This window comes from Pelophylax lessonae, assembly GCF_965119305.1.
Source record: "Pelophylax lessonae genome assembly, chromosome: 1".
Taxonomy (NCBI): domain Eukaryota; kingdom Metazoa; phylum Chordata; class Amphibia; order Anura; family Ranidae; genus Pelophylax; species Pelophylax lessonae.
The window spans coordinates 469,877,884-469,949,972 of record NC_138768.1 but is presented as its reverse complement, the minus strand read 5'-3'; the positions used below and the strand labels follow the sequence as shown (position 1 = coordinate 469,949,972).

The following is a 72,089-nucleotide window of genomic DNA, read 5'->3' as shown; positions in this document are numbered from 1 at the left end:
CAAGCCCCGAAGCGAACACACTGTATCCCCTGTTCTGGGCACAGAGAACAGGATGGAAGAAAAAAACGCGAAACCTGTCCCGTGAAGACACGGGCACAAAGACTCCTTGGGCGAGCAGAACATGCACCGCCCCCATGAGACTCCTGAGACGAGCAGAAGGCAGCTGGAAAGCCGACAGGAAGAACCGGTCCACCGGGCGAGATCGAAAACTGATCTTGTACCCTGAAAAAGAAGCAACTCGTGAACCCCCCTGACCTGAATACAGGACAACCAGGGAACCTGAAAGCAACACAGACGTCCCCCGCCCCTAAGACGGGAGAGGGCGTCCCTGCAGGAAGAGGTGGATCGGGCCGCCAAGCCAGACTGACCTTTGTCTCACCCGATCACAGCTTCTTGTGACCAGCGGAGGGCTTGAAGCCCTTGTCCTGCGCCCCTAAGGCATGAAAGGACCTACGCTGAGCTATCAAGGAAGGCCCCCGCCTAGCGAGGGAGGACCTACCCCTAGCGACCGGGGGCAACTGAGTACTCTGACCCCCGTAAGCCCCTTAATCAACTCAGCCCAAGTGTTCCCAAAAGGACGATTCACCAACAAGGAACATCAGACACCGTCTGTCTGGAAGCGTGGTCAGCCGACCAGCTTTTGTGCCAAAAAAGGCGGGGAATCGCGACCCCGACCGCAGACAACCTAGCGACCAACGGAGCCTCGTCCAAGGCCACATCACACAGGTACATCCCCGTTCGGGTAACCAAAACCACCAAGTCAAGGGCAGTCCGATAGGTCAACTCCACCACCAGGGTGCACCGAAGCACCTTGGCCCATGCCGCGAGGGGAGCCTGAGAGGCCAGCACCACGGCAAACACAAGTGTAAACAGGAAAGCGCCTCAACACACCTATCAGCTAGATCTGTGAACTGGCATCGAGATGGATTTAGTCAGCCCAGAGACAGTGTGGTCCACGTAAGGGGACACCATCCAATGTCTGATCACGGCCTCCTAAAAAGGGATAGCGGTGGGACAAGATGCTCAGGTACCACCAGCATATGTGTAATGCGATGTCACCGGTCATGCACAAGTTTGTGAAAATTCACAGGGCAGGGAAACCTGACCCGATGTCCGGGCACTTCGGAACCCGAAAGCAGCCCTTGTACTTGACAGAGAGGACTCATCGTCAAGATGGAGAGTTTCCGTAATGGCGCTAATGAGGATAGCTTCTGGCAGCGCATCCCCGCACTACCGAGGAGGAAGATTCTTCCACCCCCTCCTCCTCATAAGCGGAGGACATGGACCCCACAGGAGGGACATCGTCCGTGGCAACCATTTAGGCTCGGAGTCCGAGCACTGGGTGGGCACAGGCCGTTAATTGTTTAAAACATTTTAACCACTTTACCACTAGAGCATTTTGCTGTCTTACGTCTGGGCCACTTTTTGCGATTCGGCGCTGTGCGACTTTAACTGACAATTGCGCGGTCGTGCGACGCCGTACCCAAACGAAGTTGACGTCCTTTTTTTCCCACAAACAGAGCTTTCTTTTGGTGGTATTTGATCACCTGTGCGATTTTTACTTTTTGCGCTATAAACAAAAAAAGAGCGTTTATTTTGAAAAAATAACAATGTTTTTCACATTTTTTTATATGAAATTCCCCCCAAAAAAGATGTAAAAACCAATTTTTTTTTAAATTTTTGGCCAATTTATTTTCTGCTACATATGTTTGGTAAAAAAATCGCAATAAGCGTATTTTGATTGGTTTGCGCAAAAGTTATTGCGTTTACTAACAAAGGGAAAGATTTATGTCATTTTTGGTGTGTTTTTTTTTAACGAATAATGGCGGCGATCTGCGATTTTTTTTTGCGGGACTGCGACATTGAGGCGGACAGATCGGACCCTTGACTGACATTTTTGACACTTTTGGGGGTACCAGTGACATTACTGCAGTAAAAATACTGTAAAAATGACACTGGCAGGGAATGGGTTAATTTTATTGGAGAGGGAGGGGTTAATGTATGCCTGGTGCTTACTGACGTGTGGGGGGGGGGAGGTGACTGTGTGAGACAGGGACAGATCAGATGTCCAGCTATGCTGAACACTCCGATCTGTCACTCCCTGTCACTGAGGAGATCCGCCCGCTTGTGTTTACACAGGCGGGCGGATCTCCACACTAGATCCCCGACGATCGGGGTAGAGCAGCGGCAATCGCCGCTGCTCCTCCCCTGGCCCGACTCCTGCTGTGAATGAAAACAGCGGGAGCGCGCCTCCGGCGGCGCGCGAGCGCCGCCTACAGGGGAGGAGTCTGGCGACGTAGGTCTACGTCGTTAGACGGGAACGTGCCGCAGTACTATTCCAGTACTCAGCGGTAAAGTGGTTAAAAGAGCACTCCGCAGATCCACCATAGATGCAAAAGCAGCAGAAAACGAAGACCAGGGAAGAGGCTTCAGGAATACCCGAAGCCCCCACCAGGTCTGCCGGGGAAATTTTCGGTCTGGGAGTCCAGAAAGCCAAGATAAAATAAATGGGACGCCTGCCCTTTAAATCGGCGGTTCCTGCGGAACCTCACTGCAGCCTGCATTGTTTGAAATAGCCCTTTCAGAAAATGCAAAATCCACAAAAAATAACAATTTTGGCAGAAAAATGCCTTTGGCATTAGTAAAAAATCCCCCCCCCCCCCCCAGTTTCATAAACTGTCACAGACTGCTCTGAGGTAAAATGGAGGGAAAGAGAGGAAGTGACCTCACGCCCTTAGAGGCCTAGCCCTGGAGCCACAATAAAATGGTGCCTAATGAAACTCTATGTAAAAAGGAACCAGCCAGATGGCCGCTTGCCCTTACTAGACATGTGTCCTTACCTAAGATGGCGCCCGATCAGCAGCAAGGCAGTATACGACATGGCTGCTGCCCACACACAGAGCCAAGTGACCTGCCCTCGCCTAAAATGGCAGCCTCGCTAAAACGGCACCAAACTAAGCGTAAACACGCGGTCTAGCCACCACAGGGGACCCTAGGGAGACCCCAGACCGCTATGGAGCCCCTCCCAAAACCCCCCAGGTACCACAAGTACCTCACATAGTGCCCTCAGCAGGGCCAGGGAGGGAAATAATACCAAGCCAGCCAGACAGGGGATCCCAAAGAGACCACCAGCCCTGCCATCCCCTAAGAGTGGACCCATAAACCCCCCAAAAGTCCCCAGGGACAAGGGGGTATCAGTACTCACCAGCAATGTTCCCTTTAAGCTGCGCACAGTCTAATTGAAGGTCCCGCGCAAGCATAGATTCAGACCGCGCAGTTGCGATGGCCAGGGAGCAGAGCAGTGCACCCCGAGCCCGCCTATTGTGTGACAATAGCGAATGAAAATTCACTATCTTCACATGGATCCCCCTCCTGGCCAATCAGGGAGCGGGTCCTCTCGCTTCATGATTGGCCGAAAGGCAAACCCCATGCCATTGGCCGAGGAGACGGAAGGACTGAGGAGACGCAGAGACTGAAGAGAAGCTGCCGTGACCGTGAGGTAAGTGCACGGGTCTCGCGGGGGGAACGCTGGCCACAGCACATGCAGCACACCGCGCAGCCACAAGTGTGAAGGACCTGTCAGAGAGGAGTTTTCGGTTGCATATGGATATTCATCTTAAAGCTCCAGTGATAATTATCCCTCAGTCCTCTCTGTCAAACAATGCCATAGTGGCAGATCTGGGGTTAATCAAAATATAGAATCAATTTAAACTGATATCTTCAGATCAAGAGCTTGCACCAGTTGTAGATTGCATGACCATCAGCTTGACTGAGTTCAACTTATCCAGGTAAGTGCATCATTTAGCAGAAAGGTTACCCTAGACGAAAATGCCAGTTAGTTTTTAAACATCTGCCATCCTAAAATTAGAGTTTGGCATGGTTGTATGGAAGTTAAATAACATGTTGGCTAGTTATATCACTGGGAGCCTTCTTTGCTAAGAAATCTGCTAAGAAATCTCCCCCATAATTCTCAGTTCTGCCCAGCAAACCAGGTGTGTGAAGTCAATTGAAGGCATCACACTACCCCAATGGATTATAATGCAGAATAATAAACATTTGGGTTATCCAGTTTAAAGGGCACAACTCCTAAATAGTTTAAGATTTTTGCTTACGTTTTAAACTTAACTGCATTGCTCAATAAATTTTATCTAGGAAACTGAAGTGTTTGGAATGCCTTGAAACCATTTCTCCATTTTTGTTTATTAAACATCAGTCAATGGAAACCCCCTTAACCTAAAGATTCTGATAATCCTTTGTACTATACATAACATTTTGCAGTGGTCATACAGAATAGTCAAATGTATTAGGGCTTCTGGTAAGTAATAATTACTTTCCACATGCTCTCCCGCTGCTATGTCCTTCAACTGCACCTCTAAATTAAAAACCATGTTGGAGTTTAAACAGGGCTAATGACCGCCTATTATAACAAAGCATAAGCCTAGCGATTGGCCACTCAGTTGCTATGCACTGTATTGTAGGAGGACAAGGAAAAGATCATGTCTTTCCCTTTACCCAAAAATACAGTGTATTTCTAAGGTTCTAGAAGGCGAACGGAGTGGCTGGGAAAAGCAGCAAGGGTAAGTATCAGAAAGAGGAAAGGGTTATCAAGAAAACCAGTCACTTTGGCTTCAACAGGAAAAGTTACATGCATACTTTAAAGTTGATCTATACCAGGGGTCTTCAAGTTGTCCAGGAACTACAATTTCCATCATGCCTAGTAATGTCTGTGTACGTCAGAGTTTTACAATGCCTCATGGCATGTAATTCCGCAACAGCTGGAAGGCCGTGGTTTGAGGATCCCGGAATTCTATACCCTCAGCAAAAATGTATGTCTGTTACAAGTTCAACTATCACCTTCACAGACAGATTTCCAGGTGTACACTTTTTCAGCAGTGCAAGTCACTGGCAATTTGGGGGCAATGCTGTGGGCACTCTGCATTGATTGGGGGCAATGCTGTGGGCAGTGCACTCTGCATTGATTGGGGGCAATGCTGTGGGCACTCTGAATTGATTGAGGGCAATGCTGTGGGCACTCTGCATTGATTGGGGGCAATGCTGTATGGACACTGTGGATGATCACACCATCACAAGGACACATATTTGATGAAATTGCTCAGTCTAAAGGTTTGCGCTCACAAATTTTTTTATTTGCTCAGCACAGTCAAAAATTAGAGGGAACATTGCTCACCAAACCAGGGAAGCGGGCACTGCTCTGATACGGGAGACCTCCCACCCTAAGTGGGGGTGCCGTCAGCCAAGGAGGGATGCTGGCAACACACAGGCCTTCCGGGTTGAGGCACCCTCACGAAGACGCAGCTCCGCAAGCTCGTCCCCATTCCAACGGGCACTGTTGTTGCGAGGCCTGGGCGCACCAGTAACCTGCGACGCTCATTGGCAGGCTGGGACTCCATAAGGATCTATATTACCCAGTGCGAGGCCCAGCTCTGCAGTCACTTGTAGTCCTCCAGGAAAAAGTCCCTGACTAACTAGTGATAGTGAGAGAAATAAAAACCTATTTTCAGAAGAAAAATACATATTGTCAGAAAAAAAACAGAAAGAAAAACCGAGACACTAGGTCCCGGCTAGAAAAGCTAGCCTACTCCTAAGCTAGGCAGCATAAAACTGAGGACCAGTTGTGACTGGATCAAGGATAATGGCTGGGGACGGCCCCCTAGAGGTGTGTCTAAGTATAGAAAGTTTTGTATTAACATTTCTATCTGCCTAGCTTACTCCTGCAGAGGGCGCCATTACCCAATAGTGAAGGCTTATATGGATCGGCGGCGACTGTCAGAGGAAGTAAGAGAAAAAGCTACTCTTCCCCCTTGCGAGACGTTTAATGAGGTCATCCAGTGTAGCTCCAAGCAGTCAATCTCCTTGAAAGGGGAGAGCAGGCAAAGCCTTTAGAAGCCTGGTCCCCAGACCAGCATTTGAGCCAATAGACAAGCTGAAGGACTACTGAGCCTCGCCTCGCCTCGCCCAAAGAGGCATCACAGATAAACTGCAGCCCCAGGCCCCAGCTGGTCTGCGAGCTCAGCATATGGTGGGGGTAACTATTCTTCCCTCCAGGTCACAGCATAAAAGTTTAGCCCACTCGGTCAGAGTTTGCGACACCAGGGCAGTGATGAATATCGGCCTTAGTGCTGAACCACCCAGAGTGTACATATTGTGGGCCACAGCCTCCCCCCCCCCCCCTTCCTGGCAGCCGAATCCTTTAAGGCCAGGGACTTCAACCTGAATCATGGTTGCCTTTTTTTCAAACTGGAAACCGGAAGGTCCACCACCAGTGGAACAGTCCACTTCTTAATAAGGGACTCCTCACAGGGGTAGCGCCTAGGGACCCTTTGGTCATCCTCACTCTTTAGTGACAATTTTAAAAATAGGCAGGGAAAGGAAACACCTTTGCTGCTCTGGATGGCTTGTGAGCGCCAAAAGGAACCAGCCGTGTTCCGTCGCAGCTGCGTCCATCTTTAAAGGACTCACGCACAATCAGTGCTTCCAGCAGAGCCTTATCGCGTGCGGTTGCAGATGTCGAGGCATCTGCCTCACTAGCTGAGGATTCCGGGCGCGTGATCACAGACCCAACAGGGTGACCCACGTCTGCAGCAGCCAGATGAGCCCAAAATCCACCTCCACCCGGGACACAAAGGACTCCAGGACTGCAGTCAGTGCAGCGATGGATGATTGGGACTCAGAAGGCCCCGCAGCCTCAGAGGGGATCAGGTGGGGAGATGTTCTCTAAAGACTCCATTAGTCACCATAAGGACCCCATGAAGAGTAACACTGCAAAGGGGCAATCCCCACCACGCTGGCCGCACCAGCTGGTCGCCAGGCACAAAGCACCAATCGATCCTCAGCAGAGAGAGACCCCACCAGACTCACCACCCAGCAGAAAAAGGCACCTGCAGCCACCAGGACAATCACGCAGCGATCAGGAAGTGAATAGATCCAGAAGTCGGCACCAGGGTATGAGGGGCTCCCACTGCTGAAATCGCCACCCACAGGGCTGCACTGTCATGGCCACTGCTATTTTCAATGGCAAACCACTGCAAAAGTGGCCACCGGACTACACAAACATGGCCATCGTGCATTGAGCACACGGGCTCCAAGGAAGTGGCAGCACCACAAGGCTCCCAGGAAGGATTCATAGGCCTCAAGAACAGGCTCAGGCAGGACAAGAGGCCCCTGGCAGGAGACCCCACCAGGTACAACCCCCCCCATTGCCAGCATAGCGCCCTTCCCCCACCCCAGGAGGTGGACCAGATCACCCACACAGCCCCAGCATAAGTGAAGGGGGGACAGATGAACGGGGGTGCCCAATGGGAAGGAGGGGGTCTGACCATTCCAAGGAGGGGGCCACATCCACCCCTAAACCCTCCAGAGGGAAGAAGAGAACAGCTACTCACCATACCAAGAATCAGACGGGCACTGCTGCAGCCAGAACCCCTCGCTATCAAAAATGTTTTTTTAACTTACCGTAAAATCCATTTCTCTGAGTCCACCGACGGATGTAGCTGCTGCTTTAAATCATAGACGGATGGGTAATAAGCCCCTCCCACTAGGAGTGACCAGGTAGAGCCAAAGGCTTTGACACGCCCAGGGGGGCAGGGTCTCTGGGTTATTACGCCTGGCCTCACCGTAGCATCTTCAGTTTAGTTGCAAGCAGTGAATAATAACCAAAACCCAACTCTTCAGAGAAAAGAGGGGTGGGAGCTACGTCTGCCGGTGGACTCAGAGAAATGGATTTTGCGGTAAAAAATCCAATTTTTTCTTTCGTCCACCGACGGACGTAGCTGCTGCTTTAAATCATAGACGGATGGGACATCCAAAAGCAGTAACCACTGAGGGGTGGGGAAAGGACAAACTTAAAAGAATGCAATTCCCACAGCTAACATAGCCAACTATATAACATGGAGCCCAACAAGCAACAACTGGGGCCCAATTGTAGCAAAACCATCAAGGTAAAGGAAAAGTAGACTGCTCCTTAACCTCCCTGGCGGTATGATTATGTCAGGAATTACATACCAAAAGCGGTACAATTGTTTTCATGGAAATTTGGCGTTATGTATTATAGGCCTACAATTCTTAGTAATTACTGACTTACACCTGACCAAAACAAGACTCTAGTAGACATCCCAGATGTGATAAATTTGAAACACAAACGCGTGAATTATAATCGAATCAATAATATTATTTTATTATTTAATATATAATAAAATTATATTATTGATTAGATTATAATTCATGCATTATATATAGATATATGTGTGTGTGTGTATATATATATATATATATATATATATATATATATATATATATAATATATAACGCATGAATTATAATTGAATCAATAATATAATTTTATATATATATATATATATATGTGTGTATATATATATATATATATATATATATATATATATATATATGCGCATATATATTTATATGTATATATATATATATAAATAATATAAAATGTGTTTTGTGTAACGTTTTTTTTTTTTTTTTTTTTTTTTAATTTCCCTCCCTAGTTCCGCTCCCATGCAGCATTGCTGCTGCAGGGAACGGAACTAGGAAGTGATCACACTGACGGAGGAGCGGCGGGACTCTCGGCTGGCGATCTCAGCAATGAGAGATCATCGCTGGATCGCCAGGAGAAGGTAAGAGAACACCGCTGCGCTCTCTGCACATCCACCCCGAGCGTGACTCGGGGTTACCTCTCCTGATATAAAAAATCAACCCCGAGTCACGTTCGGGATTACCGCCAAAGTGGTTAAATGGCGGCCTGCAAAACTTTGTGGCCAAAGAATGCATCTGAGGATGCGAACACATCCACTCTGTAAATTTGGTGAACGTATGTACAGATGACCAAGTCACCACCTTGCAAACCTGCATCACTGACGCCTGATAGCAGAAAGCCCAAGAGGCACTCACCGCCTGCGTAGTGAGCCGTGACAGGGAAAGGAGGAACCTTGCCCTTAAGAAAATACGCCTTCACCACCGTCTATCTGATCCATCGAGAGATGGTCGCCGCAGACACAGTCTGACCCTTATGGGGTCCATCCGTATTCACAGAGTCCAACTTACGAAAGGACTCAGTAGTCTCCAGATACACCCATATCGCCCGAATCACACCCAAGCAATGCAAGGCAATTTTCTTAGGATGTGAAGGTTTCGGACAGAGTGACGGAAGCACTATGTCTTCGTTCAGATAGAAGTCTGAAACCACCTTAGGAAGAAAAACGACGGATTAGGCAGTGACGCTACCTTATCCCTGTTTATTACCAGATAAGGAGAGCGGCAAGATAGCGCCGCTAGTTCAGAAACCGTGCACGCAGAGGTGATAGCCACCAAAAAGGTAACATTCTGCGACAAGGCGAGCAAGGAAATGGTTCTTCAGAAATCTTTTTTCGAGAACATAAGACACGATAGAACCAAATTAAGGTCCCAAGGAGGTAACGGAGACCTCCTGGGGGGGGAGCCAAATGGCGAACCCCGTGAAGAAACATACGAATCAAAGAGTGCGTAGCCAAGGGGGGTTGGAAGTACAGAGCCAAGGCTGAGATCTGACACGTAAGAGTGCCCAATGCCAAACGTTGGTCAACCCCTTTCTGTAGAAAGGTCAGGATCTTGCTGATAGCAAAGGATCTAGGATGCAGCTCCAGCGATTCGCACCAAGCATTGTACGCTTTCCACGTACGATGATAAATCTTCCGAGAAGTGGACTTCCTAGCCTTGAATAAGGTAGGGAATCACAGAATCGGACAGACCCCTGTCCTTTAACACCTTGCTCTCAACAGCCAAGCTGTTAAAGCCAGCGACTGTAAAGCAGGATGGAAGATCGGACCCTGAGATAGAAGATCTTCCCGCAGAGGAAGTGTCCACAGACCTGCGACCTCCAGCCGAATCACGTCGGCATACCAGGATCTCTGGGGGCCAATCAGGAGCCACCACAATTACCGGAATCCCTTCAGACTCGACCTTGTGTAGCAGACGAGATAAAAGTTTCAGCGGAGGAAATGCATAAATTAGCCCGTACTGGCTCCAGGGAGCCACCAGGGTGTCTACTGCGTCGGCCAGAGGATCTCTGGACCGAGCCACGAACTTTGAAACTTTCCTGTTTTGTCTGGAGGCGAACAGGTCCACATCCGGGGTCCCCCACCAGACCTGGCTGGTGGAACACCTGTGGATGCAGGGTCCACTCTCCCTGATCCAGGGTTTGACGACTAAGGTAGTCCGTCTGCCAATTGTCTACGCCGGGAATGCACACGGCGGATAGGGCTGGGACGTAGTCCTCTGCCCAGCGCAGGATCTCGGCTACCTCCAGAGCCACCAGGGCACTCCTGGTGCCCCCTTGATGATTGATATATGCCACAGCCGTGACATTGTTGGACTGGACTCGGACAGAACACCCCTGAAGATTGTCCGTCCAGTGGAACAGGCTCAACTTGATTGCTCTCAGTTCCAGAACGTTGATTGGGAGCTTGGACTCTTCCAACGTCCAGGCCCCTTGAACATTCAGGGTGCCCGACACTCTTCCCACCCGGTCAGACAGGCATCCGTCGTCACCACCGCCCAGAATACTGGAAGGAAGGATTTCCCGTGGAGAAGATTCAGAGAGCTGAGCCACCAATTCAGGGAATCCTTGGATCTCTGACTCAAACAAATGAGACTGTCCAGGGATAGAGGATCCCATGTCCCATTTGGCAAGGATCTCCTGTTGCAAAAGTCTCGTGTGGGCCTGAGCATATGGTACGGCCTCGAAGGAGGACACCATCAGGCCCAGCACCTGCATAATGACCTGAGAGACACCAGGTCGCAAGCCAGCAGCGACAGAATCGCTTCCCTTAACTTCTGTAACTTAAGAAAGAAATACCTTTGCCAAAGCTGAATCTAGGATCATCCCTAGATACTCCAGTCTGGTTGTTGGAACCAGGGCAGATTTCTGAAGGTTGAGATTCCAACCGAACTGCTTCAGAGTGTGAATGGTCACCTCCAAATCCCGTTCCAATGTCACAGACGAGTCCGTTCGGAGAAGATCATCCAGGTACCCCAGAATCGCTATTCCTCTCTGTCGTAGCAGAGCCAGGATAGGGGCTAACACCTTGGTGAAGACCCTGAGAGCAGAGGCGAGACCAAACGGTAACGCCACAAATAGAGAATGGTCCTTGCCCACCGCGAAGCGGAGGAATCGTTGATGACCCTGGCTAATAGGGACATGGAGATAGGCATCCCTGATTTCGATCGAGGCCAGCAGGTCCCCCTGAAGCAAGAACGCCACCACTGACCGCAGGGACTCCATGCAAAATTTCTAGATGCGCACAAACCGGTTCAGAGTTTTGAGGTCCAAGATTGGACACAATTTGCCCTCCTTCCGTGGAACAGTAAACCGGTTCGAATAGAACCCTCAAAAGCGTTCCTGATAAGAAACTGGTACAATCACGCCTTGTAACAGCATATCCCGAATCGCTTCTCGCAGCCCCGCAAGGTGGTCTTGGGACAGCTGAAGATTGGAGGGAAAAAATCTGTCTGGTGGACGGGAACAAAACTCTCATCTTGTACCCTGACTGAATTACCTTGTGGATCCACCTGTCGTGCAGCAGTGAGGTCCAAGGATCCGGGAAGAAATGGAGACGTCCCCCCCACCCCTGAAGTGGGTGGGGGCGCCCCTTTAGGCAGAAGGGGTCTGCTTGGAGGTGCTGGGGGCAGAGGATTTCGGCTTACCAGGCCACAGTTTCCCGAATCCTTTTCCGGCCGAAGTCTGTTTGGTTTTCTGCGACACGAAAAAGAAGCTTCTGGGCTGTAAAGGAAGGACCTCGCTTACGCGAGGGAGACTTACCCTTAGTCAAGAGAGGAAGGAGAGTGCTCTTTCCCCCAGTGATCGTCTTGATCAAGTCACCCAAGGAGGAACCAAAAAGGTGATCACCCCGAAAGGGAAGATCCACCAAAAGCTTCTTAGAAGCCAGGACTTTAGCCAGATCACACATCTGATGACTACACTTAGCACTGACACTCTGGCTGCGAGCGGAAGAATGTCCAGGTTAGAGTCGCATACAAATGCAGAATCTGCGATAATTGGTCAGCAAGTTCCAGGGAAGATGACGGCAACTGGGTTACCATCAGTGCCTCTCTGAGCCTTTACCCATTCAAACAGTCTGAGAGACTAGAATGGTAGTCAGGGCAGGCCTGGGAATAGATCTCACTACCGTATGCAGGTGTCGGGATAAGACCTCAATATGTCTGTCAACCGGATCAGGGAGAGATGAGGATTCTGCCACCGGTAAAACCGTGGCCTTGTGAATACCACATATCTGGGGGTCCATCTGAGAGGGGACCGTCCATTGGCGTAATATCTCTTCCTCAAACGGGTAGCGTCTAGCCAAACGTTTGTGAATTGCAAGCGTGCGATTAGGTCGCCGCCATTGTTCCTCCACCAAGGCGGACAAGACTTTGGGACAAGGGAAAACCTTGGCTAATTTCTTTGCCCAGGGGGTTCCAAAGGATACCAAGGCTCCTTGCGATTTAGAAATCGCATCTGTAATTTTTAGGGTGTCCCTCACTGAGGATATCAAAGCATCTACCAGCGCCTTTTCCTGTGCCAAGACGGGTGTGGAAACATCCTCTTCAGCGTCAGAAAAGTCTGAATGCGGGGACGCATCCTCCAAAAGGGGGTCTGCGTGGCCGGCGACGATATCAGCCTAAGAATCTGAGGTCTGAGATGAGACAGGCGAGGGCCGAGGGCATTTCTTAGTAAATGCTGCCGCAATAACCTTGACCATTTTTCTGGACATTTCTTGCATCACAGACAATAAAGTCACATCATGAGCATCAGAAGCTGGCCCCAACGATACATCGTGGGGGTCGCAGACAAACTTGGGAAATCCATGTTAGACATATGGCCAAACAGTAGGATTGCACAGTAAGAATGTAAAGAGCAGACAGGGCAAATGGGAAACACCGGAACCTGCACCTTAAGGGGTTAAACAGAAGCTTCTCCTGAAAACGGGCACAATGTCCTAAGAGGGAGCAATCCACGCCCATTTGCCAAATATTAGGCTAAGTGAGGTTACAAAGGCACCACAGGTCCCAGAAAGTCCGCCGCTACCGGCGTGCACTGTGCCTTTAAGAGGCAATCGCGATGCACGCATCGCTACTCCGGGGGATAATCCTAAGCCCCCTAAAGGCCTGAAACCTCTCTGAAGATGAAAAGGTGAAGGCCTGGGTAATTAAACTCCTCTAGAGTAGTTAGAACACAGCAAGGTCCATCAGCAGCATGGAGAAGAGAAGGTAGAAGGAAACGCCCCCGCCCACAAGAGCCAGAAGCTCCTGTGCGGTTTTGTCTCTGGCTCCAGCAAAAATGGCCATCGTCATTAGTGATAGGGGATACCCAGGCAGGCTGCTGAGGCCTGTTAAGGCTGCAGGCCACGGCAAAATGGCAGCTTCACGCCGATGAGCACGTGACCTCAGGCCTACCCTAATAACAGGCCTGGGGGCCCTGGCGGGGGTCATCTCGGCGGATGCAATCCCCCCCAAAGGTAGCGGTATGAGGCGCAACCATGCACCCCCCTCCGAGGCCTCCCCACCGTCCACTACCCGGTATAGCATTAGCATCTGAGACACCCCACTAAAAGTGTCCCGGGGGTCTGGAGCCCAGGGTAGGGAGACGTCAGGGTAGGAGGTGACCTCTCATAGTGGAAGAGGGTGGTAGGAGGTATGAGTACCCGAGGGTCCTACTCACCTATGGAGGAGCCCACGTCCGCCCCTGGCCCGCTAACCAGACAGGGAAACTGTACTTACCGGACCACGCTGCTGAGGGTGGGCGTCCATCCTGACAGACTGCCTCTGCGCCGCAGTAAGGGCGCTGTCCGCCAAGGGGCACGCTGCGACGCTGGCATGCCAGGTGTGTGCATCCCGGTGGGGTGTTTAACCCGCAGGCCAGTCCCCATCCGTGGGACTATAGTCGCTATGGAGACCCAGCGCAGAGCTACAGTCTGCAATCGCTCGCTGGCACAAACTGGGAGACCGTAAGGCTCTCATATAGCCAGTCTGAAACCCAGCCGGCATTCCACAGGAACTGAAGTCAGCAGCAACAAAAAAAATAAAATAAAAAAAAGGTTCCCTTTAAGACATTTAAAACAGAGCTAGGACAAAAAGGTCCCAGCAGGGAGCTGTTTGGCCACTCCTAGGACCAGGCAGCTAAAACTGAAGATGCAACGGTGAGGCCAGGGGTAATAACCCAGGGACCCCGCCCCCCTGGGCATGTCAAAGCCTTTGGCTCTACCTGGTCACTCCTAATGGGAGGGGCTTATTACCCATCTGTCTATGATTTAAAGCAGCAGCTTTGAATGTCAGTGAATGAAAGAGAAATAGGGGCTGTCGGCCAGGAGGAAAGCTGCGACTCAGGCTGACACCTAGTCGTATGCGACCTCGCGATGTTGAAAATGTATACTTTATTTGCATAAGAATATACAAAAAAAAACAATACTTTGTCGGGGTACATTCTACCCTGTACTGCGACGCAGCGCATAAATACACTACATGACAATACATTTCCAATCATACAAATAAATACATTGATTCTGCGGTATGATGTCTAATGTGTTGTGCGGAGTAAGGATACCCCGAGCCATAACATCATGCATGACGCCGCATTACCCCGAAAGCATATAACTGAAAGACGAATACTATACGTTAAAACTTGGCATGCATTGTTCAATCAAGAGTACATTTCAATAAGCAACAGGTTTGATTAGGGGGGGGGGTTCAATGAGATCGCAAGCCCGAAGCTTTATTGAATGGACAAAGACACATAAGTGCCTGGATCTGCACAAGTTTCTGGCATGCATAAATGTCCTCAATGGCAACCCCCCTTGGATTGCCATCCATGCCAGATCTTTATGCCTGTTGGTGAGTCCATTTGAAGACACATTCCTCCAGACCACTTTGCAGGTGGCTGAAGGTAGGCCTGGAACAGTCTCTGCAATGTCCATGGCTCTGATCAACTTGTAGATAGTTTTTGGCTTCCACAAGTCGGGCTTAACTCCATGCAGCCCCTGCTCCTTGATGAACTTGAAAGTGTCCAAGGAGTGTCCCAGTTGTAGGGGATGGAACTGTCCCATCCAAGGGACCTCCAAAGAGGCAGGAGGGAAAAAAACGGGACATGAAGTTTCCACCAGAGTCCAAAGTTCTATCGACCAAAGTCCTGCGGATGCAGTTGCAAGCAAAGAACACCCTCAGAAACGTTGCGATGTCGGGCACGCCCTTACCACCCTTGAGGGGTTCCTTGAACATGACCGACCGCTTAACTCTGTCCATTTTGGAGCCCCAGATTATTATTATTATATACAGGATTTATATAGCGCCAACAGTTTGCGCAGCGCTTTACAATGTGAAGGAAGACAATACAGTTACAATACAGTTCAAAACAGGAGGAACTAGAGGACCCTGCTCGTTAGATGAAGTGAAACACCGCCCTGGTGATGGCCTCGCGAGGTGTTTAACTCGTATGCCATCCCCCACCTGGTGGGGCTATGTCATGGCCAACCTAGCATGGAGCTGAGGCCTGCGCACGCTCGCTGGCCAGACTGGGTTGACTACTGGATCTAGATTACGCAGCCCATCGCCCAGTCCGGCAGTTGATTGTAAATCTCAGCAGAAAAAACCTGGAGGAAAAAAAATGTATAGCTAAAGAAAAATTGCCAGGACCAGAGATCCCAGCAAGGAACTAGTTCCTTACTCCTGACTAGGCAGGGGAAGAGAAGAGGAGAAAAAAAAAAAACAGTACCTATAGCAGAGGGAGTATACCACCTGGGACTGCCCATAGGTGTAGTTAAACTTTCTGCCTAGTGTCCTACTCCTGTAGGAGGCAATTTAACCTAATGGTTAGGAGGCTCAGGAGCAGTGTCCCTCAAACTAAAGAAACTTGTGTTCTAACCCCTATCCAAAGCTAAAGAAAAAAAAATTGCCTTTATTTATACTTTTAGGCTCCATTCACACTTGTGCAACTTGTCATCCTGTGACTGCAAAGTCGCATGACAAGTTGTACCCTATAATTGCCAATGAGTACCATTCATATCTGTGCAACTTCAAGCAGCAGCTTCAAAGTAGTCCCTGCAGTACTTTGGTCCGACTTTGATGTAACATGAGGTCCAAAAACCTCAAGATTACACAGGCATTGCTTCAAGTCGTGGCAAAGTTGCATGGCTTTCAGGTCGCAAAAGTGTGAAAGGGGTCTAAGATCCAACACACAAGAACCAGTTAGGCAAAAAAAAAAATCTGAGATGAAAAACTGGACCCAGGAGCAAAAGATCCCCCCCAAAAAAAACACCAATTTTTTTTGTATAATATGAAAGATGTTACAGCGAGTAGATAGCAAATATGTTATGCTTTAAAATCATGCGAATACACACACTTGTTGTGAATCTCTCAGACGGAGCTGTAATGGCTCGAGCATCTAGCGGCCTTCAAAATGATCGTCTTTCCACGACCTCTTTACCTTTTAAGGACCCTCCCTATTGCACTCCACGAAACCTACCTAGCTAAACTGCAAGCGGCTGTTAATATATACCTGTGGCAAAATAAACACTCCAGGTGTGCATTTAGCAAATTGACTAGACACAGGAGGGCGGGGGGCCTGGGGCATGTGGTAATTAGAGATTACTATTTGGCGGCGGTCCTGGCACAAATTAAGTGTTGGTTTCTTCAACCGCAAACCTCTGCGTGGGCTACAATCGATTCCATTTCGGTACCTGGTGGAAACCTTCGGGTATTTCTAATGCCCCAACTGCTCAAAAAGAACACGCACCCCCCCCCCCCCCCCGACATTCCCCCCACAATATTAGCAGCTCTTAAAGCATGGCACCAGCTGACAGCCTCCTCTCATAGTGGACCCTTATCTAATATGCCCATGCCGCTGGAGGCATGTGCAGTAGTAATTCCAAATATCAACCTCAAACCTTGGATCGCTAGGGGTATAGTAAATTTACATTGTCTATTCACCTCTACTGCTCTTAAATCCTTTAAAACTCTTCAGGAAGAGTTCCGCATTGCCAATAGTGAGTACTAGATATCGACCGATTATCAGATTATTATATCGGGGGTCGATATGCACTTTCCCCGCTATGTCGGAATCGGCCTTTTGATTTACCAATATATTTCCGGAAAGTTCCCCCTCCCGCAGCTCACCCGGGTCTCCTGTCCCACCGGGAGACCCGGGCGTCCTACCTTCGCCGCCACCGTCTGACCGGTCTCCATTTCTTTGAATTTGGCGCCACCGAGTACCCGGAAGTGATGTCATGACATCACTTCCGGGTACTGGCGCTGCTGAATTCAAAAACTTACAGCATTCAAAACAGCCAAACTTGGCGTTTTGAATGCTTTAAGTGCAGGAGGGGTTTGGGGTCTTTTAGATCCCCAGATCCCTCCACCACAGTACCTGTAGACATTTAAAAAAAAAATAATAATAATAATATCGGTCGATACCAATATCCCCAAAAAAAAAAAATGGCATCGGCAGTAAAAAAAACGATATCGGTCTATCACTAGTGAGTACCTTATGTTTATGCAACTTTCATCACTTTTGAGACAGTGCCCCAAAGTACAATGTTCTGTCCCCCAGAAAAAAAAAAAAGCCGACATCTTGCAAACCCCCCCCCCCCCCCCACAATGGGCACTATAGGCATTTCACTTATTTATAATCAATTGGAAGACAAGATCGCTTTCACTAAAAAAAGCCCACATCTTGCTTGGAAAAGGGATCTTGATCTGAGCCCCACAGTGGAACAGTGGCAACACGCCATGTCAGCCACATACTCTAGTTCTAAAAATGCCAATATGTGGGAATTAATGTATAAAATCACCTACTGCTGGTACATGACACCATTTCGCATATCTAGGATCTATATCCCCAGGCTTCGAACCCATGTTGGAAGGAGTGCCGCCAGGTGGGCACATTGTTCCATATCCTGTGGTCATGTCAGAAACTGGCCAGATTCTGGCAATTAGTATTTAACACCATCTCAGAAATTAGCTCAGTCTGGATTCACCTATCTCCTGAAATAGCATTATTAAACTTAGAATATTGATGATGAGGAGGATTTTAAGGAGTAAGGAACCTGATCAATACCAATTAGCGGCTAGACTTAGTCTACTGAGAAGTTGGAAATCACCTACAATCCCTCCCATCACTGCGGTCCTATCTCAGGTCCAGCAACAATACACGTACAAGACTATGTTTGCTTTGGCATCTGGTTCCCAGGAACCGAGTTCCAGACAGCTAGAATCCGTGAGAAGTATGGTATGGTGAAATGCTTTCATCTTGAGTGTTGTTACTTCTTGAATTATTCCACTCATGGCAGGTAGACGATACCCTTGACTCCTGTTATTTTTCTTGTTGGTCGGAGCTGGGCTACTACTCTCCAGCTTATTACTATGGGAAATTGTTCCAGATGCAGGCAGAAGCACCTTTGCATGGTCATTTGGAATAGACTATTGTAAGTCCATGCTTTGACCTTGTTATTCTTGTTTAAGCTTATATTTTATTTTGTATCCTTGTTGTTTAGGTTTCTGAAAAATACCCAATAAAAATGATTGAACCTAAAAATTGTGCAAATAACCCCAAACTACAGCACTTAAAAAAATCACAACAGGCGATGCTTTAAAAAGGAAAAAAACTAGAGTACCATGTTGGAGAAGGTTTAGTGCTAGAATTGTTGCTCTCGCTCAGACGTTTGCAACAATACCTCACATGTAGTGAAATCACCGTTTACATATGAGGGCACAACCAACGTATGCAGTCGCTAGTGCATGGGAGCACTTTTTATTCCTTTTATTATATTTTTGTAATTTACATTGTCCCTTTTAAAAAAAAAAAGTTCTTGCTCACTTGTAAACATGCCTTGTGATAATCCAGCATGACACGTCTTACCCGGGGTAATAAAAAACCCTCAAATCCCTCCTCTACCCATAATAATGATGTCACTCCAGTCCTCCAAGGGCATAGAGATGAGCAGTGACCATTTAGCCACTACTTATTTCTAGGGAAAAACCCTGCAGACACCAGATTGTTCCTGCAGCTACTGCTTGGTAACATTAATAGGGACCACCTCGAAGTGGTGGCAGGGCGCCTGTATCTGCAGTCTTCTCTACATCAGATCAAAGCTGAATTTATAGGCTTGCCCGAGAGTTCGGGGGGGGGGGGGGGGGTAGAACACTGAAGTTACTCTGCTAAACAGGCACAATTCAGAAATTGCTTGTGACATTTGAGCCAGGAAAAAAAAAAAGTTCTCTCTATTATTTGGCAGAAAGTTTCCCAAAAGGTAAATGTGTTTCTCATCCAAACTGTTTGCCCTAGGTACATGTGAGGTGGGGGAGTACACAGATGTCCACTGAACAATTAATTAGTCTTTACATGATAGCACTAGCATTTGCTCTCAAGGCCAAGTGTTCAGTTTTTATAAAAAAAAAAATAGAATATAATTTTTCTTAGTAGATAGCCAGCATTCATCCGTAGGATTCAATATTGAGTTGGCCCACCCCTTGCAGCGATAACAGCTTCATATAGTCTGGGAGGGCTATCCACAAGGTTTAGCAGTGTATGGGAATGTTTTACCATTCTTCCAAACACATTTATGAGGTCAGGCACTGATGTTTGATAAAGCTTGTCTCAAAGTATCCACTCAAATTCATCCCAAAAGGTTCTATCTGATTGCGGCCGTGCAAGCCAGTCAAGTTCTCCATTACAAACTCACTTATCCATGTCTTTATGGAACTTTATTTGTGCACTAGTCCAAATCATTTGGTGGGGGTAGGAATATGGTGTAGGGTTTCAGGGAGGACACTCTTAAGGCATCAGCATACCAAGACATTTTGGACAATTTCATGCATTTTGGGGAAAGTTTAAGGATTGGAGCTTCCTGTTTCAACAGGCTACGCACCAGTGCACAAAGGTCCATAAAAGGACAGGAGAGCATTCCTGACCGCAACCTGATACACCTTTGAGATCAATTCAATCAGAGACTGAGCCAGGCCTTCTCATCCACCATCAGTGCCTGACCTCACAAATGCATTGCTGGAAGAATGGTCAAACATTTCCATTAGGTACTCAAACCTTGTGACAGCCTTCCCAAAAGGATTGAAGCAGTTATAGCTGCAAGAGTGGGCCAACTCAATATTGAACCATACAAACTAAGACTGGGATGCCATTAAAGTTCATGTGCATGTAAAGACAGATACCTCAATACTTTTGACAATTATTAGTACATTTCATGTCTGAGGTTTACAACCACTTTAAGGCCAGCAAAGGAAATGCACAACCTAAACCAAAAGCTTAGTCCTTGGCCATTGCCTAGCTACACCATTCATGTGTAATAGTTTACAAAGTCTGCCACTAGGTTTGATAACCTCTTTACATGGATTGCTGACATAGATTAATTAAACCGCTAGGCAGTAGCCAATGTATTCCGAGCCCTAGGAGGCCCTTGGTGATTTAGGCAAGCTTCCTTTGTGAAATGGTCAGAAAATTTTTTTTTTCTAAGAACTTTGACAGACATAGCTCCATGTAGTTCAAGCCTATAGGGTTATGCTCCTATCAGGAATAGGCCCTAGGCAGGGGAGGAAGAAAAAAAAAAAACACCCTAGAGGCACTTAGCACTCTCATAAAATGTGCCTTCACCAGGAAAGGAGGAACCTGACCCTTCAGTGAAGAAGCCTGAACTACATGCTGCCTGATCCATTTGGATATGGTCACTACAGACACAGCCAATTCCTTACAAGATCCTTCAGTAAGGATAAAAAGAGCATCTAAATAATAAAGACTCAATTGTCTCCATATAGACCCCGATCGCCCAGACCACATCCAAACAGTGCAATGCAAATCCTTAGAATGTTTGGGCCTACAGCAGAGCTAAGGCAACTCATCTTCATTCAGATAGAAATCAGAAACAACCTTAGGAAGAAAGACTGATTAGGTTGAACTACCACTTTATCCCTGTGTAGCACCAGATCAGGTGAGCGGCAGGACAATGCTGCCAGTGAGCAGAAGTGATAGCCACCAAGGCAACAAAAAATTGTTCACTCTTACTCACATACACCAACTTGTGGCATCCATTCCAATATAACAGAATTCATACACAAATCCTGGAACAGGATTTGACAGAAAGGCAGGGTAAGGGATGTTGTGATGCCAGAAAAGTATATAAATGCAATCTAAATGTCTAAGAAAAATACACACACGTCAAGTCCATATAAAAGGCGTCTGTAGAAATGATATTTGCCCCAATGAAGACTTCTCAAAAATCTGAGACACACAGGGGTCTGCATCCTGAACCAATAAACTTGCTTGTGCCATACGTTACCAGACCACAGAGGAGACTTCCAGAACGATCTGTGCAAAAATGAAACACACTAAACTAGAGGCTGAGTTCTCTTCCTGTACAGTCAAACAACCATGCTGCATGCCTGCCCAGCCTATGGACCTCAAGAAAACGGCCACCCATCCAGTCTCAATGGGAAATTATAGAAAATGGCTGCCTATATAAACTAATGGGAACATAATCATGATCCACAGCAAAATGGCAGCCCCCATGCAGTCTTCAGGACCCCCAAAAGGGGGCCCAGAACATAGGCATTGGAAGGTCCCTGTTCAGGGGCCCACAGAGGACAAATTACCCCCCCCCCCCCATAAACCTGGTAGGGGAATGCTGAGGGGTACACAGGCCTAGTCTTCTGAGGTGCCAGGGGAACCGAGGGAGCCCCTAAGGTCCGACTATTCTAGGGAAGGGCCCATGTCCTCCCTGAGACAGCCAGGGGTTTTTTTGGGGGGGGGGGGGGACAATTCACTCCCCATACCATGGTACCAGGCGGGCACTATTCTGAAACAGATCACCTCCCACCCTTGAAAGGGGTGCCGCCAGCCAAGGGGAAGCTGCGACTCAGGGCATTCCAGGTCGTGTGCGTCCCAGCTAGACTGTACACTCGCAGGCTCGTCCCCATCCGTCAGGGCATTGTCGTAGCGAGGCCTTGTTCTGGACTAACCTGCTCACGCTCGCTGGCCAGGCTGGGAGACCTTAAGGATCTAGATTATCCAGTGCAAAGCCTCAGCCAGCTGTTGCTTGTAGTTCCTCTGGATCTTGGTCCTGAGGAATTAACTAGTGAAAATAATCACAAACTCCTATAATAGCCTAGACCAGGCATGTCCAACCTGCGGCCCGGAACCCCAGGTGGAAGGAAGTCGGGTCGGGGGCATGGCCACAGCGGCTTCCAACTAATGGTAGGCAGAGGCTGCCTCGGAGGGGGGGTATGTGTGAGCATGTGCAGTGTTTCTGACTCCTACCACCATGACCACTTCAAATCACTGGTAGTTAGAGTGTTCCTTTAATATCTCAGAAAAAGTAAACCTCCGTATACTGATTTCATTTAATTTGATCATCCTCTAGTTGTGTTAAATTAGTGCAGGGGGTGCGGCCGCGCAGGAAGGGCGCAGCGGCATTTTATTACTTATATACCTCAACTATAGTATATATTTTATATGCGGCCCGAGAAAATTTCTCTACACTCAATGTGGCCCAGAGAAGCCAAAAGGTTGGACACTCATGGCCTAGACGAAGCCCCAGCAGGAAGCTAGGTCCTATTCCTTAAACTAGGCAGAAAAACTGGATGATAGCAGGGTGTGTGGGGTTATGCCTGCAGGGACAAGCCCCCCCCATAGGTGTGGTAAGTTTTTTCCTGCCTAGTGCCTATTCCTGATCTGAGGCGTATAACCCTATAGTCTAACTAGATGGAGCTGCGTCTGTTGAACGATAGAGAAAATCAACTTCCTGAACCACATGCATGAAAGTCTGCAGGGCTTTCTTGACCAATGGTACCTGATCTGAGCCTCTTCAATTTCAGGGAGCTATGTTCCCTGGATCCAAAGCACCACCAGTTAGGTGCCCCACTCCCAGGAGTTGGCATCCATATTAATGGTGCCCACTAAGCCCAAGGTCTGCACTCTGCCAACCACCATGGGAAACCAATCCAGAAAGTTCTTACCCAGGGAAGGTGGTGAACCATTTACCTCAAAAAGGAGTTTTCTGGACTCACTGGGAGAGGTTGGACCATAACGCCTATGAGGCCGTATTGGGTGAATGATACGTTACAGGACACCCATCTTTGGTTGTTAACCATGGGTTAAATGCAGCTACCTACAGGTGACTGAACCCTAGCAAAAAAAGCTGTAAGGCGATTTAACCATTCCCAGCTATCCTCAGATGTATACCGGTCCCTCTTCTGTTCTGTGATCTTCAAAACTAAGTGGTCTGTACAGAAAATGTATAGAAAGACTGCAGTGACCCCAAAGAAACTTGTTATACACTTTGAAAGCCCTGGCACTGACTTGGAGCATGACAAAAAAATTTAAAGGGTCCCAAATGTTTGATACTATGCCTCTAAAAGTAAACAAACCCCATGTCACGGACTTAGAAAATGCAGCCTGGCGGCTGGGCTGTCAGCCCGAAGGTTTTCCAATGCGGGGGGGGGGGGGGGGGCGAAGCAGCCGGGGTTCGGCAGCCACATCAGTGTCCCCATCTGGGCAGCCACATCAGTGTCCCCATCTGGGCAGCCACATCAGTGTCCCCATCTGGGCAGCCACATCAGTGTCCCCATCTGGGCAGCCACATCAGTGTCCCCATCTGGGCAGCCACATCAGTGTCCCCATCTGGGCAGCCACATCAGTGTCCCCATCTGGGCAGCCACATCGCACACAATATGCAGACAATTTTAACAAAAATGAAAAAGGGTTTTTCAAAAATTCTCATGTATTTAGCAAAAACTAAAAAATATTGTGGTGAATAAATACCACCAGAAGCAGTCAAAATCAAATATACAAACTTCATATGGGTACAGTGTTGCATAACCACACAATTGTCAAAGTGGCAGCGCTGAAAATTGGCCTAGGCAGGAAGGGGGTAAAGTAAAAAGGCAAAAGGTTAAAAGACAGGCTCCTAGAGTCGAAGAATTTGTCATGCCTTGCCCGGACGATAAATTTTGCAAGCTGCAAGTCTGGCCCTGCCTAAGCAATGAAGTGCAGAAAATGGATGCACTTATCCATGTCTGTTCAAGTTTCACTGTGAAGCTTCTAAATAAAATTAACTTACTCCTATGAATTGTACAGTGGATTATGGCATAAAACTGAAATATGAATTTGAATGCATAGTGTGGCATATGCCATGCAAGCACAGAACTCAACATGCAAACCCAAAAACAGAATAAGCAATACTTCAACATCTGTGCTCTACATCAAAAAAAAATAAATAAAAAAAAAAAAAAAGGGGGGGAACGTTTTCAGATTTTTTAAAAGGATAGTAAAAAAACACTGCTTCTGTTTAAGAGCTGGCAGCTTTTGCTTTGATGACTGCCAAAGGCATGCTTAAACCAGTAAAAGTCAAATTGGCTTAGTATACATGAACTAGGGAGGAGAAAGTGGACCACAGAGGAGTATATGCTAGTTGAGAGAAGAGAGTGCACATCATATCAAAGATGTAATGGTACACAAAGCATGAATTTAAGAATAAGTCACAAAAGATAAGAAACAGGAGTTAAGAATAAAAGGTGTTTATTATGAGCCCATAACATAACTACAACTGAATTGAACACCTACTGAAAAGTATAAAGGTTTCTTATAAAATAGTTTTTAATTTGCCTTTCATACAAACATTGGATTAGAAGTAATGGGTCTTTCATAACTCATCTCAGCACCCTGCAATACTGAAATCTGTTTGAAACATTATCAAAATATACAATTTACCACTAAATAAAAAAGGAATATTGTATTACAGCTTTGCACTTAAGTAGATATTGAAAAAGCTAGATATGTACATTAAATGTATACACAGGGTGAAATGAGCCGTATACTGGGAGGTTTTTCAGAATCCTTGCAAGATAACAAATGCAGCTTCAGCCTACATTGTATAGCTTAACTGGCTGCAGACTTAGTAATTCAAATAGATTTCCATGTATAAGACCAGCAGCGAAACATGATTTTTCCCCAAACAATTGCCTAAAATTACACATCTGTTGATCTTACAGCTCATTCTGGCCATTTTTAGGCTTTTTAGCCTTCAATTTAACAAAGACCCATTTTTGATAAGCCTCTACAACCCAAGCTGGAGTTGACACTTCAAATTTTGCTTCATCCATACAACCACAAATAGCTCATAGCAACTGCAAATGTTCTGTAATGCCAAGTGCTAAGGCACAGGAACAGGAACAGATGTTACTGTAAAAAAGGACAAAACATTTAATATGCAGTGCTTTAATAGTAAAGCAATATAAAACCAGGCACCTGAGGGACAACAATGAAGTTACTAAAGAGTTTACACTAGGAATTTCAGCTTTTACAACTCATAGGCAGAGTGTGCTGAAGTCAGTCCGCAAATATAGAATTCAGACATTACAAATAGACTCGATATTTGTTTTGATGCGATTGTCACAAGTTCCAGAGCCAATGTCCACAAATGGAGTTCTCAAATGATTCTTAAAGTCAAGTTTTGAGATCTTGCAGCCAACAATTTCCATCCCTGTGAATCATGTGTATGAACCAGAGGCATTTTAGAAAACAGCTAAACTGTGCTAAGGTGGTGTCAATCAACTCAAGGTCTAAGGAATGGAAAGCCAAACCTTAAGTTATAGCTTTTATTGGTAACCCTTTGTGCATCAGTTAGGCTTTGACACACCAAATGTTAAGTGCTACGAACTGCGTTTTGTTTAATGCAGGTAAAGCATCAAATAAGGCATAACAGAAGGCAAGAAAAGTATTAAGACTGTATGCAAGAACATGCAAGTTTCATTTGGTCCTTGATATTTTCAAGCATGGACAGCATGCTTTTACTTGTGAGCATTAAGGCATGTGGGGGATAAATGAATACACTGAAATCAAAAAATGTACACAGCTGTGTAATTTAAACAAGGATAAAGCAAGTATCTTCTTGCTACTTCTAACGCCTGTTCTTTATCAGGCTCAAAGAAAACAAAGTATACATGGAATTAGCTAATGTTAAGGTGCCATGGTCCCAGAAAAATTTGGTCAGTAAATTAGTATAGATAAGGGAATTGCTGTAGATTACAGTCCAGACAATACTTAGAACACTTGTTCATCAGCTTTGGATAAAACATCCAAGAACCTGACAGCGGGCGAACATTCAGATTGTAAGGCACAGAGCAATAGCTGGTCAGCACGTTATGTTACAAGGTTGGACCACAAACCGCATATGCAGCGTGTTCAGCTGATAGAAACTGTTCCCATTGGTCACATGTGCAAAACATACTGCAGTCATTACATAGATCTAGTCATCCAACTAGATTTACAGCTGGCCCTTCAAATCCAGGTAAAAAAAAAAAAAAAAATAGCCAGGGCCAGTATGCCAAAATTTGGTCCTAACAAAAAACTGCCAAAAACTCAGTAATAAGTACAGGGTTCATTTAAGGGTACTGTGAAAATACACACAAATACCCTCAATATAAATCACTAACAATGAAAGCCTTGAAGAAAATAGATCATAAAAAAAGTTAAAAATCTGGGATGCAAGGACACTTGAGCGCTGCAAGTAAAGTGGCTTATATCTGGAATGATGGAAGTGAGCCCTTGAGAAACATAACAAAGGCTGGCAGTCCTTTACTTTTCTTCACTCCCCAAATCAGATGGTGGACTTTGAGAAGGAAACTCTCAGGTGATGGCTCTCTCCCATATCATGGTTGTGAAGTTCAATAAGAGATTCTATAGCCTCTTCAACAGACCCCATTTGAATAAGAGCCATTTTCCGATCTTTCCTGAAGGAGAGAAAAAAAAATGAATACCTAAAAACCATGCCAAGTAAAAGATTTTCTGCATTTTTAGAGAAAAAAAAAAAAAAAAACACTTACTGGAAGAACTTAAAGCCTTTCACGGTGCATCCATTTTGTGAGAAAAGCTGCTTTATATCCTCTTCGCTTACTGCAGGCCTTTAAAAGTACAGATTTGAATTACTCAAAAATAACATTACCATAAAAAAAAAACAAAAAAAAAAAACACAAAAGAAACTCAGACTAAATTTTAAAGAACCAAAAACCACACACTATGAAAAGCAGCATGTTGCTCAGTTTGCAGGCTGGTCAATGCTAAAAAAGAATTTTCAATCACTCAGGGTAAACAAGTCTTTTTACCCCAATAGGTATATCCACAGTTTGAGAGTTCATTTTTAATGTAGAGAGATCAGAGCAGCAGGCTGCTTCTGTTTATCTGCTTTATTAGGATGAATAGAAAAAAAAACTCAAAAACCACTATAGATTTCTGTCTCCTAGGGATCATGATTTATGCTTTGCATGAATGGCTTACTGTACAACTGGGATTAAGGAATATACATAATTAACCATTTGTCTAATTATCCTGTTTTGCATTTTTCATGCTACAAAAGCTTGCCTTTTCATACTATAATACAAGACTTAACATTAGTCTTGCCAAAAAGTGCTAAAAGTTTCCAGGAACACCCAACCAATGCTATACTACACAAGCTGACATACCAGGTTAGTTACATAGTAGGTGAGGTTGAATAAAGACAATAGTCCATCCAGTTCAACCTGTGTAGGTGTGTGGCTGTAATCATCTCACATAGCCCTGAATGTTCTGATCCTTGAGATGTACATCTAAGAGTCTTTTGAAAGTCACCATACTTCCCGCAGAAACCACCTCTTGTGGTAGAGAATTCCACAATCTTGTAGCCCCAACAGTAAAGAACCCCCCACGTTGCCTGAGGTTAAAACGCTTCTCTAATCGCAATGTATGCCACAGAGTCCTCATGCAATCCCTTCGACTGAACAGTTTTTTCTAAGCCGAGATCCCCATTGAGATTTAAAAATTGTTATCATGTCCCCCCTCAGGCGTCTCTTCTCCAGGGAGAATAAATCAAGCGCTTGCAGACGCTCTTCATAATTAAGGTCCTCCAATCCCCCAATTAGTTTAGTTGCCCTTCTCTGGACTCTCCAGCTCCAACACATCCCTCCTGAGGACTGGCGACCAGAACTGGACAGAATACTCCAGATGTGGTCGGACCAGAGTTTTATAAAGTGGAAGGATTATAGTCTTATCTCTGGAATACATCCCTTTCTTTATGCATGCTAATATTCTGCTGGCCTTGGCAGCTGCCGCCTGACATTGCATGCTGTTGCCTAGTCTATCATCAACCAAGACTCCCAGATCTTTCTCCATTTTTGATTCCCCCAAGGGTTCCCCGCCTAAAGTGTATTGTGCTTTTATGTTTCTAGTCTCCAAGTGCAAAACCTTACACTTCTCCACGTTAAACCTCATTTGCCAAGTTGTTGCCCACTCCGTTATTTTGTCCAGGTCATCCTGTAGGATATCTGCTTCATGCTGTGCAGTTATTGCCCTGCCCAATTTTGTGTCATCTGCAAAAACTGATATTGAACTACTGATCCCGTCCTCAATGCGGTTTATGAATAAATTGAACAAGGTTGGTCCCAGGACTGACCACCTTAGACCAGTCTGAGTATGCGCTGTTTATTACCACCCTTTGGACACGCCCTTTTAGCCAGTTCCGTATCCAAGAGCAAACCCTGCTGTCGATACCTGCAGACCTTATTTTATAAATTAAGCGCTTATGGGGAACTGTATCAAACGCCTTAGCGAAATCTAGGTACACCACATCCACTGGTCTGCCCCTATCTAGCTCACCGCTCACCTCCTCGTAGAATGTTGAGATTGGTTTGACAAGAACGCCCATTTGTAAACCCGTGCCGATTACTGCTGATGATGCTGTTGTCTTTAGCAAACTCTACGATATAGTCCCTTATCCCCTCCAGAAGTTTACATACTACTGTCAGACTGACAGGCCTATAATTTCCCGGTATATGCCTCTGACCCTTTTTGAATATCAGAATCCTGTTTGCTGACAGTATTAGGACAGGAGATGTACCAGGGGAGTGGAGGAAAGCAAAGATCAGGAACAGTGGTCTAGATATAACTTTACCGAGTTCCTTGAGTACTCTCGGATGTACGCCATCCAGGCCTGGTTATTTGTTTGTGTTAAGTTTATCCAGCCTCTACCTGATTTCACCCTCTGTTAGCCATAGTGGCAAGTCCTGTGTATTACTACTAACCATACAGTCATGGTCAGTGTACCCCTCCGTTTCCTGTGTAAAGACTGACGAGAAAAAAAGCATTCAGCACGGTTGCTTTTTCAGTGTCCTCTGTAACCATCCTCCCATCATCGTTAATTATGTGTGCAATATGCTCTGCCCTAGTTTTTTTTTGCTGTTGATATATTTAAAGAATTTTTGGGTTTTACTATCCTCCGCCATTTGTCTCTTAAAGTTTATTTTAGCCATCTCCCCACGTGTTCAATTTGAAATATCGGAAGACAATATTATTGATTAGTTTGAGGAAAACCAGACAGGGAAGTATTCTATACTGCACACAAGGGGGTCCCATTTACAACCAATAAAGCAAGCTTCAGCTGTATTAGTGCACTTGCAGAAAGTTTAGTACTGTACAGATCCCTTAAACCATAATATTGGACAGGTAATTAAGTGATCACCCTCCTTTAGGAACCTACACAGAAAAGTGAAGTGTTGCTTCCCGATCTTTCCCTAAGGGTATGAGGCACAAGGTAAGCATGCCACACACCAATGGGCTATGGTCTTAACTTGCAGCTGCAAATCTAGTCCAAAGATTGAACCAATAAAACAATCTTACGGTATATTGGAGAGGTGAAGCGTGGCAGATGGTGGAAAGATATTTTGAAAGTTCTTGGAGCCTGGCTTCTTAAAGCGATGGAGAGGAGAATTTGTGAAATCTTTTGTTAATCCCTGGTCTTCCTGCCCCTCTCTAGGTAACTGGACAGTTTGATGCTTCGACATAGTGATGCGAAGTGGTTTCCCATGAAGTCTTTGTCCATTTAAATGGCTCATAGCTAAAAGAAAAAAAAAAAAAAAAAAAAAAAAGTTTGATCAAATGCAAGCTACAGTAAACACCGATACCAGAGATTTACTGGCCTAAGTGACCTTTACCACATTTGTAGCATTAGGTTTGATAAAGTTAATGAACCATTTTTAACTCTAATAGCACTGCACCACACTAGTGTTAGCCATGAGAATGTAGACAATCTTAAAATACTCCATTCTTAGTATTGCAAAATACACATTTTTTCCAGCAGCTCTTACCTAGTTGAGATTGGTTTCCATCGGCCATCTGAACAAGTGCATTCTCTTTCTTGTTAAAGAGAATTTTTACTCTGTGTACATCACCATATACACCTTGGGGGGGAGAAACAAGCATAATTGAAAAAGGTAAAATACCCATGCATAAAAAACTTAGTGCACATTTGTAATGAGCACAAACTCAAAGTTGTATGCTAATGGCATGCCAAGTTAGAACGTTAGCAAAAAAAAATGAGCAGTCTAAGATGTTAGCTGCACTGTCAGACTAGAGTTTCCCCATGTTGTGTGCCTACTAGTATTGAAGCAAAGGAATTTAATTTAAAGGAAGAAAGTCAAGGGGGCTTCCTAATTAGCTCTACATGCAACTGATGCAAAAAATCAGTGCTGTATGGAATTTAGAAAGAAAAAAAAAAAAAAAAAAAAATGAAAGCAGTCAGGAAAAGCTCTCGTCTGACTTCCCATACAACTCTGCCTGTTCAATATTACAATGTACAAGGGATGGTCACAATCTCAAGTCCATTTACAGAATTTCCCACCCACAGCACATTAGTAGGAAGATTTGATAAGCAACTACAGCTACCACCCAACTCTGCATGCCACTGCTTCAAAAACAAAAAAATGTTAGTGCAGTTCTACATAAAAAGGCTTTGAGATTTGCAGCTGGGACACCACACAAAGATCTCACCATACTGAAAAAAAAACAAAGGGAAAAAAACTGCACCTTTTCACCCACCCAACACATCAAGAAAATGCATGCAGCACCCACCCCATTAAAAAAAAAAGAAAAAAAAAAAAAAGAAAAAATTGAGTAATAAAGTGCGAAACATACCGAAAAGAATAAAGAGGCATTGGGGTGTGACTCTCTTTAGAGAACAGCAGAGCAAGGCAGCGGAGGGACAGGGGTAGAGAAAAGGAGCCGAGGGGAGAGCACAGCTTGCAGAAATGGTCCACGAGGAATGTGTCACCGGAGGAGTGGTAGGAGCAGTTGACGGATGATATTCAAGGTGGTTAATATTTGAAGGATAGGTTGGATCCGGACAGCAGGGTGTTTGGGATTTTTTTTGGAAGGGAGAGTATGTTTTGTTTTTGTTTCACAAAGCACAACAGGAAGCAGAAGATGCCGTGCAGTCAGTTGGCAAAGAAATTCCGGATCAAGGGGAAAAAAAAAAAAAAAGAAAGGGATGGGAGGAAAAGAAAAAAGTAGCAAAAACAGGTCAGTAAATATATAAAGAAACAGGTACACAAGAATAAGTCTTCTAGATTAAAATGTTTAAAGACATCTAAGGTTTAATCTGATGAGAAATACAATGAAACAAAGTTCATATGAGACAATATCCACAAGTAAGCTAATATGGGTCATTTACGAGATTGCCCTTTGCAAGCAGGCAATCCCTCAACCACAGTAAAATTTAACTGCCATTGTTAACAAAAAAAAAATCCTTTATTATCTTAAAACTAAGCAAATATACTGGAGCACAAGTCTTACGCAGGCTGGGCTGGTATTTTGTTCATCTTGAAGGCTAGTACCACCACAAAATAGCCTCTGATTAGGTATACCCTACAACTAAAAACCACCACTAGGTAATCGACACCTGTACAATGGCATTATCCAAAAGCAAATTTTTTTTGTACAAAAGGGGCTTCTAGGATATTGTCTGCACATGTATCAGGAGATCTGCAACTAAGTCATTAGCAGGAAAAGTATTGTTAGTTCAGTCCCTTAAGAGGCAAGTTAGGGCCATCCCTCAATTTTTAAACCACAAACACTTTACATCTAGTTTTGTAGAACCAATCATAGGGTCAGACTAAAGCCTGACAAACAGAACTCTTTACTGTACTGCACATTTTTAATGAAAAGCTACAGATTGTAATGTAGAACATGTTTCGCCCATTTCATAATTAGTCAACAGTATTTCAATTTTTATAGTGGGATTAAACCCAAAAAAACAATGCAGCTGACCAATCCTGAAATGTGATGGCTGCATTTGTTTCTTTTAGAGCAGACCCTTTTCACCTGTTGATCCAGCTAGTAAGATCTCCTTAGTGTGGCTCCACTCTGGATGGAGGCAAAGCTGAACCCTGGGAGAGCAGCAATATCAATCTGGGGGAGAGGGTAGTGCTAGATGCACTAGCAGATTTAGATGACCAACAAATTAAAACTAACCCTCAGTTTGGTAAGCAATTACAGCAACATTTTCCCATTTTGGTACAGGTTTTACATAAATAAGCATTCCTTGTAATGGGTTTCAACCTGTGGCTTCTACTTGGTCTGATAAATGAGATTGAAAAAAGACTAACCGTTTCCACAAGTAAAAAAAGCCAACCAAAAAAAAAAAACCACAAAGGCAGCCACCACAATCTAATAGTAAATTGCAATATTGTTGGTTTTTCAATTTAATACCACTTTTAGGTTACTAAAACTATTAAACTAAGCTTGTAAAAGTTGCTGGCTTTAGCTCAAAATGTCAGGTAAAGTACTTCCAAGTGGCAACCATTTTATTTTGGCCACAGAATGCCACTAACCTCTGGGTTAAGGTTGCTGACAAGGAGAACAGCGTTTCCAGGGACTGTCAACCCTGGAAAGCCAAGCCTACTGGCGGCAGCAGCTGCTGCAGCAGATGGAAGTGTAAGAGGTGTAAGTCCATGGACACCTAGAGGAAGAAAAGAAAAACACCCATTCAAAACACTAGTAGCTTAAACACTATGTGCACATTCATGTCAATTCAGGCAGATCAGGAAAGTTTTAGTTACTCAAACCAAATTTTATCCAGTGACCATTTACACAATATTTTCCCTATCATTCTCTGCCAGCATAGGTCAGAGCTCCTTAGCAAGGACACAAACAGCAATATTCTAACCACTCCATACAGCCAATTTTTGTTGAGTTTAATAAAAATAAGAAGAGGGGAAGAGGAGAAGAGGAAGAGGGGAAGAGGAAGAGGGGAAGAGGAAGAGGGGAAGAGGAAGAGGGGAAGAGGAAGAGGGGAAGAGGAAGAGGGGAAGAGGAAGAGGGGAAGAGGAAGAGGGGAAGAGGAAGAGGGGAAGAGGAAGAGGGGAAGAGGAAGAGGGGAAGAGGAAGAGGGGAAGAGGAAGAGGGGAAGAGGAAGAGGGGAAGAGGAAGAGGGGAAGAGGAAGAGGGGAAGAGGAAGAGGGGAAGAGGAAGAGGGGAAGAGGAAGAGGGGAAGAGGAAGAGGGGAAGAGGAAGAGGGGAAGAGGAAGAGGGGAAGAGGAAGAGGGGAAGAGGAAGAGGGGAAGAGGAAGAGGGGAAGAGGAAGAGGGGAAGAGGAAGAGGGGAAGAGGAAGAGGGGAAGAGGAAGAGGGGAAGAGGAAGAGGGGAAGAGGAAGAGGGGAAGAGGAAGAGGGGAAGAGGAAGAGGGGAAGAGGGAGAGGGGAAAGAGGAAGAGGGGAAAGAGGAAGAGGGGAGAAGAGGAAGGAGAAGGAGGAAGAAACCATAAAGGAATAAATACCTTGTTGGATTGCAAAAGCTGGTGGAAACCCAGCACTTGCATAAGGATTTGCAGATATCAGTCCTGGAGCTCCTGAAAGGGGTAAAGCCAGCATACGATTAGTAACAGGATTTTAAGCTTCAACAGTTGTTGACCACATTTAGCATTTAACATATCCAGCTGCAACACATTTTGAGCATTTGTAAGGAAAAAACCCACCCATCAAAACAATGCCATGATTACCTGCGCTGTGCAATGCTTTTGCACAGAGCAGACCCGATCTGCCTCCTCGAGTCAGTCAGTGTTCAGGGCCCTACCCTCTTGCCAAGTGCCCCATAGCAAGCCGCTTGCTATGGGAGTACTTGTGTGCTTGCTCCCGAGCCAGCTCTTTGCCCATCACAGCTCAGCCCTGACCCTCTACCTGTCTGCAATTGACAGCAGGAGCCAATGGCTCTTGCATCTAAGCCAATGAGCAAGAGATTGCTGGGGTGAAGTGAAGAACGGGCTTAAGTATTATATAGGGGGGGGGGCTGCACACTGAAGGATCACCTTCATGCATAGAATGTATAAGGTAAAAAACCCTCAGCCTTTAGAAGGACATCTCTGGGTGTTTGCTGGCCTCACAGGCTTGAGTCCCCGTGACTCACTTTGTAGAAGAAATGTATCACTCCAAGATTTCAGTGAGCAGTGATTTTTCAAGAACCAGACTAAATGTGGGCATTGTGAGTGTGGATCAGCAGGTTCACAGGATGTAATAGGGGCAAGAACCAATGATACAACCACCCCCATTTCAACTTGGTTGTGATTCTCACCAAAGGCTGCAATGGTTTGATCCAAAGAGGGCTGTCCATCACCAGAAGGAAGGTCTGGCCGAGTGTAATCCCGACTTTTATCATTATTGTACTTTACATTGAGGCTGGTGAGCTTGGAGAAGTCAATACGTAATGTACAGCAAGCATTATAAATATTCTGCCCATCAAGAGCCTGAAAAAGAAGAAACTGTCAGATCGCTATACAAACCGGCTAGTAAGCAAATGACCCAACACAAAAAAACATCTACTCACCAGTTTGGCATGTTGGGCACACATGGGATCAGAATACTGAAGCAGCGCTTGAAACTGATTGTTCTTTGTAAAAGTGATAATCTTCAGAACGGTCCCAAATTTGGAAAAAATCTATGAAAATCAAGTGTTAAAGAAACCCATTGACTACAGGTTTAATCAAGTTAAAGACCAAGCCATTTTTTAACTGGGATTACAAGGCACATTTAAAGGTTTTAAACCTGCAAAAATAAATAAACACCTTTCATCTGTCTTCCTTCTGGTTTCAAGTCATCTGCCCATCTAATTGGCCGGAGCTACTACTCACAGCACAGGGCTCTAAAAAATAAACAGCATGGGTGGCCGTTCCTTCAGAGTGCATGCAACATAAATATCTCCTAAACCGTGCAAGTTTACAGTACCTATAGGTAAGACTCATCATAGGTTTACTTATAGGTACAAATTACAGAGGAAGCTTAACTTTCCTCTAACCACTTAAGGACCAGGCCTATTTCTGACACTTGTTTACAAGTTAAAATCAGTATTTGCTAGAAAATTACTTAGAACTCCTAATTTTTTTTAGCAGAGACCCTACAGGAAAAAAAAAAAAAAGCAGATTGTTGCAACACTCACACCGTATTTGCACAGCAGTCTTACAAAAAGCAATTTTTTCTTTTGGAAAAAACACACTTTGAACAGTAAAGTTAGCCCAGTTTTTCTTCAATGAATGTGAAAGCCAATGTTACGCCCAGTAAATAGATGCGAGTGTGTTCGCTTCTGCGCGTGAGCTAGGAGGGACGGGCCTCTTTAAATCTTTTATTACCCAATTTTTACTGTCCCTTTAAAAAAATTAAATGTGATCACTTCTTCCCATTACAAGGAATGTAAACATCCCTTGTAATAGAAATAAGCATGACCGGTCCTCTTTACTGTGAGATCTGGGGTCGAAGAGACCTCAAATCTCACATCTACACAAAAGGAAAAAAAAAGTACTTTTTTACAGCATGAAAAAGCATGGGCCCTTTAAGGCCGTTGGGAGGAAGAGATGGACAATGCTCCGGTCCTCCAAGGCCAGAGTTGAGTGGGCGCCATCTTGCCCTCACTACTTCCTGCCTGGACATCGATAGACCGGATCGTTTTCCCAGCTATTGACGGCTCCGGTAAGCGGGGGAAACTACCAGGAGGGGGAGGAAACCTCTCCCACCGCTCACAAAAGTGATCCTGCTGCAAATCTGCTGCTGGGATCACTTATGTGAAAGGGCTGCCCACCCTGTAAGAAAATACAGAGTTATGGCAGCCCATCTGCTGCCATAACACTGGTATTCAAATGTCAAACTGCAGCAGGATGTCAAGAAGTGGTTAGACCGTAAAAGTGTTTTCTAGATGCAGCATATTTTATACCTGGGGCATAAAACTACAAAGCCAAACTCCCGAGGTGATAAAATTATACAACCACAACCCATGGACATGTACCTGTTGTAAGACATCAAGAGTAACTGGGTAGAAAAGGTTTTCCACAATTATCCTGAGGACTGGGCTCTGTCCTGACATAGCCATGCCAGCATCCACAGCAGCAGCAGTGGCTGACAGTGCAACATTTCCAGATTGGACAGAATTCACAGCCAGCAGGGCTGCTTGTGCTCGCTGAAATTAAAGCAGAGAAAAAACAAAAAGTTTAAATGTATGCTAGTTAAACCATGAGAATGAAATCAGTGCTCTAGTTTCACACTAGCTCCCCAGACATCTTATTCCTCCTACATTATAGTATATTAACAGGTCATTTTACTTAACCACTTAAACACAGACTTAGGGTCTGTTCACATGGTTCGCTCAGCGGGGGGGGGGGGAGAATCGATCCCTGCTGGGCAGGCGGATAGCAGCTCAGTCTCCACTCTGTGTGCAGAGTTGGAGCTGCCAGATCCCCGTTCACTATGGGGGAATCTGAGAACAGACAGTGTCCGTTCTCACCCGATCCCATTCGATCCGCTGGACGGATTTCACGAATAGATCGGAAGCAGATAGCAGCAGAAATGTCACCGCTGATATGCAGATCGGCCTGAAAAACTGACAGGTGGATTTGATCGGATCGTTCGTGTGAAAGGACCCTTATGCTGGCATTAGTTCTTTGTCTATCAAAACATGGATTTTAACTTGTAGTTACTCAGAAATCTCAAACTGTTTTTAGCAAAGACCCTAGGGAATAAAATGGTGGTCGTTGAAATTTGTTGGTCACATGGTTCTTGTGCAGCAGTTTTACAAACGCAATAAAAAAAAAAAAACTTATTTCTATACCCCAATTTTTTTTTCTATAATATGAAATATGTTACACCTCCATTCCCAGTGGGTTCCTTCTGAGAGGAGACGCATCAGGTAGGAGCCAGTAGCATGTCAACATGCACTGACCGTTCTGCAGACGGCCATGCCCTACTGTTTGTTCGCCTTATACAACTGTTTTGCAAGTGCATTTATTTTTAATAAATGGCAAAATATACGTTAATGCACTATGAGCCCTGTCCATTACTATTATAACACACTGACGCGAGCTTGGATCCATCAACCTTTTGAAGACAGCCGATTATCAACCCTCAGATGTAATCCTGTTTATGCACATATGATCTGTGGATCAATTTGTCAGGCAAGCGGCCAATCTCATTTTGGAGCACAGTGGTGGTTCACAAGGATGCCATTTTTCTCCTCGCATGTAGGGAATTTGGAACCACATCAACTTTATGCAAGGAGATTTGAACTGTTGGAGCAATTTTTATAGGGACTTCGAAATACATTTAATTGTATTTGTTGGAACACTAACTATTTGAATGCTGGAATTGCACTTCTAAGCACTTGATGTCTACATGCAGCACTTTGTCATTACTATTTAATTTAAAAATGTATACATTTTACACTCCCTTTAAAAACAATTTTTGATCTTTATTTTTATTACAAGGGACAAACATTCCTTGTGATTTTACAGCATGACAGGTCCTCTATGTAGAGCTCTGGGACCGAAGAGACAACAAACCTCTCCTCTACCCTTAACAGCAAAAGATCTTAAAAAAAAAAAATATTCTTAAAGCAAAAGTTTACATGTCCCGAGAACTAAAGTGTCGACCCAGTCCTCCAAGGGCATAGAGATGAGCGGTGGTCAGTTTATCTATTGGAAAACCCTGTGAACACCAAATAGTTCCCAGGCTCAGCGATCGGTAACTAGCCCAGCAGCCATAAGGAGGGGGGCACATCTCCCACTGCTTCTAAAAGTGATCCGGATTCCTCAGGAGCCACGGCTGGCTACCATAACCAAGATGACAGCACTGGGTATATGCTGAGGCAAGAACCAGCTGTGAAAAGTCCATGCTGGACAGTATCAGGTTTAAAAGATAGCCGCTACAGTGTTTTTAGCTGCTGACTAAAAACCCAAGTTCCTCTAGGATATTTTGCAGAACAGGTACATTTTTTTTTATAAAAAGACCTAATATTAAGTGAAGCTGTTTATACTCCCTACAGTTGACAATGACCGAAAATGGCTGAAATTCCTGAAAAAATGCGATAAGCACTGATTCTGCCGATTTGACCTTAGTTAAAAAGCGCAAAGTCTAATACCCCACACTAATCTAAGCAAATGCTGTTCTTAACATGGCCCAGGGCAAATTAGGCAGTCTATAGGACTGGGGGTGGGAGTTGGGTTGAACTAAAATATTTGACCCTTTTCCTGAAAGCGTGAAACAAGGGAGGCTTCTAGCATTTCAAAACATTACTCACAGCTTGATTAGGAGAGTTATCGGTCTTCAGTTCTTTGTGATTTGAAAATTGGATATAGATTGGCTGACTTCTGAGCACAGGTGTAACTGTGGCAAAGTAATTCACCATGGTGTTTGCAGCCTCCTCTGTACTCATCTCTAGAAAAGCCTAGAACACAGAATTACAAATAAGCACATGTCCCACAAGTTGCCAATAATGTTCAACTGAAAAGAACTTAAAAACCTACCTGATTTTTGCCCTTTAGCATCAATAAGTTAGTCACTTTTCCAAATGGAAGGCCAAGAGATATAACTTCAGCTTCAGTAACATCTCCTGGAAGCTGTCTAACATGAATCACTCTAGAGCCAACACCAACAGATCTGTTGTCTCCCTTAAACTTCTTGCTGTCATTTCCATTTGCTGAAAAATGTATAAATTTTAGTTACATTTCCACATACAAAAGAAATTTGTAACAATTCAAGATAACAGAAAATCTTGTTTAGATCTTTTGATTTTGACCGTGTTAAATTTTAAATATTTGAACCAAGAAAGCCAACTTAAAGTGTGTTGCACTAGCCAAAAAGCTAGCAAGGCAGTTTGTAATTCTTGGAAAGATTGCATATTGGACTGTAAACCGCTACAAAAAAGGTTACTGTAAACATCAGTCTAAGAGTCGGTGTTCCGTGAAAAAACCATACCCGTGAGAAAACCATACCCTCGTCACTTCCGGAGGGTATGGATTTCTCACGGTACTTTAACTTGCGGCGGCTACATTATAACAGCTCCTCTGCATCACGCCTCATCTCCGCTCCTTCCCCTCTCACTTCCCTGATCTCCGTTAATAAATATAAAAGCGGATCACGGAGCACAGATACACCCGCCGCCGCTTTCATATTTATTAGGGGAGATCAGGGAAGTGACAGGGAGAGGAGAGGAGATGATTGATGTTGCAGCCGAACTGTTTTAATGTTACCGCCGCAAGTATTACTGCCGTTAACATATCATACCCTCCGAGCATGCGCACTTGTTACTTATTTCTTGTTCAATCACGTCTCCGGGGCTCTGAGCATGCGCTCTGCTGCGCTGTTCTGCTGTTTCAGACCGGAAGTGACGAGGGGTATGGTTTCTTCACGGGGTATGGTTTTTTTAACGTTACACCGGTTCACACTGGGGCGACTTGTCAGGCAACTTGGTCGCCTGCCATAGATTAGCACAGGACCTGTTCTAATAGGAGCGTCACAAGTCGCTCCGACTTAGAAAAAGGGTCCTGTACCACTTTGGGGCGACCTGGATTGACTTCAATGATATCAAGTCCGTGCATGTCGCTCCGAGGTCGCGGTGCGCGCTGTGCACCGCGACTTCACAGGTCGCCCCGGCAAGTCGGATCGCCAGTGTGACCCGGCTCTTAGACCAGCCAGACTGATTGAAAATTGACTGGTTCAGCAGTAACCAGCTGAATTTCAATTCATGTATGGGCATGCTGATTGTACTGAGGTCAATCTACAGATCAACTTCAGTACAACCAACAGGTTAGGTTTTTCATTCGATCACTGCTGGCAGTGACCATTGTATTATGATGGTTCTACAGCTAAAAAAAAAAAAAAAAAAAGCATTTAATCTTGTAGACTTACGACTTACGTCTGCTGTAGAATGGCCAACATTCCTATACAGGCGCTTACTGCAGTGATATTCATATAGTCATTAACTAGAAGTTTGCCATCATTAAAGCAATTGTAGAGTCTTTATCACACAAAAAAAAACAACATGTTGGACTTGACTCCTCTGCAGTTGGCTTTGCACATGGCAGCTTGGACCCTCTTCTCAGGTCCCTTGTTCCTTCTTGTACCCCTCCCTCCAATAGAGGGCCCCAACAGCAAGCAACTTGCTATGGAACAGCTGAGCTGAAGCTCTGTCTATTCAGGCCCTGCCCTCTCCTTATTGGCTCACTGACTATAGCTCCAGCGGCTGTCAACTAACGGTGCCACGGCTGTATCTCAGCCAATCAGGAGGGGGAATAAATTCCATTACTAGTTTTAAAAAAAAAAAAAAAAAAAAATCTTTCCTGTTAGTAAACGCAATAACTTTTGCGCAAACCAATCAAAATACGCTTATTGCAATTTTTTTACCAAAAATATGTAGCAGAAAGCAAATTGGCCTATGTTAAAAATTGATGTTTACATTTTCGGAATGTTATGCATCAGAAAGTGAAAAAAATATTGTTTTTCTTCAAAATTGTTGCTCGGTTTATAGCGCAAAAAAAAAAAAAAAAAAAAAAAAAAAAAAAAAAAAAAAAAAAACGCACAGGTGGTCAAATATCACCAAAAGAAAATTTGTGGGAAAAAAAAAGTCAATTTCGTTTGGGTACAGCGTTGCACGACCACGCAATTGTTCATTAAAGTAACGCAGTGCCGAACCGCAAAATAGGGCCTGGTCATTAAGCTGCAAAATCTTCCAGTCCAGAAGTGGTTAATGCATAGAATGCATTAGGTTAAAAATCCTTCCTGACTTTACAACTTAAATCTACACTGATACAGAAGTGTGAATTCAGCATTTGAAGAGGCAATGAAGAGCTAGAGAACCACACGATAAAAAATAAACTTTACCTGCAGCAGCAGAGTTGCTCATGATAAAGGGTCCGTTAGTAACGCAAGAGAAAAGTTCGTCAGATCCCCGCTGGAAGAGAAGAAAATATTATGACTGCAGAAGTTGCATTTAAATCGCTGAAAACAAAAGTTAACCCAATTCTGCATGCAACTTTCTAGCAAAAGCTAAAGAGCTGTCCAAACAGCCAGTTGCAATGCATTTATGCTGGAAACTAAAATTGGAGACCCTACAATCTCCCAAATTGAGGCCACTGCTTAGTTAAAGTTGATAAGCATATTTCATGAATTATATTTTGAAGCACAGATTAAAAACTTCAATGAGATTTGAAAAACATCAAAATTAGATAACAGTTTCAGATACTGTACCCCCCCCCCCCCCCCCAGTTATTCAATGAAGAGAACACCGCTAAGGCTAGTCAAAGTCCACGATTTAAGGTGGGTGCTGAACCTCAGCTCGCCACCAGAAGCATAACGGAAGAAAAAAAAAACGGGTGCACACCACCAAGGAATCCAATGAAGAAAAGTTCCTTTATCTAGTGAGCAATCACGTAGCAGTTGTGTGAAATGCATCTGTCCTACCCTGCTGTACCTTGTACCACTTATGTTAATAAAGGAACTTTTCTTCATTGGATTCCATGGTGGTGTGCAACAGTTTTCTTCCTTTTCTTTGATCATTCTATCTTTTACAAAAAAAAAAAAAAAAAAAAGTTTTTAAACGTGACTTGGTCATTTTGAAAACACTTGCTACAACAAAAATTCCAACAAACGTTGAGCAATGAAGATTACACACAAACATCCACAAAATAAAAATTGTGTAAGTGCACAATGAACAGGTGGCCACCATGCAAAACCTGCATCACCAACGCCAAATAATGGAAGGCCCTTTATTGAACAGGCCTGCACCACCGTCTGTCTATCCTTCTGGAAATGGTCACGGCAGACACAGCAAACCCTTTCTGGGGTCCATCCCAAGTAAACATAGCGAGTCTGATTTCCTAAACTAGCCAATAGGTTCACCCTGATCGCCCAGACCACATCTGGAGAATGCAAGGCAATCTTTTTAGGATGTTTAGGCTTAGGACACAGGGGAGGCAAAACCATGTCTTCATGCAGATGGAAACAAAAAAACCATTGGAAGAATGACCGACAGGGGCAGGCACCACTATCTCTGAACCACCAGGAAAGGTGGACAAGACAACACTGCCAGCTCCGACACCCTGCGTGCAGACGTAATAGCCCCTAAAAAGGCCTCCTTGTAAGCAGAGGAATCTCAAAAACATGCAGAAAGGCAGTTTCTGGAAAACCAACCGCACCAAATTGAGGTCCCATGGAAGCAACTGAGATGGCACTGGTGGAGCCAAGTGGAGAACCCCTGGAATAAAGGTGTGAATCAAAGAATGCGTGGCCAAAGGATGTTGAAAGAACACTGCCAAGGCCTAAACCTGGCCTGTGATGGTACTCAAGGCCAGACATTGCTCAACATCTCGGAGAAGGAAAACCAAACTCCGAGCCACTGAAAAAAGTGGGGGTGAACCCCGAGATTCACACCACGCAATGTACGCTTTCCAAAAGCGATGGTACATCTTCCTAGGAGGTAGATCTGCTAGCTTTTAGCAGCGTGGGATCACCGATTTAGACAACCCTCTAGCCATCAGCACCCAGCTTTCAACAGCTAAGCCGTTAAAGCCAGTGACTAAGCAAGACAGAAAATTGGCCCTTGGGCCAACAGATCTTCAGTCCCAAAGGATCATCAGTGACCAATCGTATCAGATCTGCGTACAAAACGATGAGGCCAGTCTGGAGCCACTAGGATGGCTGGAATCCCTTCTGCCGCGATCCTTTGCAGGAGTCTTGGTAGAAGTTTAGAGGGAAAGGTGCATCTCAGGCGATACTGGCCCCAAGGAGCCACCAGTGTATCTGCTGCATTGGCCAGAGGATCCCGAGAACATGCCACAAACCTCTGTACCTTACTATTGAGAGGCCAACAGGTCCACCTCGGGAGTTCCCCCACCAGAGAACTGATGAAACCCCTCCAGACGACGAGACTATTCTCCCTGTTCCAATGCCTTATCGATAATCCACCAGCCAATTTTCTACCCCTGGAAGATGCACAGCAGGGAAGGCTGAAACAAAGCTTTCTGCCCACCGGTTACTTCCCAGGCCACATGTGCTCCCTAGTGATTGACATAAGCCAAGGCATTGTCCGATTGTGGTGACCAACGTCCAGTACAGGGGAAGGAAAGATTTTTTTTTTTTCCCTGTCCAAGCAGCGGAGAGAGAGAAGCCATCAAATTAGGACCCTTTTCCACAGCTCAACAGGATCAGATTGTCTAGAGAGTATTCTTGTCCCAGGTAGCAAGAATCTACCTTTGCAGAGGTCTTGTGAGGGACTATGCAAACGGAACTGCCAAAAAAAAGGTAGACACCATGAGGCCCAGCACCCGCATGCAAGTCCTGAGAGATGACCGACTGCTGAACAGGAGCTGAAATGCATCCTGTAGCTTTGGGAATTTGTCCCATGGGAGAAACCCTGGCTGAGGCAGAGACCCAGATAGACCAACTTAGTGGACGGAACCAGAGCAGATACCTGGATCTCAATTTCCAACTGAAATCCAGAGTATGCACAGTAATCTTCAGGTTGTCAGGGCAATCGTAGACACTGCTCGCAGAAGATGATCATCCAGGTACTCCAGTACCGCAATCCCCCGCTGGCGCAACAATGCCAACACTTTATGAAGACCCGAGGAGCTGAGGCGAGACCAAAGGGTAATGCAAAAAAATTGCTAATGCGCCTCACCCACGGGAATTGTGGATGATCAACATGTCGGATTATGAAGGTAAACAGATATTGATAGAGGCCAGAAGATCCCCTTGATGTAGGAGTGCCACTACCATACAAATTGATTCCATTCGTAACTTCTGTACCTGCACAAAGCGATTCAGAGCTTAGGGGTCCAAGATCAGACATACCTTGTCTTCCTTCATGGGAACTTAACAGGTTTGAAGAAAACCCTTGGAAAAAAAAAAAAACATACCGATTCTGGAACAATCACCCCTTGTAGTAGCAAGTCTTGCACTGCCCCAAAGAGACCTCGCAGGCGGTCTGGGGATAAAAACAAGTTGGAAGGAAAAAACCTCTCCGGAGAAGCCTGAAAAACTTGATCTTTTAGCCAAACAGAATCAGCTTGTGGCTCCACCTGACTTGAATCAGAGGTCCATGGGTCCAGAAGGACCTGCTCTCGGCTTACCACACCAGGGTCCTATTGGAACCTCTGGAGGAGGTCCTTACAGACCTAGATCACTTGTCTTGACATCCTGCTTAATGACATCATCCAGGGAGGATCCGAATAGGCAATCCCCTACAAAGGGAAGATCAGATAAGGCCTTCTTGGACGTCTTGTCCCCTTACCATCATTTTCAGCCATATCCTGCACTGAAGGACCACGGCTGTCACAGACAGCCTAGAGACTAAGGGAGCCACATCCAGAGAGACCTCAGACAAACTGCAACCCCTGGACAAACTGGTCCACCAGCTCAAAGGCAGAGAGAACCTGCCCCCCCTCCATTCCTGCAGATACTGGCAAAAAACACCCCACACAAAAAAAAAACTTCACCCACCGAACAGGGTCTGGACACCAAAGGTATGGTGAACACCAGCCTAAAGATCGAACCAGCCACAGTAAACATGTGACAGACCAAAGTCTTGTCAGAGATCTTTAAAAGCTGGAGACTCCTCCACCAGAGTTGTGGGTGGATTTTTTTCAGCCTGGAAACCTGAGTCCACCACTGGTGGGACTGTCCACTTATTCAACAGACTCCTCATAGGGATACCTTATGCTTAGGCACCACCATATTGAGTTTAGGACATGCCCATTGACTCATGACAATTTTGTCAAAGTAGGCAGGAAAAGTGGATTCCTTTGCAGTTTTGGAGGAGCTGCCGGTACCAAAATGGGACTGGCGCCTCCGATGCAGAAGCTGCATCCTCCCATTTTTTTTTTAAATTACCCGCATTGATGCAATCTGTGCATCCACCAGCGCTTTTTCATGCGCATCTGTAGCAGAAGAGGAATCATCCTCACTATCGGAGCACTCAAGTGCATGGATACATACAGTAGGGTCGCTACATACCAAGCTCACCCCGAAACATCAGGGGAGGCCGCCACGCCAACTGCGATCCCCAAGAAAACGCCGACCAAGGGTCCACAATTGGACCACCCATAAGACCCCACAAAAAACAAGGGGGCACCCTCCATCGAGGACATAATGGGACATGCCCCCTTAAAGGGGGGCCGCCAGCCATGACAGATGCACAGGGTATCCTCACTCATACGATAATGGTGGCAAAAGTCACTAAAAAGCAGCCCCACAGCACTACCCAGTTTAAGGGAGGTGCCACGCTGACCACATGGCACAGCAGGCCGCGGCCTAAATTTCTGTGGAGGCCCAGCTACAATTGCACGGATCTTCAGTCCTGCATATGCCCAAAGAGGGCTTCAGCTAGACTCCGAGCTCCCCCCCAATGTTGGTGCCCAATTCGGCCGCAGCCCAAATTTTGAGGGTGCCCAGCTGCCAAGCCCCAGCGGAGCCAGCCACCCAGGGCAATGGAGGGAAAGGCAGACGCCCCACAGGAGGCAGTGGCTTTAGACATCCTCACAGGTGCTGCCTCATTGGTTCTGGTCAGCCGACGAGTAGGCCGCGGCCTAAATTTTTGGCTGGATCCGACCGCATGGGGTGCATACCCACAGATGTAAAACATCCACTCCCCCAGCTCAACTGCCACAGGGAGTTTAATGACATCCCTGCCCTAGTCACCAACCCCCAGGATGGCAGCGAACCCTGCACAACCCCCCCACTGCGTACCAGGAAAACCCGGTCAGCAGCAGCAACTCCAACCAGCCTTCCTGAAGAGCATGTGGCAACAGACAGCTCATAACTGCACCGAGGGAGGGGGCTGAAAGTCCCACAATGACCAAAATTTAGAGGGGCTGGGGGAAGGGAGGGGCCCACATCCACCCTGAAAGGCCACCAGGGAAGGGGGACACTAATTACCATACCATGGAACCAGGTGGGCACCGCTCAAGGCAGACCACCTCTCCCATTGGAATGGGGGTGCTGTGGGTCAGGAGGCAAGCTGCGACTCAGGTCTGGACCAGGTCGTATGCGTCCTCGCAAGACATTTAACTTGCAGGCCAACCCCCCCAGTGGGGCTCTAGCACAGCCGACCTAGCAGAGAGCCGAGGTCTGCACAAGCTCGATGACCGGACTGGGGAGGCCATAAGAATCTAGAATAAGTCGGTCACCCAGTCCAGCAGTTGATTGTAGTTTTCAAAAGGAACAGAAGACTACGGGTGAAAAAAAAAAAAAAAGTTAGGACCAGAGATGCCAGCAAGAACTAGGTCCTCATGCCTGACTAGGCAGAAAAATAAAAAAAACAGAATGCCTATAGCAGGAAGTGGGAGTATACCTCCTGTGACTGCCCCATAGGCATGGTAACATTTTCCTGCCTAGTGTCCTCCTGTAGGGGGGCAGCATAACCCAATGATTAAGATTCAGGAGCTGTGTGTCGAAAGAAAGAATAGAGAACTTACCGTAAAATTTTCCAAGTCCTGACAGACGCAGCAGTCTCTTCCAAGTTTCATCACTATTGGGCAATGGCACCCTCTGCAGGAGCAGGCTAGGTAGTGAAACTTCATTAAAAAGCTTTAACTAGACACCTTAGGGGCTGTCCCTCTCGACATTACACTCAGACACTTGGAGCTTACTAATCAGTTTCGTAGTAAGCAGTACAGAACACAAACAACCCCAAAATAGAGGGTCAGGACTGCATCTGTCAGATGACTCGTAAAAAAATTTACTGGTAAGTTCTTACAAAAATTCAATTTTCTTACATCCTCTGACAGACGCAGCCTCATCCAAGTTTCATCACTATTGGAATGTCCCAAAGCATTGCAGGTGTGAGGGGTGGGAAAAGACGCAACCAACAGAATGGCATCGTGCCAACAAGGCCAGAACAAAACGTGGCCAACAGGGCAACAAAAGCTCAAGAGGAGCTAACCCTAGAACAAAAAAATTCACCCCAAGAAGAGAAAACATGTCTCCTCAACAAACCGCAACGCTCAAAACTTTGTGGCCAAAAGGAAGCATCCAAGGATGCCATCACGTCAATCTTGTAGAATTTTCAAAGAAAAAAAAAAAAAACTGAGACCGAAGTCCCAGTAGGGTATCCTAGGTCCTACTCCTGAGCTAGGCAGCAAGAAACTGATTAGTAAGCTCTAAGTGTCTGAGGGTAATGTTGAGAGGGACAGCCCCTAAGGTGTGTCTAGTTAAAGCTTTTTAATGAAGTTTCGCTACATAGCCTGCTCCTGCAGAGGGAGTCATTACCCAATAGTGATGAAACCTGGAAAAGGCTGCATCTGTCAGAGGACGCAAGAGAAATTTTTTTTACTTATGCACAATGACAAAGTATTCAACATTTTGGCTGGATTCACATGCGATGCTGGAACCTGCGAGATTTCTGTGCAGTTTCCCGCATCGCATGTCTCTTGCAGACAGTTTACACTGCCCTATGTGCACCACTGCAGGTGTCAATACAAAGTTACCGACACCCCCAGATCGGTTTGCAGATCACAGTGCGAACAGTGATATGGCACAGAAATTTGATTGCATAGGTGTGAACACCCATGCAATCCAAAAAAAGGTCTTGCACCATTTTGGTGCAAATGCTATTGTGTGAACCCAGCCTTTATCCCCTAATATTTTCCCAGAGGACAGAAGAGAAGAATCTATACAGGGCCAACACAAGTTTACAACTGTCCTCTTGTCAAAATCCCCAAAACTCACAGCTCCACCTTTCTTAATTTGCTATACATATTTATAAACATTCCAAGTGGATGCAGCTGAAGGCCAGTGATGAAAAAGAAAAACCGATTTGAAGTGCACATGTTCCTAGAGATCAGCTAGGTTGGCAAACTACCATATAGGTGCCTATAACTTTTCAGCAGCACTTCCATTTAATTTCAAAAAACCTCACAGCCTAAAAACCTATTTGCACTAGGGCCAGTGAGCCTTCCCATGAACATGTCCAGGACCTGGTGATTTTACAATTAGTAGCCCAGTGACCCCCCCCCCCCCTAGGAACCATCAGCTCTTCCAACACTTAAAAGGCAGGCGTCATTGCCGTTCATTGGCAGACTACTTCTAACCATATGCATCCAATTTTAGATGTGGCAGTTTAAGTTGGGCATAGTCAAAGCGTTACATCATGCTCAATGGATAATATAATTTTACACTTTAGTACATTAGTATAAAAGGGGGGGGGAAGCAGAAGAGTACTTTTGTTTATGAGAAGTGCAAGAACTAAGTTCATGTATTCCAGGGCTTTTTAAAGCACAGAAAGATTAAGTTACCATAATGGGAAAATTAGAAGCAGACCCTCAACTGTGCCAAATTCCACAGGTCTTAAAATGGATACCCTCCATTATGAATACGCTTTCTTCCACCATTAAAGCACATATTAGATGTCTGCTCAATAGTAACACACTATGGGCTGTTCTGTAGCCACAAGGTGTACAGCTCAGTACTTCCTGGGCAAAGCCAATACAAGGATGGCCCTTCCACAAAGTTTTGCCTTTACATACTGTACAGGGAACAGGAGAGTCGTCATCCACCACTATTGGCTTCGTTAACAGGGCTAGTATCAAATTCTGTAACAAGTTACTTCAAACATCACCAAGTTAAGAGGGAAATTAGAACTCTATAGGGGACCTTGCTAACAGTATCAAATGCCACAGCAGCATGCATATTTATTTATTCAACTACTTGGAGCATAGACTGGTTAAATTCAGGCGGTTCAGCAGGAATAAGATGAGTTTCAATCTATGTATGGGCAGGCTGGTTGTACTAAAGTTGATTCAATCAACTTATTCTGATAGCTGGGAAACAGTGTTAAGGGGAAGTGTGCAATTTTCTTTCCCTCAACTGAGTTGTAAGGAAAGAAAATTTGTTAGTTTATGTTTTGCCTTGAAAAGCTTACTACATCACCATGCAGGCATACCACTTGAGATGGAAGGAAATTAACCCACTGGTGTACTTTACTTTTAAGAGAAACATTTCAAGCAGAAACTGACCCTGTGAAGGTCCAAAGAAAAGCTGCAGGTGCCAACCACCATTCATGTTAAAAGGTACATACATAAAATATTTTTTTTATATCAGACCTTAAAAAAAAAAAACCTACTAATAAAGTGAAATTGGGCCATAACAATTTTAACAAAGCACTACTAATTTCAGATGCTGGAGAATCAAGGAGACAAGCTAATGACATACTTATTACAAAAAAGTCAAATCTGTAGAAAATGACCTTGTAAAATAGCAATATTTCACACCATTCTTTCCAACAGAAGTAAAAAGTTCAAGATAAAAAAAATAAACACACTAGCCTTTAATACTATCATACCCTTGGTGTGCTTGCACTTTTAGAATTTAGGATGACCGCCTTAGGCAGGGCAGGAACTTTACCATTCCCCCTCCCCCAAAAGCTAACACAAAGACTGCTATGGTAACACCTAGAAAAATAAACCTGTAATAAAGCAGGGTTGGGCAGGCAGACTATACATTCCAGAGCTTGAAAAGGTCTAGTAATGCAGCCGCTCCCAGACATTACCTCAAGTGTAGTAACCATTTAAATGATAAAGAAAAGTTCACAGGAAAAAAAAAATGAAATCTAACCAACAAGGCTTTACGTACAGGTACTCGAGTTTAACTAAGGGCCATTTAATCTTTAAATACAAGTTAGTATATGGACACTGCTCCCTATTTCTGCTCTAGATTTTAAGAGCTTATTTTCTTTGTTATACTTCATGTAGAAACAAGTATGACATTACCTGTGCATTGGTAAAAGCCATCACTGAAAACGGTACAGAATTTATGACATAGCTGCAGTTTAAACCTTATAGGCATGCAAAATTGTCATTTGTAGCAACCCTTACACATTAATGCACTATAACTAGCCATCCTGAATGAATCATTGTAAATCTTGGAAATATTCAATGGAATGTAATGGTAGCACCACACTAACAGCAGCGCATGCACTGCAAATAACCCATTTGCCAGCAGCTAAAAAAAAAAAAGAAGGACACTAGCACTTAATGACCTTTTATACAAGAACATTAAAACTTTTCGATAAAGGTGTTCTATGCAGATATACATAAAGGGTTTTTATGCACATTCCAGGGGGGGGGGGGGGGGGGAACTAATCAGATGCCTTAATGCATTCTTTATTCTGGCACCATCACTTCCACTTTATGAAGCCAGAAAACATGCCTAGTGCAAAATTGGCACTGAGCCCTAAACCTATGTAAAGATGGTTCAAGGAAGCCCTTTAACTGAAGTGATTAGAAAGGGGGGGGGGGGGAATTCTGAATACCATCACAGTAACTGGCCAGCCATCTTTGCAAATGAGTCACATTACCAGCAACAAAATTACAGCGTTGTACAATTACCTTTAAAGCAATTTTGTTCAAATAAAGCAAAAATGTCTTACCTTTGTACCAACTGTTATATCTTGGACAATGCTATAAAAAAGGGAAAAAAAAAAAAAAAAGTTACAAATCTGTTCTGCTGAACTCACTAGAATATAAGCCAATGTAAAACCATTTCTTATGTGCCCTTTATAACATTGGTGAACTGATCCACATCCAACAAGTCTGTGCAAGAAGCAGAAGTCTGAGACTTTAAAGCGGTAGTAAACTCTCCCCCACAACTATCAAGTTTAAATCAGCATAACACTAATAATCACTGCATTTAGAGGTCTCCTTACTTGCTCAGTTGTCTTGTAATCGGTGCCGTTTTTTCTAATGACGTCACCGACACATGCGCAACTCTCCTGATTCAAGGCAGTCTTGTGTGCCATCAGTCCACTGACAAGTATGCCGTGTATGTTAATTCCACTCCCTGCAGCACTGCGCTCAGAAATGGCAAGATTACCGTTTTTTTATTCACAAGTTCCCGCTACACCACATGTGACGTCACATGGAGTGTAAGCATGGGCAGAGGACAGCATTCTAAAGTGGGGATCAGCCGCAGTATCAATGGACATTAAGAACAAGGCTTGGCTAAAAAGTTATTGTGCATGAGCAAGATAAACAGCTAGGGCTACATGAAAGGGCAGAAGTAATCTGAAATGCAGGCCTGGAAAATATCCAAGATGGCGCCGGCTTATCCCTGAAGGCACGTATTTTTAAAGAGGTAAAAAAAGTAACGCGATTGGGGATGGATTATGAAGGATGTTTGTTAATGGCTTAATAAAATTGACTGGATAAAAAAAAAAAAACCAAGTAGTTTATTTAAAAAAAAAAAAAACCAAGTACAGTAGTTTATTTAAAAAAAAAAAAAAACAAGTAGTTTATTTCCTCTAACTGCTCATAACCTGGAATAGGTTGTCATTGCAGTTTACCAAGTTAGGTTATGCATGTCTAGACAAAGGCATTCAACTGCAGAAAATGGTTAAATGCAAGTCTTTAAAGTGAATGCTGAGAATGCATAAGCCTTGTCAAAGTGACACTTTAAATTATGCTAGGAGACCAAGTTTTGCTTGAAGGTTTTCATGATAGACCTCACATTTCGATGCTGGTAAAGGCTACTATAAATTAGCATAAACCAAAAAGGTAGTTTTAGTTCCTAGTCATTAACACAGGGGCCATTTTATCACCGTATAGCTGTCCACCAGGGTCTGGACAAGGGAGATTATAAAAAAGGGCCAGCAATCCACTGCACATGTACCCTTTGATGAATTGCTACCGTTTCCACAAAAGACAATAGCTTCTTGCAGTTTGATCAGCCAATTCAGACATCAAAGCACACCATATATTCTACAACTTTCTTGCACAAGTGTTCTTTAGATTTACCAAAACCATACAACATGAGGTCTGACCTAAACATTTACAATTTGTATGCAATCAGGCAGACCCTTGCACCACATAGTAAAAGTTAAATCCAAAGGTAACTGAAGAAAATTGTAGAATGTATAACCATCTTGAAAGTAGTAAGGTTTTAGTTCTTGAGAATTATACTTCCCTAGGTGGATGCAGCATTGGTCCGATACTGCATCTGTCCCCCGGCGCTTCTACACTGAGAACCAAGTGATCGAACACAGCCAATAGCTCCCCGACCTTCCTTCCCTCTTACAGGCAGCACCTCTCTGCTCTGTGCCCCCACTCATAGGAGTGCTGAGCTGTGAAGGAGGTGGGGAGCAGCCAGCTGAGGCTCTCAGCAGCTCGGCTTGCTGAGAACCTGAGCTGGGTGTCAGTCCAGTCACCTGGTGGATCCAGACTGCATGGTCATGACGCAGTGCCTGGACCAACGTCTGACAGCAGAGAGCGGACTATCTGCACTCCTATGATCCATAGGAAGAGATGTACAGCCAAACAAGATCAAAGGGCACAAGGCAGGCCTAGCTTACCAAGAACTCAGGTGTTGCAAAACCAGAAGTGCATACATGTTTAAAGCCTGATTTGATTAAGCACATTTTGCTAGCTATTCATCCACAACCATCAAAAAAAGCAGTGAACTGATTTTATTAAAGCAAAAGGTATGATCTGGAATTTTTAGTACAGTTTAACTCCTAAAAGGATAACCAGTGTCCACTTGTTTGCAACATAACCTACTTGGATGAAATGCAACATAACCTACTTGGATGAAATGCAACTCCCCATTACAACAGCAGCCTTATGAAAATCGTCCACCCTGTTCCAAGATCAATCACAAGTGATTCGATTGACAAGCTCTTATTGAAGTGGCATTCAGACCACGCATGCACTGGAGATAGGCATACACCAAAGAAAATTTTTCCATACAAGCCAGACCGGTGGCACAGCAAGGTTTGCTGGAAAACTGCATTTCAGGTTAAGCATATGAAAAATTGTCAGAGGAGGAGGAAAAGGATAAAAGTGCACTTCATTAAAGCTAACAGAAGATAAGAGTAGCTCTTCTAACGAAAGCAGATGACTTGACACCACCACTCTTGGCTGAAGGGACAGTTTACAGGGGGCTTTAAAGGAGGAGAGTTACTGCCAAAGCTTGTTTGGCTGTACATCTATGGAGCACAGGAGTGCAGTCTGTTCTCAGCAGAGCAGGCTGAAGTCTGCTGACATCACAGAAGTCAGGCAAGGCAAGGAGTCATCACGACAATGAAGTCGGGATCTGCCAGGTCCCTGGACTGACACCCAGCTCAGCCTCTCAGGGAGCCGCTGAAAGCCTGAGCCGGCCTCTCCCACCCCAGCACTCAAGTGAGCAGAGCGCTACTGGCTGACAACCATGTCTAATGCATGCAGTTGCATCACAATGGTTCAGACATTAAAGCAGGCATCAAGAAGTTTTAAAAAACTAAACCATGATTCTCCTAACAGCCCTTTCAAAAATAGATCTATATAAAATATGGTCTACAATTAAGATAAGCCTTTACTTGCCCAAGTAAGTTTCTATAGAAGAGAAATCTGTACTGATGAGCAGAAGGAAAGCACAAACCTACCATATTAAAGCAAATCATACAATGTTAAATCAAATACAGTAGAAAGGGAAAATTTAGACATCAGTTAGAAGCAGGATGCAATGCTGTCATCAACACAACAACCACTTCATGGGTCTGTTTTGAGGCCCTAAGCATAAATGCAAGCTTGACTTCTAGGACAAAACTCGGCAGTGCACATCACATTGGCTACAGCAAACAGTTAACAGATAAGTGATAAAGCCTTTTTTAAAAACAGGTTACACTTACCTGCTCTGCACAGTGGTTTTGCATAGAGCAGCTCAGATCCTCCTCGGGTCCCATGCTGGTACTCTTGGCTACTCCCACCTGCCCCCACAGCAAGCAGCTTGCTGTGGGGCACCAAAGAATGCACACTCCTGAGAAAGCTCAGTGTCCATTTACAGAGCAGTTGCTCAGCCACACCCCCTCTATCTCTTGATTAGCTCACTGGCTGCTATTGACAGCAGCTGGAGCCAATGGCCCTGCCAAAAGCCTATCAGGAATGCAAGCCCCTGAAAAGGCAAGGCTCTCGTGGACATTGCTGGATAGAGAGGGGGCTGCTGTGCAATTATACCTTAATGCCTAGACTACATAAAAAGGTAAAAACCTTAAGACTATACAACCACTTTAAAATTGCAGCCAACTTCGGTGTAATTGTTCCATTGTTCTAAACCAGGGCTTGACAAATATGCTTTGAATCTAGGAACCTGCTAAAAAAAAAAAAAGAAGATTGAGCCAGTTTTTGTGTAAAAGCTTTTCTTTCCATGACAAAACCCCTTCTCTTATGTAGCCCTGATGTGAATCTTTACAGATGCACGATACAGGTTTACACACCGAGAGAATACACGGTGGTGCCGGTAGGCAAAAACACCTTTAGCTATGCTGCAGGTAAGCCCAAGGGGCGACGTCAATAGATACCCAGTCGGCAGCCAGCTGCCCAGAACAGCATGTCTGGTGCGTGCGGCAAAAGGAATTGCTCATGCCTGGGAATGGGCCGACAAAAGCCCAAGAATGCAATTTCTAGTCACGGCAACCTGGGATTTGTCAAGCCCTGTCCTAAACATAAGTCAGCTACCTGCAGAATCCAAGGGACTTTATCCACTCCATTTAGATTTAGGGTTACATACATGCATCAATCCACACCGAAGTGGTGAGATAGCAGTGTTTCTCAACCCCGGTCCTCAGGGCACACTAACAGGCCAGATTTTAAGTATTACATTGGGGAGATGCAGACTAGAATACTGCAATCACTGAGCAGCAAATGATATCACCTGGGATGCATTTCAGTTTTCTTGCAAATCTGGCCTGTTAGTGTGCCCTGAGGACCGGAGTTGAGAAACACTGAGTTAGTGGACCACATTTTGGGGCCCCGTTTTAGATATTGCCTTAGATAATAGCCTAGCCAATTTATTTAGAGCCCTTTCACACTGAGGCGCTTCTAAACTGCTCAAAAACGATGAGTGCTTTTTAGGCATTCACAGTGCGCTTTTTCAAGTACACGCGAGACAAACTTGCCCAAAAACCATTTTGAGGTGCTTTTCGGGCACTTCTCATTCATTTCAATGGAGATTGGCATTTTTGAGGCACTTTAGCTCTCTAAACATGCTCCAAAGATGCTTCATGTCAGATTTTCTCACTTCACTGCCAGCACATCGCCCCAGTGTGAAAGCAGTTATTGATTTAAATGGGAAGCATTTTTGTGAGCTTTTCAGGTGCTTTCACTAGTCCTCCAGATGTTGTAAAAATTAGAATATGTACAGCCTGGAGTAAAAGGTAGCTCCCAGGGCCAGATAAAAGCACATACAGCAGGCTGACAAGACTGCTGCCAGCTGAAACTAGTGGCTCAAAGTAGAACTCCAGGTATCTTGACTTGAAATTGTTTGGCCCAAGTTGATGCAAACAAGTTACTTCAACAAATGGTGCAAGCGCTATATTAAGCATTAACTACATACAGCTTGCAGTGCTTTGTGTCAGCAGTGGGATGGGACTTTCCATCCCCTTGTGAAAAAAGCCAGACTTAGCGCTGCTCAGCCATTCACAGGAAGCCTTGTATTAGGGTAGGGTTTCCCAAGTTTGGCCAAGGAGAAGAAGGGTGGATGTCAAGATCTCTACATTAACCAATCCTAGGAAGCCTTGTACTCACTGATGAAATAAAATGCTTCCTGTAAATGGCTGAGCGGCACTTAAAGCGGAGTTCCGGTCTAAAATACCTTTAACTAAAAATACCCCTATAATACTAATCCATCGCCCTTTACAGAACCGCTATACTCATACTTACAAGGTGTACAGTATTGGATTTTAGTCAAAATCTTACTTTTAAAAACGCTGTCTGGGCGCGGCCATCTTAGACGTGGGCACCTGAAGCCACAGTGTAATCTGCTGTGTCCTTCCTGATTCCAGGGAGTGTTCTGGGAGTTCCTCCTGATTCCACCCTCCTGGGAGTGATAAACAGTTCCCAGGATGCAATGCAAATGCGGAAGTGATGTTGGTGGCCGTGGCCACAGAGGGAGAAGGAGGAAGTACAATCAAAAAAGCCCTGAAAATAAGGTAAGGGGTTCCCAAAATAAATTGAAAATGCCCAATTGCTGATTAGCATAGCGAGCACTCCAGGAATCACTAAAGTTGCAAAACAGGCCGGAACTCCTTTAACCCCACTCAAGTTTGTTCCAGGAGCAGGACAGAAGTCCTAATCATGCTGGTGGAACAGCAGAGAAAAGTTAAAGCTGTAATTCTGGGATAAGCAAATATCTAAATGCAAGAGCCATGTGTATTGTGTATTTACCTCACCAGATTTGGTTAGTACAGGCCAGTTAACACTAGCCTTATTGGGCAACACTGTTCAATACATAGACAGGCAAAATGCTCTAGATCCTGCTGTTCGTTTACACCAAATCATTGTGTACACTGAAAAAAGTAATATTGCATTTTTGTGAAGAGTGTTCTAACTACAATGCATAGCTTTTTTGAAGTATAATGGTAAAAAAAGGAAAAAGCACTGCGATGCATTTGGCATCCTGTAGAACACATGTACAACCTATATTAGCTAGCATATTATGCACACCTCTGTGTGAACCCGCTGGTATAAATGAGCCCTAACCCAGTGTGGTTTTGGAGCTTACTGTAATGAAGATCGGTCACCCCTACTCTTGTGCACGGTGACTGGTCTTGTATCCAGGCAGGTCTGACCGCAGATGGAATGACATGGCAATTGAATGTGCTTGGTAATAAAGGGCCTACCCACACAAAAATATAATTATTAGGGGTGAGGGGGATTTAGGCTAGGTTCACACTATCACTTGTGCAGGAATGTGCATCGCATGCATTACTGCACCAAACACATTGCTCTTTAGCAGACTCAAGGGTGCCGTTTATTAACCACTTAACTACTTGGCACTTTCACCCACTTCATGCCCAGGCCAATTTTCAGCTTTCAGTGCTACCGTACACTGAATGGCAATTGAGCGGTCATGCAACATTGCACCCAAATGAAATTTTTTAGCATTCTTTTGAGACAGATATGGCTCTTTGGTGGTATTTAGCTAGCCAATGGGGTTTTTTTTGGCTAGTTGATAACCGGCAAACCATGTTTACATTGTGATCAGCTGTGATTGGACAGCTGTTCACATGCTAAAGTACTGCCGTGATTGGTTCTTAAAGAGGAAGTAAACCCTCTAAAACTTTTACCTATAGGTAAGCCTGTGATAAGGCTTACCTATAGGTACTGTAAATATCTCCTAAACATGTACCCTTTAGGAGATATTTACCTTACATGCAGCCAGTGACGTCACTGCCGCATGCGCTCTGAAGGATGGCCGCTAGTGCCTTTTCTTCAGATCCCCGTGACTGTCGGCTCCCGCACGCAGGAGTGACGTCATCGCGGCTCCGGCCAATCAGATGGCCGGATGCCGCAATCCCGGAAGACGGGCGACTGGACATGTCGCCCGTCATAGAGGTGAGCGGACTGCACGGCGGGGGCTCGTTCTAAGGTATTTCATAATGAGCTAGTATGCGATGCATCCTAGCTCATGTGTTTCTCTTTCAGGTCAAAAAAAAAAAAGTGTATGAGTTTACAACCTCTTTAAACACAATTTGATTTAAATAGGCTGCTGTACACGGACAGACACGCATGTACCTAGAAAAAGCAGAACCAAAGTAGCTTTAAAATTATGTGAACACGCAAGCTTTTTATTGCAGAAGAGACATACAACAAAAAAATACCTACCTTCTTTAATACATAAATTGCACTCAGTTTAGAGCAGGTACTGAGTGTTGGCAAAAACCTGCTGCCACTTTTTCTGGAATCTCTAGGCAATGACAACAGTTTTCCCCTCTGCCCACAACCTCTTGGGACACATCACAGGTCCTAACAGACTGTGGGACCATTTACAAAGTGCAGCGTGAGTTGTGCATGCGCAGTGGAAAGCAGCCTGAAGCCGCGAGGGTTCACTGCCGACTTCACAAGTAGACATGCAGAGTACTGGCAAAGAACTGGCGCAGGTGAGAATGGTGCCGGTTTCCTGAAACGCAGAGTACTGGCAAAGAACTGGCGCAGGTGAGAACGGTGCTGGTTGCCTGAAATGCAGAGTACTGGCAAAGAACTGGCGCAGGTGAGAAGGGTGCTGGTTGCCTGAAGAGCTAAGAGTCCTTATTTTAAGTCAGAAAGCTTCAATATCTGAAGCTGCTGGACTTTTTCTACAGAATTAAGATCCTAAGTACTGCGCACTTTAACACATTTAAAAAAAGTTGAGAAACTTTGAATCAACTGGAAAACAGCCAATTATAGCCTTTACATTTTGTAAGCTTTTTTTCCTTTTTAGCCACAGCCGATTGGTTGCTAGGGGCAACAGCAGCAACTAAATTAGAACTGATCTCAGACACTTACTAATTCCCCTCCCACCCGCCGTCAGTCTATAATGACTCTTCCCTGCGATCCAACCCTACAGATTGCACAACTTCCCCCTCCACCCTAGTTACACTTCCAACTGCTGATCTGAAGGAAGCCGCTGCCAACGTCAGCCCTTTATCCCCCCCCCCCCTATAAAAAAAACGGCCTAACGATCAATTCTCAAAGTATGATCAGCAGCAGATCAAAGTTATATGGAGGGATAAATGCAGCCCCTCGTGTGAAAGGGTGTGCAGCAGCCAGGTCTAGTGGTAAGCAGCGTGTGTACAGACAATGGAGCGGAAGCGGAGATCCCTCCGGCTGAACTTTGCACGCAGCGAGTCCCCCCCGCTCTATACACGGCAGACGAGGGGATCGCTAAAGTTAATGAGTTAAACAGCAGGAATGCATTTAAGGGGAGGGAGAGAGGAGATCAAGCCCCCACCACTACCTCCCCTCCTCCAGACCCCTCAGGTAACCAGGCATACAGCACACCACGTATGCAAATCAAGATGGAAACCAGGCGATCGCCACTTCCTGGAGCACTGCTCTCCATCCCCGAGTGCGCTCATTACCTGGGTGGGGTGGGGGCCAGCTTACATGGAGCCTAGCAGCTTCGGAGGAGCCCCAGCCACAAGGCGGAAGGGTAAAAACCTCCCCCCCGCCACAGCCGCCTCGTCCTCATAAGCAAACTCCTCAGCAAACTTTACCTCCAACCATACTGAGCTTTATAGCCACATATCCCCTCACATAGACTCTCCACAGCCCAACCGCCACTTTACTCTGCCCCTCCCAGGAACCCCAACACGGACCCCACGTTGTAACCCCTCACGGGCGAGCACATTACACACCCGCTTTTATAGAAGCGGCCGCCCGTTCGTTAGGCCTATATAAGCGCGTACCAGCTTTACCCACCCCCGAGCCCAAGACACTCACCCTTCCATGGCACACACAACAACCACCCGGCTCTGAGAGGAGGCGCCGCAATAACCGAGGAAGTCAATGCGACCGCCTCATATACACTCTCAAAATGGCGACTGGACTAGTGACGCAGGGGGCTGAGAGGCCATTGGCTCTGGGAGCGGTCTATCAGGGGCGGGAGGTGGGGTTGGTAACCAGAGTCCCGCCTCTACTATTCCCGCCAAGCTAAAGAGAAAAGGTGCGTCACCAGCACAGAGTCACGCCCACCTGAATTAGTGGCAGTCATGGCAGAAGTGCTGTGTGGCGTGGGACGAGGAGGGGGAAGAAAGTTTTTGTCTTCCACAGTGCATGTGGTGAAAGGTGGTTGAGAAGCACTGTGTATCCCAAACACAACTGACACTAAGACAAAGAATAAACTTCTTGTGCTCACCTTTTCCATTATGTGTGAGTGAGGGCAGCTTCCTTGCCTCCACTTCCTGTATACATGCATGCATTCCAACAATGGCTGCAGAAGAATGGCTTCTGGTGGTGAGGAGAGTGGACGGTGCTTGAGGAATGGGTTTATAGGCAGACACTTGTGGAAGCCTTTGTCACAGGGTGACACTGCTAAAGCTGGATACACACTATAAGATTTTCTTTAGATTTTTTTCCTTCAGACTTACCAAAACCATATAATATGAGGTCAGACCTAAACACTTTAAATTTGTATGCAATCAGGCAGTCCCTTGCACTACATATTGAAGGTAAAGTCCCATACACACGTACCGAATGTCGGCCGAAAATATTTGGCCGTCGAACGATCGGCCGATTTTCGGGCTTGTTAGTATGATGCTTCCGACAGCCGACAGCGCACTTTCGGCCGAAAAGAATCTGTCGTGCAAGCATTAAAATTTTTGTTGGCCAACACCAGAACGGCCGATTGTTCGCCAGTCAGTACAGATTTCGGCCGACAGACAGCAGATTTGCAAGACTGGGCATGCTCAGAAAAGAAAAAACACAGGGAAATTAACCATCACATGACATCACTTCTGCAGTCGGCTGTTGTTGGCCGACAAAATTTGTGTGCAGTCTTTTGCACTTTTCAACAGACAAGACAGCCCTCGGACAAAAGACGGCCGGTACGTGTGTATGGGGCTTAAATCTAAAGGAAGTCTACCAACAAAAGTTGTATATTGTGTATCCAGCTTAAAGCGGTAGTATACTAAAAAAAAAAAAAACCCTGCAAGACAAAGGCATAATGAGCTAGTATGCATCGCATACCAGCTCATTATGAAATACTTACCTTAGAACGAAGCCCCGACACGGACCCCCGGACACCGCTGTGGGAGCTGACATGATCCCTCGGCATCTCTTCCGGGTTCGGCGGCTCCGGTGCTGTGAGTGGCCAGAGCCGCGAAGACGTCACTTCCGCGCATGTGCGCAGGAGTAATTTTCAGGCACTTTTTGGCAAGGAACTCTGAAGGTCCCCCCAGACCTTCAGAGCGCATGCGCCGCTCGCGTGAGCGGCTGCATGCAGTGCAAATATCTCCTAAACCGTGCAGGTTTAGGAGATATTAAAGCGGAGTTCCGGGCACAGAAACATTTTTTCAATAAACATACCCCCCGGGACAATCAGGGCTAGTACATTCCACAATGGCTAGCCTCTGATCTGTCCCGGTTCGCACTTACCTGCAAGAAGAAATACTCACTTATAAAATTTCTTCCACAGCGTTGCCATCTCTGTTGTGGGCAGCTGAAGCCAGCGCGATCCTCTTCTGCGTCCTCTTCCGTGTCTTCTCCCAGAATGCGCCTTCACCGGGCCCTCTCGTCACTACCGGCGCGGCGCGGCATTCCTACACAGCTTCTGGGCATGCCCAGAAGCTGTTTAGCAGGGAATGCGGCATCGCATCGGAAGTGACGAGCGGGTCCGGTGCCGTCGCATTGATTCCTGGGAGCGATGACGTTCAGCTCCCAGGAATCATTGCAAACCGGAAGTGACGGCGCGGGCCGCGGCCACAGAGGGAGGAAGTGAAAAAAGGTGAGTATTTCTTTCTACAATTATGAGGTAAGTAAAAAAAAAAAAATAATCCTAACTATCCAATTCCTTTTCAGGTGAAGCAAAGCAAGCGGATGGGCACAAAATCGATTAGGTCGATTTTGTGCCCGGAACTCCGCTTTAATTGTACCTACAGGTAAGCGTTATTATAGGCTTACCTGTAGTTAAAAGTCCCAAAAAGTGGTATACTACCGCTTTAAGGCTGGGTTCACATATGTGTGAATTGGATGTGTTTTCACGGCATCCAATTGGCATAACATGCAATTGTGACCGTCTCTCAATGGAGTCGGTTCATATATGTCCAGGGTGGCTGTGGTGCGGACTCTGAAAGCGTCCTGTGCGTTTTTGGGTCCGGTTCAGGTGCAAATTCAGGCAAATTTTGGACCTGAACTGGTGAACAGAAATGCACAGGACCTCAGGCTGGAACCCACCGCTGCACATAGGTGAACCCAGCCTTAACCACTTGCTACCCGCCCACCGTCAAATGACGGCGGTGCGGTGCATCTATTGTTCTGGGACGCTATCATATGACGTTGCACCAGAGCGGCCTCTCTCGCGGGGGCGCGCAGAGAGGCGATCGTGGCCGCGCCGTGTTGCTAGGACACAGCGCGACCCCGATCTTGGTAAAGAGTAAATGACATGACTCTTTACCCATGTGACCGGCTGTGTGTAAATGAGGAAGTGCCGTTTATCGGCTCTCCTCGCCTCACACTGTCAGAGTGGGTGGTGAGGAGAGCCGATCGGCGGCTGCTCCTCACAGGGGAGACCAGGACAGGTAATCAGGGCACTCATGATCAGTGCCCTGATTACAGAAAAGTGAAATAGAGTACCCATAGTGCTGCCAGTCAGTGCCTGCTCATCTAGGCACTGACTGGCAGCACTATGGGCACTGATGGTAGTGTCCATCAGTGCTCATCAGTGCAACCTCTCAAGGCCCATCAGTGCCGCCCATCAGTGCGGCATATTAGTACATCCTCATCAGTGCCACCTCATCAGTGCCCATAAGTGCCACCTCATCAGTGCAGTCTATCAGTGCCGCCTCATCAGCACACGTCAGTGAAGGAGAAAAATTATTTATTTTCAAAATTTACTCACAGAAAATAAGAAAAGCTTTTTTTTTCTCAAAATTTTTTTTTTTTTTTTTTGTAAGAAATAAAAAACCCAGAGGTGATTAAATACCACCAAAAGAAAGCTCTATTTATGTGAAAAATAATAAAAATTCATATGGGTACAGTGTAGCATGACCGCGCAATTGTCATTCAAAGTGTGACAGCGCTGAAAGCTGAAAATTGGCCTGGGCAGGAAGGGGGTGAAAGTGCCCTGTATTAAAGTGGTTAAGCATAAGTAGGGAACAGGGACAGAGCGTGGTCAGCCTATTGGGCCTGAACAAGGACCTTCTTGGTGAGTTCACGTGGTAAAATAACTGCTTAAAGACCACCTGCCGCAGATATACTGCGGCAGGCTGGCTCTCCTGCACAAACCACTATACCCGTATGGCGGGTCACGGGCGTGCCGCTGGCGCCCACTCGGCAGTTGCGATGGCCGCCGGGAACCTGGTAATCGCTGCAGGGACTGACAGAAGGCGGTGTGCTGTTGTAAACACGCAAAACACCGCTCATCTGTCACTGATTGCAACAGGGTTACTGTGTTCCTGTTATCTCAGAACACAGGAGCCCTGTTTCTATCCACCAAATCTGGCCCCCACACAGTTAGAGTCACCCCCTAGGTACACATTTAACCCTTTGATCGCCCCTGGTGTTAACCCCTTCCCTGCCCGTGTCATTATTACCATCGTGACAGTGCATATTGTTAGCACTGATTACTGTAGTAATGTCACTGGTCCCCCCAAAAGTGTCAAAAATGTCAGTTTGGCCATTCTAACACCTGGATATGTTTATTTGTGAACCATGCCATTGTAGATTTTGCTTTATGTTTTGGATCATTGTCTTGTTGGAAGACAAATCTCCGTCCAAGTCTCAGGTCTTTTGCAGACTCCATCAGGTTTTCTTCCAGAATGGTCCTGTATTTGGCTCCATCCATCTTCCCATCAATTTTAACCACCTTCCCTGTCCCTGCTGAAGAAAAGCAGGCCCAAACCATGATGCTGCCACCACCATGTTTGACAGTGGGGATGGTGTGTTCAGGGTAATGAGCTGTGTTGCTTTTACGCCAAACATAACGTTTTGCATTGTTGCCAAAAAGTTTGATTTTGGTTTCATCTGACCAGAGCATCTTCTTCCACCTGTTTGGTGTGTCTCCCAGGTGGCTTGTGGCAAACTTTAAATGACACTTTTTATGGATATCTATAAGAAATGGCTTTCTTCTTGCCACTCTTCCATAAAGGCCAGATTTGTGCAGTATACGAATTGTTGTCCTATGGACAGAGTCTCCCACCTCAGCTGTAGATCTCTGCAGTTCATCCAGAGTGATCATGGGCCTCTTGGCTGCATCTCTGATCAATCTTCTCCTTGTATGAGCTGAAAGTTTAGAGGGACGGCCAGGTCTTCGTAGATTTGCAGTGGTCTGATATTTTCGCTTGCACAGTGCTCCTTGGGATGTTTAAAGCTTGGGAAATCTTTTTGTATCCAAATCCTACTTTAAACTTCTCCACAACAGTATCTTGGACCTGCCTGGTGTGTTCCTTGTTCTTCATGATGCTCTCTGCGCTTTAAACGGACCTCTGAGACTATCACAGTGCAGATGCATTTATACGGAGACTTGATTACACACAGGTGGATTCTATTTATCATCATTAGTCATTTAGGTTAACATTGGATCATTCAGAGATCCTCACTGAACTTCTGGAGAGAGTTTGCTGCACTGAAAGTAAAGGGGCTGAATAATTTTTTTGATGGTTTGAGGCTTGGTTCACACCAATGCGAATTGGATGTGGATTTCTCCGCATCCATTTCGCATGACAGGAGATTATGACCAGCTCTCAATGGAGTCGATTCACACATCTTCGTGGCTGCTATGGAGCAGATTGCGTCTTTGGCTCCATTTCTGGTCTGAATTCAGGCAACAATTTGGGCCTGATTCCTCCCTGAAACGGAGAACAGAAATGCACCGGACCCCCTGCTGTGAGACACATCTGTTTCAAGTGTGAACCCAGCATGATAGCTTGGTTGTTTGGTTTGGTTGAGAGCACAAGCAAATGTGACAGTTAGCATTCCCAGCATGCCAGGAATGTACAATAACTGTTTTTTTTAAACCGTTAAATTAATGGGTTTAGTTCCACTTTAACGAAACCCACCAATTTAACAGTTTCAAAAAACATTTACATTCCATGAATGTAACTGTCACATTGCTTCTGCTCTCAACCAAACAATCAAACCATCAAATGATTGGTATCATTCATAACTGATCACATGTGCAGCATCATGGCAGTTGAAGATCAAACACAGGCTAAGATGGCAGCTTCCTTGCCTGAAAACAATAGGAAGATTTAGTTCCGCTTCAAAGGAATCTGACCAATCCAAGATCGGTTTAATCAGATACTTTCGCAGGCCTGTAGCAGCCTGTTTACATTAGAACGACACTGGAAGTGACAAAATCATCATCACTTCCAGTTTCTTAGACCATAGAGGCGATCAGGGAAGTTCCGGTCCTCACTCATCTCTATGGTAAGCATGTGGGACTAGAGAGCCTGGGAAGGCGGTGGGAGGGAAGTGAATGTGAAGCTGCTGCCATGGCCACTTCAACCCAAGGACGTACAGGTACATCCATTTGAGGGAAGGGGTTAAAATTGAACTCTGACCAAAGGGGAAAATCCCCCCCCCAGGATCATAGAAAACACCTACACATATGTTTTTTCCTGCAGTGACATCATGGGACCTTCCTCTTTATTCTGGGTTAGGGGAGGGCATTCTTCCTGGATTGAGTGGCACTCATGGAATGATATTTAGGCACTCAATCTTAGGGTACTATGAGCCCAGCCTGGATGATGATGGAAGGTTGTCAAGGACAGGCTGGACTCACAGGAAATAGCTAGAATTACATGGGGGTAATTTCTACAAGAAGAGGACCAGTGGCACTGGATGGAGGAGGAAGCTGGTGACAGTGCCAGGGAGTAGATATGGTAAGTACAACTTGATACATGTTTTCTTTGATACAGAAGACGGGCAGGGGGGTGCAAAAATATATATATTTAAAAAAAAAAAAAACGGGTTCCAGGTTTAAAATACTGAAATCATTCCTCCTCTATGTAACTCTAAACAAGTTTTTAGAATTGCTCAAGGAAGGAAGGGTTTAAAGGCCTTTGCATCATTAATCACTCAAGACAAAAATGTACGGTAATATATTGCAACTTAACAACCTTAGGGTGGCTGTCTTAGTTTTCATTTTTCAGGCTAAGAACTTGTTCAGCAAGTACAGAAAATACCCGATGACCTTGCTTGAAATGCAATGACCTTGTCATTTCCTGTAAGCTGAAGACATCCCTTTTTTTCTTGTGGAAACTACCAATACCCCCATTTCCCTTGGAATGAGATGAAGAGAGAAAGACCTGCTTGAAGTCCAACTTTGATGACAACCATGGCTCCCTCTTTCAACCGGATGCATTTTTTTCCAGCTTAGGGCATTTTCACACTGATGCGCTTTTGTTGCATTTCCATTGACTTACAATGGATGGCGCTTTTGAAAAACTGCACCAAAGATGCAATTTGCAGGACTTTTCAAAGCGTAGCCCCCCCCTGCATTGTGAACAGTTACATGGGATTTAACAGGATAAAGTTTTCATGCGCTTTTCTCACAAAGGAAGAGCACAGCAAAAGCGCACCAAGGTGAAAGGGGCCTATAGATACAATGACGGTAGGCACCCATGGAACAGAAAGTGTGTTATTTACAGGATTATCAGATGAAAATAAAAGAGCCACCTCATCTAATCACTTATCGCCTACGTCCAGGCTTGGACATCCATCCATAACTACATGCTGCTCTGTGTTCAACTGCATGCTGACATTGATGGCCGCTGTCAGCCTGTCATTAGTTTAAATAGGCTGAATGGCCACTGCTAATCGCATTCCCTGGTCATTCTACCTGCAAGAATCCACTGATTCTTGCTCCTGCAATCCAGTAGCCACAGGTAACAGGTCATGTGAATGTGGCCTGTCTCCAGCCATAATGTTTTTTAGGTAGTTTTAAATGTAAAATTTACGTTCAGGTTTTTATTTCTGCTTGTGACCCCATTATTGATTTTATTCTTCACTTTTATGCCCCGTGCATATAACAAGCATGCTTTATGACCTATACAAACTGATTTTTCTGTTGTGGGTTTAGTAACGCTTTATGTTTGAGGCTAGGCTCAGACATTCATTAAAGAATGGATAACTGTCAGGGACGTAACTACAGAGGTTGCAGGGGCTGCAATTGCAACCGGGCCCCATGCTCCAGGGGGCCCGTGCGGCTCCCCTGTACACCTGGATAGGAGGGGTGGCGGGGGCAGCATGTAGAGAGAAATCACTGTCCTCCTTTTTCCTCCTGTAGCTTCAGGAGGAAAATGGAGGAAATTGGTTCCTCTGTATGCTGCCACCGCCACTCCTATCCAGTTCACTTCTGTTCTGCTGTCTCTGGGCCCCTGTGTGCTCCCCTGGTCCCCCCCCACTGTGCTCCCTCCCCTCTCCTGCTGGCTGCTGCAGGGGATGTGTCTCAATAGAGAACCAGGAAGGGGTCGGTAAATCTGTAATTTACCAGCTCCTTCCTTTTCTGAATGGACAGAGTCATAGTCAGTGAAAAAATAAAATAACATGATAAAAAATAATACCATTAAACTACCAAAAAAAAAAAAAATAATGACACCAGTGGGGAACTTCCAGGATCACAAAGGTCACACTTGCAACCGGGCCCTGGCATTCCACCACCGTGGGGAGGCCCCAAGATGGCAGGAAGGGGGCCCACTGCAGAACTTGTGAAAGGGTCCTATTGTGGCACCATAATAAAGGGCCCCGCAATGGGAGTAAAGGACCCCAGGATCAGTGGGAAGAGCCCCAGGCTTGAAGGGAAGGGACCTGGCCAGGGGTCCAGGGGGGCCCTTCATGGTTTCTTGCATCGGGGCCCTGAAGGTATTAGTTACGCCTTTTAGGTAATCTGAAATCAATGTTAGGACAAATGAAGATATAGGGTAACAGTTGTTGACAAGTAGACAATGTTATCTGAAAACATGTAGTTCTGAAGAGCAAGAAAGAGATAAGTTTTCCAAGTGATAGTGAAGAAAAAGGAGGACAAGAAGTGAGTTAATGACTGAACCTTGGAGTGATATAATAATAGAGAGACTAAGACAATGCTGCAAGGAATCTTGAAGAACCAGTCCAATATATGAGGAAGTTCATAACTGGGCTGCCTACTAAATGTCAAGAGGCTCTAGAGTTTGCAGAAGCTGAGTGGTCACCAGTGTCTGCTGTAGTAAAGAACAGCAATAGCTTGTTGTAGACATGGCAATCGTATAGAAGAGATCTTGGGTGATTGCTACCATAGAGGTGGGTTAAGAAATGGTTTCTTTATTATAGGAAGTATGATTACGTGCTCAAAGAAATGAAAAAGAAGGTGGTTTAGAACTGGCTCACAGTACTGAGCCTCCAGCCTAAATAAAATATATTGTAAAATGTTTAATGGTAAAGCTGTTCAGTTCCCTAAATAGAATCTGTATATATAAAGTGTGAGATAATCTAAGGCACTGTGCACCTAACTGCTAGTTTCATAAAATTTGGAGTGAGATTTTGTGATGTCACGTCTGTGCAGCTTCCTGGGTTTTCTTTTTTGCTGGAGAGAAAGCTGTACCTGAGGACCTGTTTTGAAGGATATCCCTATTTCCCCAATGCATCCTTTGAATCTAGGCTTTCTGAATCTCTACTGATTTTTTTTTAATAACACCATACCAGTTAAAGCAGTTTTAAACCCAAATGCCAACTTTTATTATATTTCAGCCTATCAGTTCTTAGACGTGAAGGCTACATTAGTCTTCTTTTTAAAGTTTCCTTTCTTTTCTTTTCATCTGGTGATCCAGACAGTAAATCTGTTCTTTTTTTCCAAAAGAACAAGCTTTCCAGCAGAATTTATCCGTTAAAGAGATGGGACAAACCGTTTAACACTGGCAGGGGTACTTACAATGATCAGCTTTTATTTATTTACGCAAAATCTTTATCCCAAAAGGAAAAAAAACTGTTTCTGTAACTGCTTATAAAGTGTTAGCTGGAGTTTCAATTTATTAATGTATCTAAATATGCTACTTCATCCAACACTCCCCTCCCCCCAGACTGGCAATGCTGCTGTTCAAATGTCCCCCTGTGCTCCTTCATCCAGAATGAGGGCACTATTATATCTAGCCAGATCACCAGGTGAAAACAGAGGGGGAAAAAGCCCAAAAAAAAGATGCAGTTACCATATCTAATGATTGGTAAGCTGCAATATATTACATTTTTGATTTTGGAATAAATACGACTTTAACAATTAAGCGGTAGGGTTTGAGCTTTGGTTTAGGGTCAAAAATGAGTTCACAGCTAAACCAACCCTTTCGCAGTTCACAGGCACAGCAAACTTATAGAGCCATTCACCTGCCCTCCATTGATGGTAATAATAATCCATTGCAAGGTCCTTTGAACTTAGGTCAGCTGACTTAGAACGGCCAATAATGGGAACTTTGTTAAGTGACAGTGTACTGGAAGCTGTAGCAGTAAATTGAAAGTTGTCAAACTGCACAGGGAGCAATTCAGGGTCAGTTAGGAAGTAAACTGTATTTCAGATTTTGAGCTCTTTTTTTTTTTTTTTTTTTTTTGGCTGCAAAGCCTCCAATAAAAGAGTGGCTTTTTTTTCAACGGTTCGGTATTTTGGGTTTTTATTTTTTGGGGAGTATATTTATATTTATTTCATGTTGTTATGGTTTATTTTAGGTTAAACAGTTTTTTTAGCAGCAATAAAAAAGTGGGCTTTTGTTTCAGTGGGTATTATGTAGGGAATGTATTGGTTTTATTTGCATGTAGACAAGACCTTTTTTAGGTTATTCAGTTTTTTTTTTTTTTCTTGCTGCACATCTTTCTATTAGAAAAAATAAGTCTTTGGTTTCAGGGGTTGTATTTGGGTTTTTGTTTTTTTGTTTTTTTTCTTTCTTTGGTTTCTTGATTTTATTTGTTGATTGGGCATTTTTTTTTGGGGGGGGGGGGTGCTCAAACTGCAGCATTCACCTGTTTCTGACCATTTTTGCTTGGATTTGGCTTTTGTTTCCAGCACGCTTCTTCATCATTTGAAAGACAAATAAAATAAGTGAAAGTATGAAGTGTGCATCTAAAACACTTCACATATCGCTCACATTTAACACATCCCCCAATCCCCATAGAGAAAGTAAAAGTTAGGCATATACCAGTTAGGGCTATTATCCTTGTTTAACCATGTCCTGCAGCTAGCCTACTTTCCACTGCTGCATCATCTGCATTCTCTGCGCTCTTGTATTAAAGTGGTAGTAAACTGTAAAAAGTATTCATACCCCTTAAATGTTCCACTTTCTGTTATGTTACATCCAAAAATGTAAATGTATTTTATTGGGATTTTTATGTGATAGACCAACACAAAGTGGCACATAATTGTGAAGTGGAGGGAGAATAATAAATGGTTTTCAAATTTGTTTACAGATAAATATCTGAAAAGTGTGGCGTGCATTTGTATTCACCCCCCTTTACTCTGATACCCCTACATAAATTCTAGTGGAACCCATTGCCTTCAGAATCAACTAATTAGTAAATAGAGTCCACCTGTGTGTAATTTAATCTAATGATAAATACAGCTGTTCTTTGAAGCCCTTAGAGGTTTTTTACAGAACCTTAGAGAACAAACAGCATCATATAGGCCAAGGAACACACCAGACAGGTCAGGGCTAAAGTTGTGGAGAAGTTTAAAGCAGGGTTAGGTTATAAAAAAATATCCCAAGCTTTTAACATCTCATGGAGCACTGTTCAATCCATCTTCCGAAAATGGAAATAGTATGGCACAACTGCAAACCTATCAAGACATGGTCGTCCACCTAAACTGACAGGCCGGGCAAGGGGAGAATTAATCAGAGAAGCAGCCAAGGGGCCCAGGGTAACTCTGGAGGAGCTGCATAGATCCACAGCTCAGGTGGGAGAATCTATCCACAGGACAACTATTAGTCGTGCACTCCACAAATCTGGCCTTTATGGAAGATTGGCAAGAAGAAAGCCATTGTTGAAAGAAAGCCATAAGAAGTCCAGTTTCCAGTTTGCAAGAAACCACGTGGGGGACACAACAAACATGTGGATGAGGGTGCTCTGGTCACATGAGACCAAATCTGAACTTTTTTGACTAAAACCAAATAGCTATGTGTGGAAGAAAACTAACACTGCACATCATCCTTAACACACCATTCCCACCGTGAAACATGGTGGTGGCAGCATCATGTTGTGGGGATTCTTTTCTTCAGCAGGGACAGGGAAGCTGGTCAGAGTTGATGGAAAGATGGATGTAACCAAATACAGGGCAATCTTAGAAGAAAACCTTTTAGAGTCTACAAAAGACTTGAGACTGGGGCGGAGGTTTACCTTTCAGCAGGACAACGACCCTAAACATACAGTCAGAGCTACAATGAAAATGTTTAGATCAAAGCACATTCATTTGTTAGAATGGCCCAGTCAAAGTCCAGACCTAAATCCAATTGGGAATCTGGCAAGACTTGAAAATTGCTGTTTACAGATGCTCTCCATCTAATCTGACAGAGTTTGAGCTATTTTGCAAAGAAAAATGGGCAAAAATGTCACTCTCTAGATGTGTAAAGCTGGTAGACACATACCTAAAAAGAGTTGCAGCTGTAATTGCAGCGAAAGGTGGTTCTACAAAGTATTGACTCAGTGGGGCTGAATACAAATGCACGCCACACTTTTCACATATTTATTTATGAAAAAATTTGAAAACCATTTATTATTTTCCTTCTACTTCCCAATTATGTGCCACTTTGTGTTGGTCTATCACATAAAATCTCACAATAAAATACATGTACATTTTCTGGTTGTAACATGAAAAAATGTGGAAGATTTCAAGGCTCTGTAAAGCTTACCTGTAGACAAAATGAATATCTCCTAAATGTGCACCGTTCAGGAGATATTCCAGCATGACATCACCGGCGCATGCGCTCTGAAGAAACGGCATATTCATGTCATCATAGCTTCGACCAATCAGATGGCTGGAGTACGCAAACCCGGAAGAAGATCGGGTAAAGATGTAACACCTGTCATTGGGCGCCGCTGGAAGGACCTGTTCTAAAGGGAAGTCTAACATAATGTGTTAGTATGCAGTAAAGTGAGGAAGGATTTAGTCCAGGGACAGCAGCAGGCTTCAGAGAACTAGAGGGAGCACCCATCCTATTCCATCAGATGGACCTTCCCCATAGGTACTGGTCATGCTATCCCCAAGGCCTTTGCATAAAATTCAGCAGTCTGAGCCTTTAGTCAATCATTTTCTACTTTGCTAGTAGCATTGTGGTTTTCAGTCTCTGACTACAGTCATCATTCATGGTAAAAACACCAGTCATTTGGGTACCACATGCACAAAGAGACACATGAAGCTATACCACAAAATTTAATGGGAGTAGCACCTTGACAATAGACCAGCACTTCGCCTCCTTCTCCTCATTTCACACTTTCCACCTCTCTCTATATGCCACAAGATTCTCCTGCAATATGCAATATCTGTAGTCTCAAGCAATAGGGAGGGAAGTCTGATAAGGA

The 72,089-nt window shown here is 45.0% G+C and overlaps 1 protein-coding gene and 1 long non-coding RNA gene across 2 annotated transcripts; both read right to left on the bottom strand.

Moving 5' to 3' along the window:
* Positions 1-24,569: 24,569 nt before the first annotated feature.
* On the bottom strand, positions 24,570-25,113 carry LOC309544325. The gene is made up of 2 exons (XR_014224846.1): positions 24,963-25,113; positions 24,570-24,932 (listed from the first exon to the last, which is right to left on the bottom strand). It is a non-coding gene; the product is annotated as an uncharacterized lncRNA (long non-coding RNA).
* Positions 25,114-25,513: 400 nt separating this feature from the next.
* PTBP1 (polypyrimidine tract binding protein 1) lies at positions 25,514-59,465 on the bottom strand. The gene is made up of 15 exons (XM_082268647.1): positions 59,346-59,465; positions 50,546-50,576; positions 41,005-41,074; positions 38,649-38,821; positions 38,423-38,569; positions 36,140-36,310; positions 34,691-34,801; positions 34,439-34,610; positions 33,648-33,719; positions 32,704-32,831; positions 31,010-31,043; positions 30,184-30,276; positions 29,717-29,933; positions 26,893-26,970; positions 25,514-26,799 (listed from the first exon to the last, which is right to left on the bottom strand). The coding sequence occupies exons 1-15, from the start codon at positions 59,351-59,353 to the stop codon at positions 26,667-26,669; spliced, it is 1,638 nt and encodes a 545-aa protein (XP_082124773.1). The 5' UTR covers positions 59,354-59,465; the 3' UTR covers positions 25,514-26,666.
* Between the last annotated feature and the right edge of the window lie 12,624 nt (positions 59,466-72,089).

Coding starts and splice junctions, on each gene's coding strand:
- PTBP1 (XM_082268647.1), bottom strand. Junction 38,570..38,648: donor TGCTAAAGGGCAAAAATCAG/GTAGGTTTTTAA, acceptor TCTGTGTTCTAG/GCTTTTCTAGAGATGAGTAC. Junction 34,611..34,690: donor GTGCCCAACATGCCAAACTG/GTGAGTAGATGT, acceptor CTTCTTTTTCAG/GCTCTTGATGGGCAGAATAT.